Genomic DNA, 61410 nt, shown 5'->3' on the forward strand with positions numbered 1-61410 from the left:
GGCTAGCGCTGCTAACGCCGGAAAACACGGGGCTGCACAAGCGGACATTCGATCGGGCGATAGAAAGTACCCCGAGTCCAATGCATATTCATCGGAGGAGCGGGTACAGTCTGATCACGGAGAAGACACTGGTTCTGGACTACGATGCCACCATGAATGGAGTGGATAAGATGGATCAGAACATCTACCACCCGGTATAGGAACTGAAGGACATGAGGAAGCCAGACGTAACACCACCGTAACATAACCGTAGCATGATCCTGATAGTAGACTTGATGGCAACACACACTGCAGTATATACTTGCTATTCCCCGGAAAAAACGGCCGGCAAGAAAGTGCACGCGAAGGGGCAATCGCAGTGAAACTAATCTGTTGTGCAAATCCTGTTGCGTCTCCTTGCACGCAGGGGAGTGTTACACAAAAAGAAAAACTGTCGTTGAAACATCCACATAATTGTAAATAGTACCACAGTTGCACACATTTGTAAATAGTTTGCCAAATTGTTGTCAAATTGTTACACTGTTGAATGTAAATAAACATATTTTGCTATCAAAAAACACTTTTTCATTCTTGGCGGTAGTGTTTTATAGAAGTAAAGCACTATTTAAGTGTTTGTGGCATCATTCATGGACAAAAAGAAGTGTAAAATTCACTAGAGTGCATGAAATAATATCGTTTCACTAAAAGCTTGATATCTCCGTATTTTGGTCCAAAACAAGCGCATTTGGGTGAAACTAACCATTTTCTATTGTTGATTCCTAAAGAACGGAATAAGGTAGAAACAAACTTTTTTTTCTGATAAAAGACGAAAGTTCAATCTTTCATTTGGTAGTATGTGTGTTTCCATAGTCCAAACAGCAAATTTTCTGTGGACCTTGAAAGATCAGTCAAAATGCTTAAATCGGCTGGCACTCACAGCATCCCTTTTCTGAAAACGTCTGGCAGTCAAAGAGTTAACGTTGTAGTGTATTGATTGCTGTTTGCGGGGAATAAAAGGTACGATTATTCTAGCACAGTATAAAAGTGTTTATTGCTGTTTGCGGGGAATAAAAGGCAGTTATTCTAGCAAAGCATATCAGTCTCTGTGTATTAATTGTTGCGGCCGACCACTCACGATCCTGCATAAAAATATAAAGGTCAAGTAGTGTTTTCCACAAAACACTATGTCATATGAAATATTCAAATTAGTATTTTATTTTACATATATATACACAGCATAGTTAGTCTTGCTATTAGTATAATGATGCTATCATCGTCAATAGGGGGCATAAAAAAAACTATATATGTATAGATACGTCTGATAATACTGAACATTTTGAGCGGTTAAAGTGAAAAAAAATATATTGATAAATGACTAAATTATCACACTTCAAAGGAAAAGCCAGATTTGGGCAAAATTACAAGAATTTTGTGTTATTCAGAAAACTGCCATTGTGTCAAAACTGGGCATGCATAAAAAAATCTATTGTTATAACTTATGGACTTATTCAAGCCTCTAAATATACGTCATATGAAATATTCAAATTAGACCTTTATTTTACATATATATATATACAGCATAGTTAATTTTGCTGTTAGCATAATGTTGCTATTATTGTCCATAGAGGGCATTAAAAAAAAAGTTCAACTATATGTTAAACTATATATGTATAGATAGGTCTGATGCCTGTGAACATTCTGAGCAGTTGAAAGGGAAACAAATATTCATAAATCACTTATCACTTCAAAGGAAATGCCTGATTTTGGCAAAAACTACAAGAATTTAATCAAAACAAAATAACGCCCAAGTGTTAAACGTAGTTGCAGGGCGGCGGAGAGATACAACAAGTTAGTTAATGAAATATACATTTTGTTCCACTTCATGATTGTGTGCTACTTTGTGTTCATCGTTCAGATAAAATTTCAATAAATAGATTTGTTTTTGTGGTCGTAACGTGGAAAATTGTTGAAAAACGAGTACACTCACGGCGTCCTTTCAGTGCTACAGCCTTCGCTCGCCTTTGGAACAGTCTGCCGGAGGAACTCAGGGCCCCAAAGAACGTTCAAGATTTTAAGAGCAGGCTCAAGAAGAGTTTTTTTTAATGTAGATTTTAGTTCATATTAATGTACCTTTCTTTATATTTTAATATAGTTACTATCGCTTTGATCTTGTCTAACTATATAATAAACATATATCAATCTGGAACTTCACTCGGCAGATCCATCTGGGAAAGGAGTGACTTGCTGTACAATACTTCGAGTCGATTGGACGATGATGCATCTTTGCACGCTTGTTTGAACCAATCAAGGCAACGGATGAAAATGTCTTCTCATCTTAGGGAGGGGGCGGGAGAAGCACAAACATCTTTACCAGATAAAAATGCACGAAGCGTCTCTCGCTGTTCAAATTCAACAAGGAAACGGTGAGTAATTCTGCGAGAACAGAATTAATTGCAGCGTCCATTCATCGGTTAGGTTTGTTCCCCCCGCCATCCGCACTTATTGGTTTCATCCTGCTCTAAACAACACCCGATTGATCCGACCTAAAAAATGTTGGCTGCAAGCCTGCAAACGTATCAGCGGGCGCAGTACAAGATGCATCCTCCGGAGTTTGTGAACTCACAAATACCGCGAGAATTCAGCTTGCTGGCACGGTTGCTCTGCCCCGGTAGCATTGGTTAGCTGCAGCTGTTTGGGTGCTGTCCCATGTGGCCCGGGGGAGGGTTGGGCATTCCATCCATACCTCCGCCCTAGTGGTTGTGAGTGGTGTGCTGCTCTCGGTGCAGATGGCTCCCCGAGTGATGTCTCCTCTCCTGATTTGAAGCCAGCCGTTTATGCATTCATATATTCTATTGTGTGTGTGTGTTATGAATAAAGTTTTGATTGATTGAAGGACATATCATATTCTATATATAAAAAATGTAACTTTCAGGCACGATATGTGTGGTGCATTAACATGGCTTTGGGGCTACAAGATGCGGCTTCTACTTTTAAACTTAGCACATAGAGTCAAGTTAACGTATTCAAATTGTATTTTGTTGTTGTTGTAAAACTCTCTTCAAAGAGTTATTCACATTTGATCATATGTTATCAATTGAAAACGTATTGATGTGTGAAAACGTAGTATGCACTTAAGTTACAATAACATAATGGCTGGAATTATTTTACTGTGTACAGTAATGAGGACTGCATTTTGATATTTTTAACGCTGTATAGTAGTCCTAGTGCTAAGCAAGGGAGAGTAAGAAGTGTACAAACCTGCTGTGTGTAGCACAACTCGAGGCTCCTCGCAAACATCGTCCAGCATTTCAAGATGTTGCTCGTTCTCTTCTTTTCCTCCAAAGAATTCCTCCTCGTACTTTGGTGCCGTTTTTGCAAACATTTTAGCACAATAATGCCAACAAAGTCACACTTGATCTCTTCTTGACCACGTGTTACGTGCTTCTCTTTGCTAGCGGCTAGCGAGCTAAGCTAAGCTAAGCTAAGTAGGGCGAGAAGCATCAACGCGCACCGAAACGAGTTCATTCACACGCTGAGATTTGATCAATGGTGTCGTAGACCTTCAAAGTAGTGATTAACGTCCTGTTTGGAGGTTGTAGTCGGTTCAGCACGGAATCGAAAAGAATGATTTAGCTGGAGGGCGTCTGGTTACGTGAAGAAACGAAAGTAGATGTGCGTCGGAAGTCAGGCAGGACACGCCCCCGCTTCGATATGATTGGCTGCTGGAGATTGTCGGCTTCAAAGCAAGCACTGTCATCAAGTCATCGACAGATGTCGCCATTTTTGCTGCAGTTAGAAAGACATAAAACTGAGAGGTCTCATTTCTCCCTTTTTCAGTGTGTTGTTCCCGATATGTAAAGTTTAAATGCATGTTTAAATTAGATTTATTGTGGTGAATGTGCAGATTAAAAATTTGCCATCAAGATGAACAAGCATTTTGAGGTACCGTAAACTGAACGTTTATTATCAGGGATGCGATTTAACCATCAAATGTTATGAGTTTAATTTATTGCTCTAGTACTGGCATTCGCTAGTATCAAACATTTGATGCAGTATCTGATATATTACTGATATATGCAATATTTGTACTTTTGGCCAGTTTTGTCATCTGTGGCTTTCACAAATTCCTGCTGCAAGGTTTGAATGCAACACTTACCTTCTAATAAAGGTTAGTGATGACACGCCATTGCACTTCGAGTCGAGCACACTTATCATATCTTACGCTCCCCTAATGCTCAGAAGTACAAATGTATTGCATTTGCATTGTACAGTTTGTTTACTTAATGTGATCATTTTTAAACTAATCCAATCCACTTTATGTCAAAAGCACATTTTATAAACAAGTGTTTCCAAAGTGCTGCACATTGAGATCCAAATACACATGAAATCTAGTAAAAACCAACAATAATTTAAAAAAAGTCAATAAGTTACTAAAATACAATAAGTAAAATAAAGGAATAAATACAATAAAAATATATTTAAACCCCCCCAAAAATAATAATAAAAATGAAATAATAATCAAATTAAATAAAAAAAACACGCGGACCACACAATTCATGCTGAACTAAAAGCCAAGGAATAAAAGTGGGTCTTAAGCCGAGACTTAAAACACTCCGAACGTGGCCATACTGCACATCTGGCTTTGTGTGTCCCTGAAGGTATTTTCCACGCTAATTAGGGAAAATGGCAAGGTGGCTTTTTCTTCTATATTTTATTTCTATTTCATACACAAGGCAACTCAATGTGCTTCACATAAGCAAATACACAACACCTACAAACGTCAACAAACACAACCGTTAACGACATTCGGAAGCAAAGCAGAGAAAACAAAAGTAGCTTACAATATTACTAAAGCATACATTGGCGTTTAAACACATTAAAAGAAAACTTTAAAAACATTTCATATTCATAGTTTGAGTAGCTTTGAAAGCATTACGTTTACACTTTTAAGTAAAGCTGGAGTTGATTCTTCTTAAGTCTTCTGAAACCCTCATATCTATGAACGTAATGAACGTGAATACTTTTGACAGGGCCAGGCAGCTTTGAATAGTGTTTTGTCCTTAAAAAATAAAATCTCCACTTAAAAAAAACTGCATTGCATGTTTATTTGGATTATCTTTGACATTGACATTTGTTTGATGATTTTAATCATTCAAGTGGGAAAACTGCAATAAAAGTGAGAATTTGGGAGGAGGGCAAATACTTTTTCACTGCAAAAGATATCCGACATGATTTGAGGTCATTGTCGTAGCCGCTGACACTTGGAACTGGAGCAATGTTCAAGATAAACGCAATATTAACCTGAATGCCGTCTTTAGACTAGTGGAGGCACATACAACATATTGTTAAGAACATTTTGGGTTGACTTCCCCTTTAAGTTTTGTTGCTGCAACATTTTGGGTTCTGGGGGGCTCCATGCAAGATATCAGCTCGTGGGGTCTTAATCAATATGAAAAAGGTCGAGATCAGCGAAGGACGACACGAGAGGAGCTGGTTAATGATCTCCCTCAACAAAATGCTCACCCCCCCCCCCCCCGCGTCATGCTTTCAAATTTTTTCTGATATTCTGTCTATCACTGTTAAAATAAAGTTGCCATAAAAATCAAAGACTTATTAATTTCTAAGTCTGAACATTTTTTAAATAAGCGGGATCACTTATTTCCTCCCTCTCTATTTTATTCAAAATCATTTACACTTTTACAGCACACCAGACTCACTCCCTTCATCTTTTTAAGCTTTAAAGATCGCTGCTTTTCTCACCAGCACACTTGTGTGTCTCAACAAGCTTTTTACAAGAGAATCTTTTAGCACAAACACTGCAACTAAATGGTTTCTTCCCAGCATGTGTTCTTGAGTGGCTTTTTAATTGTCCCTTGTCACAGAAGCTTTTGCCACAGTCTGGGCAGGAAAAAGGTTTTTCTCCAGTATGGGTTCTTGTGTGTATTGTTAAATGTGACTTATGAGAAAAGCTTTTGCCACAGTCTGGGCAGGAAAAAGGTTTTTCTCCAGTGTGGGTTCTTGTGTGTTTTGTTAAATATCCCTTCTGAGAGAAGCTTTTGCCACAGTCTGGGCAAGAAAAAGGTTTTTCTCCAGTGTGGGTTCTTGTGTGTTTTGTTAAATATCCCTTCTGAGAGAAGCTTTTGCCGCAGTCTGAGCAGGAAAAAGGTTTCTCTCCAGTGTGTGTTATTTTGTGTATTGTTAAATGTGACTTATGAGAAAAGCTTTTGCCACAGTCTGGGCAAGAAAAAGGTTTTTCTCCAGTGTGTGTTATTTTGTGTATTGTTAAATGTGCCTTGTTAGAGAAGCTTTTGCCACAGTCTGGGCAAGAAAAAGGTTTTTCTCCAGTGTGGGTTCTTGTGTGTTTTGTTAAATATCCCTTCTGAGAGAAGCTTTTGCCGCAGTCTGAGCAGGAAAAAGGTTTCTCTCCAGTGTGTGTTATTTTGTGTATTGTTAAATGTGACTTATGAGAAAAGCTTTTGCCACAGTCTGGGCAAGAAAAAGGTTTTTCTCCAGTGTGTGTTCTTTTGTGTATTTTTAAATGTCCCTTGAAAGAGAAGCTTTTGCCACAGTCTGAGCAGGAAAAAGGTTTTTCTCCAGTGTGGGTTCTTGTGTGTTTTGTTAAAATTCCCTTCTGAGAGAAGCTTTTGCCACAGTCTGGGCAGGAAAAAGCTTTTTCTCCAGTGTGTTTTCTCAGGTGAACTTTCAAATTCCATTTTGAACTGAATGTTTTCGCACACTGAGAACATTTGCAGCGGTTGTTGTCAGCATGATCACCTTTAGCGTATTCATCATCGTCAGTGTCAGTAGACTGTGACCTTATGTCATCACTTTGTGCTAGTGATGATCCCCATTGGTCTGCATCACCTTCTGTCTCCATGTGTTGAGGAGTTGAGCTGCTGCTTGGAGGCTCCGCCCCTCTGTCCTCCTCACTCTCACCCATGACTTCATCTTTACTCTTAAAAGGGGCAAAGGTCAGTGGTGTCCTGGTGACATCATCCTCAAACTCCTCCTCTTTGACGAAAAGGGGCTTTTCTTCCTCTTTGATGTAAGGATGCTCTTCTTCCTCCTGTTTCACATGAGGAGACTTCACCACCTGTTCCTCAGGACGAAGACATTTCTCACCAACGTCTGCGGGACACAAGAAGGCAAACATACATTTGGTCGAGTTAAGTCAAATCTCTAGCGCGCCTTGATGTTGTGTATTATTGTTTCTAACCGGCCGCTAAGCGGTCTCGGCGAAACGGCCTAAATGTGCACATTTGTTTTATTCATAACCGCTTGTAAATGTCTAGAAGCATTCACGGCAAATCTGAGACATTGCACGCCAAAATAACGTTTGTGGGAGATTTGCCGGTTACGGCAAAAATAACCGTTGCCTAAACAATCACAAACTAACGCTACAACATAGTCTCTGTAGTAACGTTATGCGACTTTTCCTTATGGTAAAACGTTATGCCACTTTTCCACATATTGAAATAGTTCTCAAATGTGTAAGAGACATGTCTGTATTTTTCTTTTCTTCTACTGCCATGGCCAGTCGCTTCCATTCACAACATTAGCACATGGCTACTGTTAACATTGTTAACATTTTTTACTGTTTCAATTGATATTTTAACCGTTTTGAATTTAGTTATAGCTGTGTAGTAATAAGAAAACAGTTAATTCAAATGTTATTCGATGTAAAGTGTCTTTGTTCCATTCCCTGGGAAAGGAATGTCTAATAAGGTTTCTGTTCTTATCTAAAGGAGTATATGTTTGAAAGTGCAAGAAGAGTTTCTGTCCATAAATTATCCGGTCCAAGAAGTGCCGGGACCAATTATTTTCCTACATCTGGAGTGGACTAAGATACGAGCTGAAGATTTATTATCTGTTTTTGTATTTCACTCTTCCCACAAGGACAGGAGACAGGAGGGGGAGACTATTTTCTGTAAACACTAATTTTTGTATAAGTTGGGATGAGCCCAGAAGGGGGGCACATTTAGGAACCGATGCTGATTCAGTAAGGATCCTTCATGGCATCAGAAATTTCTGAATAAAAATCTCTTGCAAGAAAACCTCTTCACCGATCTCAACTTTGAGTTTTATTTTAACACGCAAGAAAACAAAGAACGTTTTCTATCACTACCATGACAGAAACCACTGCCCCTTCGAGAGAGAAGGGTGTGGCTTAGACATGGCCTGGTGCAGCTATTTACATAAAAGTGACACACCCCTAAAACAGGCTGTTTTGAACAGAGTGTTTTTTTGGCTGATTGAGGGACAGCAAAAATATTAGATCCAAAGTCAATTTTGATGAATGCATGTCACAGACATGTCTTTTACACATTTGAGAAGTATTTTAGAATGTTGAAAGAATAATATGAGACCCTTAAAAGCAACCCTTCCAACCCTGGTTATAAGTCTGCACTTCTTCACGTAATCATGACATGTCGCTAGCAGAGAATGCTAGTAGTAGCACGAAAACAAAACGCAGAAGTTGGAAGCGTTGACGCGCGACGATGGTCACGTCATAAAGCCTCACCGGCTAGCGATGCTAACGCTGGAAAACGCGGAGCACAACCGGACGATGGAGAGTACCCCGAGTCCAATGCATATTCATCGGAGGAGCGGGTACAGTCTGATCACGGAGAAGACACTGGTTCTGGACTACGATGCCACCATGAATGGAGTGGATAAGATGGATCAGAACATCTCTTACCACCCGGTATAGGAACCGAAGGACATGAGGAAGCCAGACGTAACACCACCGTAACGTAACCGTAGCATGATCCTGATAGTAGACTTGATGGCAACACACACTGCAGTATATACTTGCTATTCCCCGGAAAAAACGGCCGGCAAGAAAGTGTAGCTTCTGCACGCGAAGAGGCAATCGCAGTGAAACTAATGTGTTGTGCAAATCCTGTTGCGTCTCCTTGCACGCAGGGGAGTGTTACACAAAAAGAAAAACTGTCGTTGAAACATCCAACATAATTGTAAATAGTACCATAGTTGCACACATTTGTAAATAGTTTAGTCAAATTGTTACACTGTTGAATGTAAATAAACGTATTTTGCTATCAAAAAACACTTTTTCATTCTTGTTGGTAGTGTGTTATAGAAGTAAAGCACTGTTTAGGTGTTTGTGGCATCATTCATGGACAAAAATAAGTGTAAATTTCACTATAATATAGTTTCACTAAAAGCTTGATTTCTCCGTATTTTGGTCCAAAACAAGAGCATTTGGATGAAACTAACCATATTCTATTGTTGATTACTGAAGAACGCAATAAGGTAGAAACAAACTTTTTTTTCTGATGAAAGATGAGAGTTCAATCTTTCATTTGGTAGTATGTGTGTTTCCATAGTACAAACAGAAAATATTCTATGGACCTTGAAAGATCAGTCAAAATGCTTAAATCGGCTGGCACTCACAGAATCCCTTTTCTGAAAACGTCTGTCAGTCAAAGAGTTAATGTACCTTTCTTTATATTTAAATGAAGTTACTTTTGCTTCGATCTTATCTAACTATATATATATATATATATATATATATATTATTGATCTATTTGATATTTTCACTGTTTTTTTTTTTTTAGTCTTTGAGCCCTCTTACCTTAACCTCACAAGCTAGATTTATTGTGATTCACTCAAGGGAGTTTGAAGGGAAAATAACCATGGTTTGATATGTCCTCATGTAACCTCTTATATAAGGATATGTTGTTGTCCTGAACTGTTGTACGAATCCAGGTGCCCAACAATTTGTGAATAAAGGGCGGAATCAGCCTGGGAGTGAATACCTTGTTTATACTACAGCCTTCCCTGCTTCGCAAACATGTTTTCGAGAGTGTCTGGGAGAGGGCTTGGACAGCCCGGTTTCTCACGCTCACAACTTTTTGCTAACGAATAAAAGACGGAGCGGCACACGGTCCGGACGGAGTCCGCTGTGGAACACGTACGATTGCCCAGCCGTTGTTGCAGCTCGCTTCACCCGGACCGTAGGCTCCCCGGTCTAGTGTCAAGGTAAGCGCTGATGATGATCATATTATGCTGCTTAACGTTCTAGTGTATTGATTGCTGTTTGCGGGGAATAAAAGGTACAATCATTCGAGCAAAGCACAGGCATTGATGACTGTCTGCGGGGAATAAAACTTACAATTATTCTAGCACAGTATAAAAGTGTTTATTGCTGTTTGCGGGTAATAAAAGGCACAGTTATTCTAGCAAAGCATATTGTGATGTCTCCTCTCCTGATCTGTAGCCAGCCATTTATGCATTCATATATTCTATTGTGTGTGTGTGTGTTATGAATAAAGTTTTGATTGATTGATTGCTTGAAGGATATATCATATTCTATATATAACAAATGTAACTTTCAGGCACGATATGTGTGTTGCATTAACATGGCTTTGTGGCTACAAGATGCGGCTTCTACTTTTAAGCTTAGCACATAGAGTCAAGTTAACATATTCAAATTGTATTTTGTTGTAAAACTCACTTCAAAGAGTTATTCACATTTGATCATATGTTATCAATTGAAAACGTATTGATGTGTGAAAACGTAGTATGCACTTAAGTTACAATAACATAATGGCTGGAATTATTTTACTGTGTACAGTAATGAGGACTGCATTTTGATATTTTTAACGCTATATAGTAGTCCCAGTGCTAAGCAAGGGAGAGTAAGAAGTGTACAAACCTGCTGTGTGTAGCACAAGTCGAGGCTCCTCGTAAACATCGTCCAGCATTTCAAGATGTTGCTCGTTCTCTTCTTCTACTCCAAATAATTCCTCCTCGTACTTTGGTGCCGTTTTTGCAAACATTTTAGCACAATAATGCCAACAAAGTCACACTTGATCTCTTCTTGACGACGTGTTATGTGCTTCTCTTTGCTAGCAGCTAGCGATTTAAACTGAGCTAAGCTAAGCTAAGTAGGGCAAGAAGCATCAACGCGCACCGAAACGAGTTCATTCACACGCTGAGATTTGATCAATGGTGTCGTAGTCCATCAAAGTAGGGATTAACGTCCTGTTTGGAGGTTGTAGTCGGTTCAGCACGGAATCGAAAAGAATGATTTAGCGGAGGAAGTCTGGTTACGTGAAGAAACGAAAGTAGATCTGCGTCGGAAGTCAGGCAGGACACGCCCCCACTGCGATATGATTGGCTGCTGGAGATTGTCGGCTTGGGAGCAAGCACTGTCATCAAGTCATCGACAGATGTCGCCATTTTTGCTGCAGTTAGAAAGACAAAAAACTGCGAGGTCTCATTATTCCCTTTTTCAGTCTGTTGTTCCCGATATGTAAAGTTTAAATTGGATTTATTGTGATGAATGTGCAGATTAAAAATTTGCCATCAAGATGAACAAGCATTTTGAGGTACCGTAAACTGAACGTTTATTATCAGGGATGCGATTTAACCATCACATGTTATGAGTTTAATTTATTGCTCTAGTACTGGCATTAGCTAGTAGCAAACATTTGATGCAGTATCTGATATATTACTGATATATGCAATATTTGTACTTTTGGCCAGTTTCGTCATCTGTGGCTTTCACAAATTCCTGCTGCAAGGTTTGAATGCAACACTTACCTTCTAATAAAGGTTAGTGATGACACGCCATTGCACTTCGAGTCGAGCACACTTATCATATCTTACGCTCCCCTAATGCTCAGAAGTACAAATGTATTGCATTTGCATTGTACTGCCGGTTTACGTAACGTGATCACTTTTATTCTAATCCAATCCGCTTTGTCTGTAGCACATTTTATAAACAAGTGTTTCCAAAGTGCTGCACATTGAGATCCAAATACACATGAAATCTAGTAAAAACCAACAATAATTTTAAAAAAGTCAATAAATTACTAAAATACAATAAGTAAAATAAAGGAATAAATACAAAAATATATATATATTTAAACCCCCCCAAAAATAATAATAAAAATGAAATAATAATAAAATTAAATAAAAAACCACGCGGACCACACAATTCATGCTGAACTAAAAGCCAAGGAATAAAAGTGGGTCTTAAGCCGAGACTTAAAACACTCCGAACGTGGCCATACTGCACATCTGGCTTTGTGTGTCCCTGAAGGTATTTTCCACGCTAATTTGGGAAAATGGCAAGGTGGCTTTTTCTTCTATATTTTATTTCTATTTCATACACAAGGCAACTCAATGTGCTTCACATAAGCAAATACACAACACCTACAAACGTCAACAAACACAACCGTTAACGACATTCGGAAGCAAAGCAGAGAAAACAAAAGTAGCTTACAATATTACTAAAGCATACATTGGCGTTCCTCCCTCTCTATTTTATTCAAAATCATTTACACTTTTACAGCACACCAGACTCACTCCCTTCATCTTTTTAAGCTTTAAAGATCACTGCTTTTCTCACCAGCACACTTGTGTGTCTCAACAAGCTTTTTACTAGAGAATCTTTTAGCACAAACACTGCAACTAAATGGTTTCTTCCCAGCATGTGTTCTTGAGTGGCTTTTTAATTGTCCCTTGTCACAGAAGCTTTTGCCACAGTCTGAGCAGGAAAAAGGTTTTTCTCCAGTGTGGGTTCTTGTGTGTATTTTTAAAACTGACTTTCGTGAGAAGTGTTTGCCGCAGTCTGGGCAGGAAAAAGGTTTTTCTCCAGTGTGCTTTTTTGTGTGGTTTGTTAAAGCTGACTTCTGAGAGAAGCTTTTTCCACAGTCTGAGCAAGAAAAATGTTTTTCTCCAGTGTGGGTTTTTGTGTGTCTTGTTAAATTTCCCTTGTCAGAGAAGCTTTTGCCACAGTCTGGGCAGGAAAAAGGGTTTTCTCCAGTGTGGGTTATTTTGTGTTTTGTTAAAGTTCCCTTGTCAGAGAAGCTTTGGCCACAGTCTGGGCAGGAAAAAGGTTTTTCTCCGGTGTGTTTTCTCATGTGGCTTGTTAAATGTGACTTATGAGAAAAGCTTTTGCCACAGTCTGGGCAGGAAAAAGGTTTTTCTCCAGTGTGTGTTCTTTTGTGTATTTTTAAATGTCCCTTCTGAGAGAAGCTTTTGCCACAGTCTGGGCAGGAAAAAGGTTTTTCTCCAGTGTGCTTTTTTGTGTGTCTTGTTAAAGTTGACTTATGAGAGAAGCTTTTGCCACAGTCTGAGCAGGTAAAAGGTTTCTCTCCAGTGTGTGTTCTTTTGTGTATTGTTAAAGTTCTCTTGTCATAGAAGCTTTTGCCACAGTCTGGGCAGGAAAAAGGTTTTTCTCCAGTGTGCTTTTTTGTGTGTCTTGTTAAAGCTGACTTACGAGAGAAGCTTTTGCCGCAGTCTGAGCAGGTAAATGTTTTTTCTCCAGTGTGTTTTCTTGTGTGGTTTGTTAAAGCTGACTTATGAGAGAAGCTTTTGCCACAGTCTGGGCAGGAAAAAGGTTTTTCTCCATTGTGCTTTTTTGTGTGTCTTGTTAAAGCTAACTTACGAGAGAAGCTTTTGCCACAGTCTGAGCAGGTAAATGGTTTTTCTCCAGTGTGTGTTCTTTTGTGTATTGTTAAAGTTCTCTTGTCATAGAAGCTTTTGCCACAGTCTGAGCAGGAAAAAGGTTTCTCTCCAGTGTGGGTTATTTTGTGTTTTGTTAAAGTTCCCTTGTCATAGAAGCTTTTGCCACAGTCTGGGCAGGAAAAAGGTTTCTCTCCAGTGTGTTTTCTTGTGTGTATTGTTAAAGAGAACTTGTTATTGAAGCTTTTGCCACAGTCTGAGCAGGAAAAAGGTTTCTCTCCAGTGTGTGTTCTTTTGTGTATTGTTAAAGTACTCTTGTCATAGAAGCTTTTGCCACAGTCTGAGCAGGAAAAAGGTTTCTCTCCAGTGTGGGTTATTTTGTGTTTTGTTAAAGTACTCTTGTCAGAGAAGCTTTTGCCACAGTCTGGGCAGGAAAAAGGTTTTTCTCCAGTGTGTTTTCTTGTGTGTTTTGTTAAAGCGGACTTCTGAGAGAAGCTTTTGCTGCAGTCTGAGCAGGAAAAAGGTTTCTCTCCAGTGTGTCTTCTTGTGTGTTTTGTTAAATCTGACTTTAGTGAGAAGTGTTTGCCGCAGTCTGAGCAGGTAAATGGTTTTTCTCCAGTGTGTCTTCTTGTGTGTTTTGTTAAATCTGACTTTAGTGAGAAGTGTTTGCCGCAGTCTGAGCAGGAAAAAGGTTTTTCTCCGGTGTGTTTTCTCGTGTGGCTTGTTAAATGTGACTTATAAGAAAAGCTTTTGCCACAGTCTGAGCAGGAAAAAGGTTTTTCTCCAGTGTGTTTTCTCAGGTGAACTTTCAAACTCCCTTTTGAACTGAATGTTTTCGCACACTGAGAACATTTGCGTTGACGCGCGACGATGGTCACATCATAAAGCCTCACCGGCTAGCGATGCTAACGCTGGAAAACGCGGAGCACAACCGGACGATAGAGAGTACCCCGAGTCCAATGCATATTCATCGGAGGAGCGGGTGAAAAAAACACATCGGCCTATCTTTAGACCTTATGTCATTACTTTGTGCTTGCGGTGGTCGCCAGTGGTTTGCATCACCTTCTGTCGTCATGTGTTGAGGAGTTGAGTTGCTGCTTGGAAGCTCCGCCTCTCTGTCCTCCTCACACTCACCCTTGACGTCATCTTCACTCTTTAAAGGGGCGAAGATCAGTGGTGACTTGGTGACATCATCCTCAACCTCCTCCTCTTTGACAAAAAGGGGCTTTTCTTCCTCTTTGATGTAAGGATGCTCCTCCTCCTTTTTAACATGAGGAGACTTCACTTCCTGTTCGTCAGGACGAAGATATTCCTCACCGACGTCTGCAAGACACAAGAAGACAAGCGTGAGTTGATGTGTATTATTGTTTCGACAGCAGCACCTTGACTTGGGCCTATCGCACACGGTACGATGCATCAGAAACCCAAATCGAACCGGACCATTGGGGGGGGGGGGGTTGCACCGTCAGAACTGAATTGACTTTTAAGGCGTGCCAATCTCATCTCTCAAAGCCCAGAGAGTCAATATAATATAATATAATATAATATAATATAATATAATATAATATAATATAATATAATATAATATAATATATCTCCAAATAAATCTAGGTTTTAAACAAATATCCTCCACTTGTCTTACCTGCCCCCTCTGTGATTTTATTCTTGACCATTTAAAAAACTACAACTGGCACTTGTCACTTGCCCCAGTGACAACAAAAAACATAGACCCAAGGTCCATGGATCCAAGGAGAAATGAGGAAGTAAAGAACCTTAAACGTAGTTGCAGGGCGGCGGAGAGGAGATAGAAAAAAAAAATCAGCAAATATTCATTGAGCAACCAAAAAAATCAACAATTATTCTTAAGATTGTGTTTCACAAACGCTCTCCATCTAACCTAGCTGAGCTGGAGCTGTTTTGCAAGGAGGAATGGGCAAACATTTCAGCCTCCCGACGGGACAAACCCCAAAAGACTTGAAGCTGTAATTGCCCTAATTTCAGGGGGGGATTGTACAACAAGTTTGTTAATAAAATCTACATTTTGTTCCACTTCATGATTGTGTGCTACTTTGTGGTCATCGTTCAGATACAATTTCAATAAATACATTTGTTTTTGTGGTCGTAACGTGGCAAAATGTTGAAAAACGAGTACACTCACGGCGTCCTTTCAGTGCTACAGCCTTCGCTCGCCTTTGGAACAGTCTGCCGGAGGAACTCAGGGCCCCAAAGAACGTTCAAGATTTTAAGAGCAGGCTCAAGACAAGTTTTTTAAATGTAGATTTTAGTTCATATTAATGTACCTGTCTTTATATTTTAATGTAGTTACTTTTGCTTCGATCTTATCTAACTATATATAGATATATATATTATTGATCTATTTTATATTTTCACTGGGTTTTGTTTTTTTTAGTCTTCGAGCCCTCTAACCTTAACCTCACAAGCCAGATTGATTGTGATTCACTCAAGGGAGCGCTAAGTGGTCTCGGCGAAACGGCTTGCTCATTGCGAGCGCGCAGTGGCCTAAATGTGCACATTTATTTTATTCATAACCGCTTGTAAAGGTCTAGAAGCATTCACGGCAAATGTGAGACATTGCACGCCAAAATAACGTTTGTGGGAGATTTGCCGGTTACGGCAAAAATAACCGTTGCCTAAACAATCACAAACTAACGCTACAACATAGTCTCTGTAGCACATGACTACTGTTAACATTGTTAACATTTTTTACTGTTTCAATTGATATTTTAACCGTTTTGAATTTAGTTATAGCTGTGTAGTAATAAGAAAACAGTTAATTCAAATGTTATTCGATGTATAGTGTCTTTGTTCCATTCCCTGGGAAAGGAATGTCTAATAAGGTTTCTGTTCTTATCTAAAGGAGTATATGTTTGAAAGTGCAAGCAGAGTTTCTGTCCATAAATTATCCGGTCCAAGAAGTGCCGGGACCAATTATTTTCCTACATCTGGAGTGGACTAAGATACGAGCTGAAGATTTATTATCTGTTTTTGTATTTCACTCTTCCCACAAGGACAGGAGACAGGAGGGGGAGACTATTTTCTGTAAACACTAATTTTTGTATAAGTTGGGATGAGCCCAGAAGGGGGGCACATTTAGGAACCGATGCTGATTCAGTAAGGATCCTTCATGGCATCAGAAATTTCTGAATAAAGATCTCTTGCAAGAAAACCTCTTCACCGATCTCAACTTTGAGTTTTATTTTAACACGCAATAAAACAAAGAACGTTTTCTATCACTACCATGACAGAAAACACTGCCCCTTCGAGAGAGAAGGGTGTTGCTTCACAAGTGACACAACCCTAACACATTTGAAAAGCATTTTAGAATGTTGAAAGAATAATATGAGACCCTTAAAAGCAACCCTTCCAACCCTGGTTATAAGTCTGCACTTCTTCACGTAATCATGACATGTCGCTAGCAGAGAATGCTAGTAGTAGCACGAAAACAAAACAATCAATCCTGACTAAGGGTTTTAGGACAAATTCCTCTCAACATCGCTAATGGCATTAAAACGCTAATGCTATACCTACTAAACTGATGTGCCGCTGACATAAAACAACATGTAGTCAATTCCCTTCCAGAAGCTGGCTGAGTAGCACAAGAAATAGTTTAAGATTTTATTGATTGTTCTAATAACTGTTTTTGCAGAGCAGCCAACTGTTACGGGTTGTCCGTATTTTTTCGCACTCTTGATTAGATGCACTCCTTATAGAAAGGGAAAAAGAGCAGACGGTGGTTAGATCATACTGAAGCGGCCGCGTATTGTTTGGCCAAGATAAACAATCTGCGGTGGTTATTTTCCCGTGACCGGTAACTCACCGCCTAGTTGATGTAAGTTTGTGATGCTTCGAGCCACTGAACCATTTCAACAAAATTACTTCAGATTGATTCAGTGGTTCAGAACGCTTTGGGTTTCTCCATTTTCACTCAACTTTATTTTGAACATTTAAAAATGACAATAAAACAAAAGTTATTCCACAAAACAAGGATGAAATATAACTGTTTTCGCTCCCCATAAATAATAGTAATGACTTCCAAAGAAACTCATTTAACAAAGGAAAATACTTTCTGTTCGAAATGGAATAGGATGAAGCAACTGCTCATCTCGTCCTATCCCAATTATACCTCACTTATTACTTTAACTCATTATTCTTAAATGCCTTCACAAAAATTGTACTCAACCACTGTTTTTATTATTCCTCCCTAGTATATTTAGCAAAAATTATTTCGTTATACAATTTCTTAAATTGACAAATGCTTGTACTTCTTTCAATGTTTTCCTCAAGACCATTCCACAAAACCACACCACAGATCGAAATGCACATACTTTTGAGTTTTGTGCCAGTACATCATTTTTGTATGTTGCCGGGCAGCATATTATTATTTGCCCCATAGATTTTAAAACTGGACAAATAATGTAACAGATCCCTTAACTAGTGTGCACAATAAAAAAAAAACGTTTATTGGTGTATTCAAGGTACCCTGCATGATTTATTATTCTCATGGCTTTTTTGCAGTGTGCATAATGATTGTATTGTAGTTTTGTAGAAATTACCCCAAACTTCTACACAGTAATATTAATCAACAAAACAAAATATACATTGTTTTCTCATTTAATGTGTCTGGTCTTTCCCAAAACTCCAACAGTGCGTGCTACCTTTGCCCTAACATGTTTTATATGGGATTTCCAGCAGATTTTGTCATCAAGAATCACACCCAGAAATGTATTTTCATAAACCCATTCAATTTGAACGTTATTAATCCTCAGTATTATTTGTGTATTTATTTTACGATTGAACAACATCAGTTTGCTTTTACTCAAATTTAATGAAAGTTTGTGTAGGTCAAACCATGTTTAAGTTGATTTAATTCTTTGTTAGTGTTAGAGTACACTATATTTTTGTACTCTTTTACGTGTTCCAATAAATCCAAGTTGAGATTCTGGTGAAGAGGTTCATTCAGAAATTTCTGATAACACAATTGAAGTCACCCAAGCAGTGATCCGTCCCAAACTCGAGCACACGGCACATTTATTGAAAAACAGTGTTCACAGGAAATCGCGCCCCCCCCCCCCCCCCCCCCCCCATCAAGTTCCCGTAGGTGCAAAATCAGATTAGACTTCGACAGCAGTATACCAGCTTGTCCTTGGACTTTCTTTGACCGAACAGAAAGTCCTACAAACTCTACTCCCTTAGATAATAGAAAATAAACTTATTATTTTTCTCTTTCCCAGGCAAGAGAGAAAGATAAGAAAACAATCAAAAACATTATTCATCGAGCTATATTAAGTTAACATAATTACACCTACACAGTTATAACTAAATTCAAAACAGTAAAAATGTTAACAGTAGCTACCTATCTGCTGCAGGTTGTCTCCAGAACAGAAAATGTTTGTCATCTGCAAATAGCACAAACTTTAAGATTTTCGAAACCATACAAATGTAGTTTATGTACATAGGAAAACATTTTGGTCGCATTTATCAATTGTGAATTCGAGATGAAGAATCTCAGGTTATTTTTTTTAAAACAAGTGGCTAGTTTCCCTGAATGCGCTAACTACTAGCGCTAGCTAGCATGTTACAACGAAAACAACAACAACATTATTGTTGATTCATCACTTATTTTTGTACACTTTAGCAACAATTTCAACTTTTGGGCTGCTGGTAAAGAATAATAAGAGACCTTAAGGAGGGTATTTGGAGAGATCTCAAAATCGAACGTCTTGACCACAAATCTATTTTTAGCCAGAGCTAGCCACGGCTAGCGGCTCACATAGATCACAATCGCATTATGGTAAAAGCATTTTTACCATCTTACAATGACACTTACCTTAATCAAAATGGTTAGAACACACTTTGGTAGACTTTGTCGGTTGGAAATCCTTCCGAAGTATCTTTGTAATTCCGGACACTTCTTTGCCGTTCCCATTCGACATTCCATGGACCGGCACACAATGTTGGGCAAATGACGGCATGTGAATACTATTTAGAAGTTTCATTTCACATCTTTGTTCGCCCAATTATGCACCATTATGAAGCGGTGCGTGAAAATCCGGAACGAATGAACAAATGAATGAATCAAAGTAACTTGTAGTAAGTAACGCGAGCGCTCAGCATTTGGTTGCGTTGTCTTGCTAGTCGTTTGCCCCACGAAAGGCCCGCTGGGTCGATAGGTGGGGGTCGGTGACGTCATGTGAATATTATGTATTAGATAGCTAATTTGTCAGCCAGTTGAGTGTAACTCCTTTAATTCCATATTTTTCAAGTTTCCTAACTAGTACATGATGATCTATTGTGTCAAATGCCTTTTTTAAATCTACAAATACTCCTGCTACATTTTTGGGGGGTCCAGAGAACTGGTTATTTCTTCCACGTGGACCTCTTTGGTCTCAATCCATATTGACCTGTAATTTATCAATTCATACTCTTCAATGAAATTATCTAGGCTATTTGCAAAAAAAATGTCTAAAATGTTTGAGAATTGAGAAAGTAGAGAGACCGGCCTTTAATTAGTGAATTGACTTCTGTCTCCCGCTTTGTAAATCGGGACGATCTTGGCAGTTTTCATTTGATCTGGGAATACACCCGATGACAAGGACAAATTACACATATAGGTTAATGGCTTTACAATTACATCAATTACTTTCTTAATCAAAAACATATCAATGTCGTTCCAGTCTGTGGAAATGTTGCCCTTGCATTTGCCAACAATATCAAGAATCTCTTTTTCAGTTGCAGGATTTAAAAACATTGAGCTGTGGTTGCTATCAATAAAGCTCCCGACCCTCCCCAACCCTTCTTCCGGCTGTAGGTTTGCAATTTGTTCTGCCAGTTTGGGCCCCACACTTACAAAAAAATCGATTAAACCCACATCATTCATATTATTTATGTTTTGCTATCCTCAATAAAATATTCAGGAAAACTTTTTGTTGAACCATTCCAGATAATAACACGTTCCATATCCCTTTTGTTGGTTTTATTCTTGTCCAATTATAGTAATCTTTCTTAGATTTTCTCATAATATTAATTAACTTATTTTTGTATATCTTATATTTCTTTTCTGCTTCTACAGTTCTTAATTTTAAGAATTTCCTGTATAATGTGTTCTTTTTTTTTGCATGCATTTTGTAGCCCTTTCGTGATCCATGTTTTTTCTGTGTATCTTTTCTTCTGGTCGTAACATTTTATTGGACAATATGCTTATCAAATAATGCTTTAAATATTCGCAGGAATGTTTCATATGATTTGTTAATGTCAGTCTCCTCGTATACTATTCTCTCTGTTATCAGTAATTCATTTCTTAAGCTGTCAATAGATTCTTCTGTTCTTATTATTTTATAGTTAAACACATTAAGATTCACAGACAATAACAAAATTCCAATCATACCTCACAAACAGTCGCAGATGATCACTGATGTCATTCAGAAGTAATCCACAAATCGAGGTATTATCCATACAGTGAGTAAATATATTATCAATTAGTGTGGCGGAATAAGATGTTACCCTGCTTGGTTTTGTGATTAAAGGAAATAAACTCATACTAAACATTACATCGATAAATTCATCAGTTAGTTCATGCTTATTAGGATTTAAAAGATCCAAATTGAAATCCCTGCAAACTAACACGTCCTTGTTTTTTTTCATCGCTGGAAAACATTATCTCCCTACAATTATTAAATAATTCAATATCAGACCCCGGAGCTCTGTATACACAACCAACCAATATATTCTTCCCTTTTTTCCATACAAATTTCCAGAATAATGGCATTCATCTTCTCCACTTTTTTTGTATTCTAATCCTTCATCAACATACAGAGCCACTCCTCCTTTTTTGTTCTGCCTGTTTACGTAGTTCAGTTCATACCCATGTATTCATCACTAGCCTTTGGGGCTCTGTAGGATTCTATTGAACTACAAACACATGGATATTATTTTAACGATAGAAACAAGTTCTTCACGAAGTAGGCGAGCTAAGAAGTGTACAAACCTGCTCTGCGTAGCACAACACGAGGCTGCGTGCAAACATTGCCCAGCAGTTGAAGTCGAAGATGTTGCTCCTTCTCTTCTTTTACTCCAAAAAGTTCCTCCTCGTACTTCGGTGTCGTTCTTGCACACATGTTAGCACAATAGCGCCCAAAAAGTCACACTTGATATCTAGTTGTCGATGTGTCGCGATTACCAAACGCGTCTCCTTGTTAGCGGCTAGCAAGCTAAAATAAGCTAAGCTAACTAAGCCGCGAATCTTCAACGTGCACCGACACGAGTTGATCCGGCCACAAAGACTTAATAAATGATGTTGTAGTCCTTCAAAGTAGCGATGGGCGTCCTGTGTGGAGGCTGCAGTCAGTTCAGCACCAAATCGGAAAGAATAATTTAGCGGAGGGCGTCTGGTGTCGTGAAGAAGCGAAAGGAGACTTGGGAGAAGTCGAGGACACGCCCACACTGCGATATGATTGGCTGCTGGAAGCTTCGATCGTGTATGGAGCGTATTTGTATTTGATTTAATAAATAGAGAACTGAGAGAAAAGAGAGTTGGTTCTGTATATTTTGATCGATTTATAATTCTTATGGCTCTTTTTTGCAATTTGAAAACAGGATGGGTATTTGTTTTATATGCGTTTCCCCAGATTTCCGCACAATAGGTCAGATATGGTAATAATAATGAACAATATCATGTGTAGAATGATTTCTGATTAGTTTTAGAGAGTATCCCTATCATTTTGGACATTTTCCTTTTGACATTTTCTATGTGTGACTTCCAACATCATTTTTCATCAATAACTACTCCCAAAAATTAATTTTCATACACTCTTTCGATTTCAATTGAATTTACCATAATTTTGACCTGTTGTGTGGTTTGTCTAGTAACAAAAGCTATAAACTTGGTTTTGTTTAAGTTTAATAATTTATTTAAGTCAACCCAGTTTTTTAATGTGTTCAATTTATTCTCCACGGCAGTCAGAAGCTGCTTCAGGTTTTCTCCTGAACAGTAGAGAGTTATGTCATCGGCGAATAAGACACTTTTGAATATTTTTGAGACACAACAGATATCATTTATATACAATATAAATAATTTGGGGCCTAGCATAGACCCGTGGGGGACTCCATGAGTAATCTGCAAGTGTTTTGATTGTATGTTGTTAAACTGTAAGTACTGATATCTATTATCCAAATAACTTTTAATCCATTTATATGCCAAACCTCTTATGCCATATCTTTCTAATTCATTCATTAGTATAGAATGATCTATAGTATCAAATGCTTTTTTTTTTAATCTATAAAAATTCCAACAGTAAATGTTTTATTATGTATGTTACTAGATATTGCTTCTACGAGTTCCATGACTGCCATTGAGGTGGTCCGTTTTTCTCTAAACCCATTTTGATTTTCACTTAAAAGCTTATGTTTCTCAATAAAATCGCCCAGTCGATATGAAAATAATTTTTTGAGAATTTTTGAGAACTGTGGCAGCAGTGATATTGCTCTATAATTAGTGAATATGTGTCTTTCTCTATTTTTATGAATAGGAATAACTTTTGCGATTTTCATTTTTGATTGAAATATACCTCTTTAAACGACAAATTACATATATATGTGAAAGGTTGCACAACATATTTTATAATACTTTTTACTAATTTAATACTTCTGTATCATTAACAGCATTAAGCCACATAGTGGATGAATTATTTTTAATGTGCTTATCTATTTGACATTTGTTTTGTGGCTCAGGGATTTCTTCTGCCAAATTACTGCCAACATTAACAATTCTTTTTTCTTTTTTTTTTAAAGAGCTCAGTATTGTTCATTCGGTAATGTCATCAACATTGCTCTTTTTATTTTTTGTTTTATTATTTTGTATGTGGGTGAGTATGTGTATGTGTATGTGCGAGTGTGTGTGTATTCGTTAGTTCACCAAAAACCTATTAAAAAAATCCCATACCGTTCACCTAAACCGAACACCGCCGTCAGGAGACCCGAGGAAGGACCAAAGAAAAGAAAGGAAAGTGAAATCCAGCACCGACCAGACACCACCCACCGGGCCGTCAACCAGAGTTCTTAACCAAACCCAGAAACATCTAAATTCCAACAAATCAGGGAGACCTCAAGAGACCAAAGGAGAGACTGAGGAAAGGAAGGAAGGACAGACAAAGCAGAGTGCGATCAGACACCAGCCTCCACCAATTCAACGACCAGAGGAAGAAGCCGATTGTGTCTGAGTTTCGTGGTGCTGGTGTGGTGGATCTGGCATGCATGAAAATCTCCACCAAAGAGGGGAGCCGTCGACCCCCGCCAGGACAGAGCAAGCGCAACACCTCAGGGCCCCCCAGGCCACGGCAGCGTCAAAGGACGACTCCCGGGCCCCGCCAGGGCCACCGGCCGGAGAGCAAATCCAGGAGCAGGAGCGCCCCCCACCCCAACACGGCCCGCGCCCCCAACCCAACGCAGCAGGACGGGGCACTGCAGCCCCGCCAGGCACCCCACCGGTACACAGCCCCCGCTCCCCCCACGACCCCCATCCACCCCCGCCATCCACCCCAACCCAGCCCCAGCCGCCCCCAGGCCCCCAGACACCCACCCACCCCCAGCACCCCCCGACTCCACCCCGACCAACCGGCAGCCCCACACCCCCAGTCCCCGGGGACCCCCCGCACACAGGCATCGGCGCCGAAGAGGGGCCGGACAGCGAAGCGGAGAGGGCACCTGCGCCCACCCCACCCCACCCCCCGCCACGTGGAGGGACGGAACACCGAGGGCAGAAGGGGAGATGGGAGCACCCCCGAACCCCAGGCCCAGCGGGGAAAGGCCCCGGTCGTCACTCCAGCGTTCTTAGTGAAAGCTAACCCCTTTTACTGAGTCCGCCAGCTCGCCGACTGGCGAACTCAACCCCTAAACCTTGAATGTGAACCCCACCCAGTGTATATACAAGTGTGTGTGTGTGTGGTGCATAAAAAAAAATTAATGAGGGGGGGGGGGGGCGTCGCGGCGGGGACACGGACAGGGGACCGCAGCACTGCTCTATACTGCGGTCTGCCCCAACCGATAGCACACCCCCCCCCCACACACACACACAGTTGTGTGGTGCATTAAAATTGGAGGGAAGTTGTAGGGCGAAGACGGTGATTCCACCCTACCCCACCCCTCCCAAAGTGTGTTATTTGCCTTATATGTCTATAAAAGTGTATTGTGCAGTGAGTTAAGAGGAGCGACAAGCGGGGCCCCCCCCCCAACCGGACGGGGGCAGGAGGCGCACCCGCCCACCAAACCCCCACCCACCCAACCGGGACCCTGGCGGGCATATGGGACCAGCCCGGCGGGGCGATAGGGCTCGCTCCCCGGATACTGGGACCCGCATGAGGTGCCAGGAGGTCCACCGGAGCGGGGCGGGCACAATACCAAACCGGCGCCGAGACCCGGGCCACGGATGGAACCCCTGGCCCAGGGGAGAGGAAGGAAGGCGTATAGGGGAGGGGGAAGGGAGGGGGGAAGGAGACGACAAGAAGGGCAAGGGGCAGCGGCAGGGCCGCAGACAGAGGGGGAGAGGAGGAGGAAGGGTGACGAGGGATAAGGGACAGGGAGGCGGAGGACGGGCGGGGAGAGGCGAGGAGGGAGAGGCAGCAAGGGGGAGGGGAGAGGGAACCACGGGGCACCCTGGCGGCCCACAGTTCCCGAACCGCGTCGCCGGGCCCAGAGCGACGGACCGCGCCGGAGCGGCGCCGCCCCAGACACCAGGGAGAGCCCCCCAACGCAGCACCCCCCAAGACACCCAGGGAACGGCCAAGACGCAGCCGCCACCCAGCAGCCAACAGAGGGGCAGACCCGCCCACGCCCAGCCAGAGGGGGACAGCACCCACAGAATTAACCCACTGGCATGCAATGAATCCGAATATTAACCCTTAGTGCCCATTGGAGGTGAATCTGCTCGATCCTCGATTGGCAGCAACTGGGTTCCTGACTATAAAAACACAACCATTAGTTACAAATTGCCAAATACAGAAACATCAATGTAAGTTATCGCGATGCGGTGGCTCTCGCTAACAGGCAGAATTAAGTAACCAGGTTTAGGTTAAAATATTCTATATACGTAGACCATGTTTCTATAAATTTTGATATTTGGTTTTTATTTGAGGCAGATATTTTTTCCATTAAAATGTGATTTATGAGGAGGTTAGACCATTGGTCGATATTCAGAGTTTGTTTATTTTTCCAGTTAACAAGAATTGGGTTTTTTTGCGAAAGTAAGGGCTACAAGTGAAGATTGAAATTGTTTATGTGGTAAGTCAGTTGTTGTTAAGTCACCGAGCAAACACAAGTTTGGAGAGAACGGTATCCTATAGTCCAAGACAGTGGAAAGTTTTTCTAAGACTTTAGTCCAGAAATACATAACCGGAGTACATAACCATAAAGCATGAAAATAAGTGTCTGTAGTGTTTTGTTCTATGAATAATTTTATATTGGATAAGTTGTAAATTTGTGTGTTTTGTCATTTTAAAATCGTTTTCACAAACTTGAATCCAAAAGTCAGATTCCAAAGCTATAGACAAGTCTGTTTCCCATTTCGAGATGGGTAAAGACGTTTTATCAGTATATGAAAGTAACTTATATATTTTTGAACAAAATTCTCATTTAAATTATTAGCTATGTCTGAAATTTTTTCAAACAATATTTTTATCATTTATAAAATATTCTGGATAATGATTGCGTGTTCCAATAAATTGAAGTTGAGTCTCTGTGAAGAAGGCCCTTTGCAAAGGTAATTAGTCAGAAGCTTCTGATCACACAAATGAAGACACCCAAGCAGTGATCTGTTCAAAAGTGTGTCTCCTCCTCCAGCACACAGCACATTTATTGAAAATCAGTGAATACAAGAAAATCCCTCTTCCCTCCCTTCAGTAAGTTCCCATAGGTACAAATCAGATTAGACTTGAAGAGCAGTATATCAGCCTGTCCTTGGACTCTCTTCGACCGAACGGAGACTCGTACCAACTATACTCCCTTTAGATAATATAGAAAAGAAACCTGTTACCTTCCTTTTTCCCAGGCAAGAGACAGATAAGAATACAATAGACAGTACTATTCATTGAGCAATACTGAGTTAACATAATTATACCTACATCTACACAGTTATAACTAAATTCAAAACAGTTAAAATATAAAGTAAAACAGTAAAAATGTTAACAATGTTAACAATAATCTATTTTTTTTCACACTTGATCTCTTCTAGACGACGTGTTATGTGCTTCTCTTTGCTAGCGGCTAGCGAGCTAAGCTAAGCTAAGCTAAGTAGGGCGAGAAGCATCAACGCGCACCGAAACGAGTTTATTCACACGCTGAGATTTAATAAATTATGTTGCAGTCCATTATAGTGATGTGCGTCCTGTGTGGAGGTTGCAGTCGGTTCAGCACGGAATCGAAAATAATGATTTAGCGGAGGGCGTCTGGTTACGTGAAGAAACGAAAGTAGATCTGCGTCGGAAGTCAGGCAGGACACGCCCCCGCTGCGATATGATTGGCTGCTGGAGATTGTCGGCTTGGGAGCAAGCACTGTCATCAAGTTATCGACAGATGTCGCCATTTTTGCTGCAGTTAGAAAGACATAAAACTGCGAGGTCTCATTTCTCCCTTTTTCAGTCTGTTGTTCCCGATATGTAAAGTTTAAATTGGATTTATTGTGGTGAATGTGCAGATTAAAAATTTGCCATCAAGATGAACAAGCATTTTGAGGTACCGTAAACTGAACGTTTATTATCAGGGATGCGATTTAACCATCACATGTTATGAGTTTAATTTATTGCTCTAGTACTGGCATTAGCTAGTAGCAAACATTTGATGCAGTATCTGATATATTACTGATATATGCAATATTTGTACTTTTGGCCAGTTTTGTCATCTGTGGCTTTCACAAATTCCTGCTGCAAGGTTTGAATGCAACACTTACCTTCTAATAAAGGTTAGTGATGACACGCCATTGCACTTCGAGTCGAGCACACTTATCATATCTTACGCTCCCCTAATGCTCAGAAGTACAAATGTATTGCATTTGCATTGTACTGCCGGTTTACGTAACGTGATCACTTTTAATCTAATCCAATCCGCTTTGTCTATAGCACATTTTATAAACAAGTGTTTCCAAAGTGCTGCACATTGAGATCCAAATACACATGAAATCTAGTAAAAACCAACAATAATTTTAAAAAAGTCAATAAATTACTAAAATACAATAAGTAAAATAAAGGAATAAATACAAAAATATATATATTTAAACCCCCCCAAAAATAATAATAAAAATGAAATAATAATCAAATTAAATAAAATACCACGCGGACCACACAATTCATGCTGAACTAAAAGCCAAGGAATAAAAGTGGGTCTTAAGCCGAGACTTAAAACACTCCGAACGTGGCCATACTGCACATCTGGCTTTGTGTGTCCCTGAAGGTATTTTCCACGCTAATTTGGGAAAATGGCAAGGTGGCTTTTTCTTCTATATTTTATTTCTATTTCATACACAAGGCAACTCAATGTGCTTCACATAAGCAAATACACAACACCTACAAACGTCAACAAACACAACCGTTAACGACATTCGGAAGCAAAGCAGAGAAAACAAAAGTAGCTTACAATATTACTAAAGCATACATTGGCGTTTAAACACATTAAAAGAAAACTTTAAAAACATTTCATATTCATAGTTTATAGTTTGAGTAGCTTTGAAAGCATTACGTTTACACTTTTAAGTAAAGCTGGAGTTGATTCTTCTTAAGTCTTCTGAAACCCTCATATCTATGAACGTAATGAACGTGAATACTTTTGACAGGGCCAGGCAGCTTTGAATAGTGTTTTGTCCTTAAAAAATAAAATCTCCACTTTAAAAAAACTGCATTGTATGTTTATTTGGATTATCTTTGATTTTGACATTTGTTTGATGATTTTAATCATTCAAGTGGGCAAACTGTGCAATAAAAGTGAGAATTTGAGAGGAGGGCAAATACTTTTTCACTGCAAAAGATATCCGACATGATTTGAGGTCATTGTCGTAGCCGCTGACACTTGGAACTGGAGCAATGTTCAAGATAAACGCAATATTAACCTGAATGCCGTCTTTAGACGAGTGGAGGCACATACAACATATTGTTAAGAACATTTTGGGTTGACTTCCCCTTTAAGTTTTGTTGCTGCAACATTTTGGGTTCTGGGGGGCTCCATGCAAGATATCAGCTCGTGGGGTCTTAATCAATATGAAAAAGGTCGAGATCAGCGAAGGACGACACGAGAGGAGCTGGTTAATGATCTCCCTCAACAAAATGCAATTTTTTTCCCCCCCATGTCCTTCTTTCAAATTTTTTCTGATATTCTGTCTATCACTGTTAAAATAAAGTTGCCATAAAAATCAAAGACTTATTAATTTCTAAGTCTGAACATTTTTTAAATAAGCGGGATCACTTATTTCCTCCCTCTCTATTTTATTCAAAATCATTTACACTTTTACAGCACACCAGACTCACTCCCTTCATCTTTTTAAGCTTTAAAGATCGCTGCTTTTCTCACAAGCACACTTGTGTGTCTCAACAAGCTTTTTACTAGAGAATCTTTTAGCACAAACACTGCAACTAAATGGTTTCTTCCCAGCATGTGTTCTTGAGTGGCTTTTTAAATTTCTCTTGTCACAGAAACTTTTGCCGCAGTCTGAACAGGAAAAAGCTTTTTCTCCAGTGTGGGTTCTTGTGTGTACTGTTAAAGTGGACTTCTGAGAGAAGCTTTTACCACAGTCTGGGCAGGAAAAAGGTTTTTCTCCAGTGTGGGTTCTTGTGTGTACTGTTAAAGCGGACTTCTGAGAGAAGCTTTTGCTGCAGTCTGAGCAGGAAAAAGGTTTTTCTCCAGTGTGTGTTCTTGAGTGGCTTTTTAAATTTCCCTTGTCAGAGAAGCTTTGGCCACAGTCTGGGCAGGAAAAAGGTTTTTCTCCAGTGTGTGTTCTTTTGTGTTTTGTTAAAGTACTCTTGTCATTGAAGCTTTTGCCGCAGTCTGAACAGGAAAAAGGTTTCTCTCCAGTGTGTGTTCTTTTGTGTATTGTTAAAGTACTATTGTCATTGAAGCTTTTTCCACAGTCTGAGCAGGAAAAAGGTTTCTCTCCAGTGTGTGTTCTTTTGTGTATTGTTAAAGTTATCTTGTCATAGAAGCTTTTGCAACAATCTGAGCAGGAAAAAGATTTCTCTCCAGTGTGGGTTATTTTGTGTTTTGTTAAATTTCCCTTGTGAGAGAAGCTTTTGCTGCAGTCTGGGCAGGAAAAAGGTTTTTCTCCAGTGTGTGTTCTTTTGTGTATTTTTAAATATCCCTTGTCAGAGAAGCTTTTGCTGCAGTCTGGGCAGGAAAAAGGTTTCTCTCCAGTGTGTGTTATTTTGTGTATTTTTAAATGTCCCTTCTGAGAGAAGCTTTTGCCGCAGTCTGAGCAAGAAAAAAGTTTTTCTCCAGTGTGTTTTCTCAGGTGAACTTTCAAACTCCCTTTTGAACTGAATGTTTTCGCACACTGAGAACATTTGCAGCGGTTGTTGTCAGCATGATCACCTTTAGCGTATTCATCATCGTCAGTGTCAGTAGACTGTGACCTTATGTCATCACTTTGTGCTAGTGATGATCCCCATTGGTCTGCATCACCTTCTGTCTCCATGTGTTGAGGAGTTGAGCTGCTCGGAGGCTCCGCCCCTCTGTCCTCCTCACTCTCACCCATGACTTCATCTTTACTCTCAAAAGGGGCAAAGGTCAGTGGTGTCTTGGTGACATCATCCTCAAACTCCTCCTCTTTGACGAAAAGGGGCTTTTCTTCCTCTTTGATGTAAGGATGCTCTTCTTCCTCCTGTTTCACATGAGGAGACTTCACCACCTGTTCCTCAGGACGAAGACATTTCTCACCAACGTCTGCGGGACACAAGAAGACAAACATACATTTGGTTTAGTTAAGTCAAATCTCAAGCGTGACTTGATGTTGTGTATTATTGTTTCTACAGTGGCACCTTGACTTGGGCCCACCGCACAGGGTGCGATGCGTCAGAACCCGACTTGAACCGAACCATCTGTGATTTTTTTTTTTTTAAGACGGTTGGCGACACAATCCCGCACATGATCAGATCTAAAATGGACACCCTCCGACGGGAACCGCACAAGCCTGGCTTTTAAGATGCACCAATCTCATCTCTCCGAGCCCAGTGAGTCGATTTGATTCCACAATGTCAAGCCTGCGCTCCGGGCCGTCTTGATTTTCATGCAAATGAGGATGCCACGGCGATTGGCTGACAGTCGGCTACATCGCATCTCCTAACGGCGCACAATGGCACTAATGCCCCTTTCTAGCTACGTCCATCTGTGAAAACAGCAAAAGAAAGGCCACCCATTCACAATTAGTACGTGCTTAGTGCTGTCACTATTGAATATTTTTTTAAATCGATTAATTTATCGATTATCCAATCAATTAATCAACTAATCAGATTCATTTAAATGTTGCATTTAAGTGTATTAATGTACCTGCAAGGGGGCACAAGCCAATGTCTTCTTGTGCCGGTCCCAAGCCCGGATAAATACAGAGGGTTGTGTCAGGAAGGGCATCCGACGTAAAAACGTTGGCCAAATCAAACATACATGTGAATCAAATACATGACTTCTATACCAGATCGGTCGAGGCCCGGGTTAACAACGACCGCCATGGGTGCTGTTGACCTACAGGGTGCCGGTGGAAACTGGACTACTGTTGGTCAAAGCAGGAGAGGAGGAATGTGTGTTTGTAGGAAGGAAGAGAAGAGGAACACCAAGAGTCTGGGACCGAGAGTAGGGACTTTGAATGTTGGAACCATGACAGGAAAATGTAGAGAGCTGGTTGACATGATGCGGAGGAGGAAGGTGGACATATTATGTGTTCAGGAGACCAGGTGGAAAGGGAGCAAAGCTAGAAGTTTAGGAGCAGGGTTCAAGTTATTCTATCATGGTGTAGATAGGAAGAGCAATGGAATAGGAGGAGTTTGTTAGGAACGTCCTGGAGGTAAAAAAAAAAAAAAAAAAAAGTGTCCAGCAACTGACTCTGTTTTGCATACGCAACATTTTGAAACATATTTTATGGTTCGACTTTTTGAAGCACACAATTTATTAATATCGATATAATTGGATTTAATATTTAAGTAATTTTATTTATTTACTTTTGCAATGTTACACAAAAAATCGTCAGTTTATAAAATGAAACAATTCACTATGTAACTGACTGACATGTTGGATAGTGTTTAAGAAAGACACAAATTTGTTCGCAGAAAGTGGTCTCTGTTAAGGAGGCATTTGTATTTGTTTAAAAACAAAATACACTAAAGTACTCACTGTGAAGAAAACACCAGTTTTAATATTTTGTTTCAGTGATGATAAAAAAAGAAACTATCTTCTCATTGAAAAAACATACATTGGTTGATGATTAAAAAAAAAAGTTCATTTAGAACCCTAATTGTTTATTATAGTTTGCTTGACTTTAAAACAACTTATTTTGTGAGTTTCAACACAATTACAAGCTTAAAACAAATACAGTACACATTCTATCTTTTCATTTTTTCAAATGAGGTTTGGCAGCATATACTACAAGTACTAACAAACAGTTGGGATGAGAAGTTTAAATTACTTTCTGCAGTGCTACAACATCTGACTAATATATATGAAATGTGGCTGTATGGGTTACACAGTATACGGTGAATAAATGGCGCACATATGGGCCACATGACATTATTTTGCTTAGGGCCCCCAAATGGCCTAGCATGACTTGATGTTGTGTATTATTGTTTCTGAAGCGGCACCTTGATTTGGGCCCACCGCACACTCGGACTGGCCCATCAAAAAATATATATATATTTGGGCGACTCAACCCCACACATGGATCACTTTGATCTATGGAAAGGTTTTGCACCAGTGTGTGTTCTTTTGTTCATTGCTAAAGTTGACTTTTGAGAGAAACTTTTGCCCCAATCTGAGCAGGAAAAAGGTTTTGCCCCAGTGTGTGTTGTGTGCGCTTTCAAACTCCATTTTGAGCTCATGCCCTATCACCGATAGCATATTCATTATCATCATCATCATCTTGAGGAGAGTGGGACCTTATAAGAGATAGACCGATACAGGCCGATATTGGGCATTTTGGTCAATATCGGTATGAGCTCTTTTTCTTTTTTTTTTATCTGACGGCCGAAATAAGGTAAATGTAAAACCATTTTAATCTCAGGGAGCTATATATTTACATTTTCAGTTAACTTTATAAGAGATGCTACTGACCCTAGGAATCTTTTGAACCATTTGTTTTTGTTCGACATTGAAATGTGAAAGTTTAAGATTTCAGGAATTTTTAAATTTTGGCGTGAAAATATTTACTGTAGAGAACTAGAGAGCTGTGGAAATAACTTGCTTAAGTTTCCATTTAACTTTTTAAGACGATACAATGTATTTTAGAAAATGTTGACGCCAATATGCGCCATGAAAATGAATATCAGCTTCAAATATCGGTTATCACCCAACTAATAATCTGTATCGAACCTGAAAAAAACATATCGGCCTATCTTTAGACCTTATGTCATTACTTTGTGCTTGCGGTGGTCGCCAGTGGTTTGCATCACCTTCTGTCGTCATGTGTTGAGGAGTTGAGTTGCTGCTTGGAAGCTCCGCCTCTCTGTCCTCCTCACACTCACCCTTGACGTCATCTTCACTCTTTAAAGGGGCGAAGATCAGTGGTGACTTGGTGACATCATCCTCAACCTCCTCCTCTTTGACAAAAAGAGGCTTTTCTTCCTCTTTGATGTAAGGATGCTCCTCCTCCTTTTTAACATGAGGAGACTTCACTTCCTGTTCGTCAGGACGAAGATATTCCTCACCGACGTCTGCAAGACACAAGAAGACAAGCGTGAGTTGATGTGTATTATTGTTTCGACAGCAGCCCCTTGACTTGGGCCTATCGCACACGGTACGATGCATAAAAAACCCAAATCGAACCGGACCATTGGGGGGGGGCACCGTCATAGCTGAATTGACTTTTAAGGCATGCCAATCTCATCTCTCAAAGCCCAGAGAGTCAATTTGCCCAGAGAGTCAATATAATATAATATAATATAATATAATATAATATAATATAATATAATATAATATAATATAATATAATATAATATAATATAATATAATATAATATAATATAATATAATATATCTCCAAATAAATCAAGGTTTTAAACAAATATCCTCCACTTGTCTTACCTGCCCCCCCCCCTGTGATTTTATTCTTGACCATTTAAAAAACTACAACTGGCACTTGTCACTTGCCCCAGTGACAACAAAAAACATAGACCCAAGGTCCATGGATCCAAGGAGAAATGAGGAAGTAAAGAACCTTAAACGTAGTTGCAGGGCGGCGGAGAGGAGATAGAAAAAAAAATCAGCAAATATTCATTGAGCAACCAAAAAAATCAACAATTATTCTTAAGATTGTGTTTCACAAACGCTCTCCATCTAACCTAGCTTGTGTTCATCGTTCAGATAAAATTTCAATAAATACATTTGTTTTTGTGGTCGTAACGTGGCAAAATGTTGAAAAACGAGTACACTCACGGCGTCCTTTCAGTGCTACAGCCTTCGCTCGCCTTTGGAACAGTCTGCCGGAGGAACTCAGGGCCCCAAAGAACGTTCAAGATTTTAAGAGCAGGCTCAAGACAAGTTTATTTAAATGTAGATTTTAGTTCATATTAACTCTTTTACTGCCAAAAACGTTATATAACGTTTAGAAAAAACCTACGGAGGGGCGCCGAAGACGTTAAAAAACGTTCACTACGTTTTTTTTTTTTTTTTTTTAAATGGGTGTAGGAAAGCCTTGGGCAGCTGTGCTGAAAGTATCAAGCAGATCTAGTTAGTATAATGACTCGTTTTGGCCCCTAGATGGCAGCGATGACTCTCTTTGGACAAGATTGGGTGGGCGTCAGTCGAAGACGTGAGGCGGAGCTAGAGTGTTGAGGGGACAATGGCTGATGAAGCAACAATGGCGACCGGTTGCAAGCAGCTCACGCTTGAGCATTTTTTTCAAAGACGGAAATCAATACTAAAAAGCGCATTGATGTCGACGATGATGATGATGGTGACTCCGAGCTTGACGCCGAAGTTGGAAGCGTTGACGCGGCCATTATGATCACGTAGTAAAGCCTCACCGGCTAGCGATGCTAACGCCGGAAAACGCGGAGCACAACCGACCGAGCACTTCTGCACAAGCAGACATTCGATCGGACGATGGAGAGTAGTCGAAAAGCATCGACCAATGCACATTGATGATGATGATGATGGTGACTCCGAGCTTGACACCGAAGTTGGAAGCGTTGACGCGCGACGATGGTCACGTCATAAAGCCTCACCGGCTAGCGCTGCTAACGCCGGAGCTGCACAAGCGGACATTCGATCGGACAATGAAGAGTACCCCGAGTCCAATACATATTCATCGGAGGAGCGGGTACAGTCTGATCACGGAAAAGACACTGGCTTCTGGACTACGATGCCACCATGAATGGAGTGGATAAGATGGATCAGAACATCTCTTACCACCCGGTATAGCAACTGAAGGACATGAGGAAGCCAGACGTAACACCACCGTAACGTAACCGTAGCATGATCCTGATAGTAGACTTGATGGCAACACACACTGCAGTATATACTTGCTATTCCCCGGAAAAAACAGCCGGCAAGAAAGTGTAGCTTCTGCACGCGAAGAGGCAATCGCAGTGAAACTAATGTGTTGTGCAAATCCTGTTGCGTCTCCTTGCACGCAGGGGAGTGTTACACAAAAAGAAAAACTGTCGTTGAAACATCCAACATAATTGTAAATAGTACCACAGTTGCACACATTTGTAAATAGTTTAGTCAAATTGTTACACTGTTGAATGTAAATAAACGTATTTTGCTATCAAAAAACACTTTTTCATTCTTGTTGGTAGTGTGTTATAGAAGTAAAGCACTGTTTAGGTGTTTGTGGCATCATTCATGGACAAAAAGAAGTGTAAATTTCACTATAATATAGTTTCACTAAAAGCTTGATTTCTCCGTATTTTGGTCCAAAACAAGAGCATTTGGATGAAACTAACCATTTTCTATTGTTGATTACTGAAGAACGGAATAAGGTAGAAACAAACTTTTTTTGCTGATGAAAGATGAGAGTTCAATCTTTCATTTGGCAGTATGTGTGTTTCCATAGTCCAAACAGAAAATATTCCATGGACCTTGAAAGATCAGTCAAAATGCTTAAATCGGCTGGCACTCACAGCATCCCTTTTCTGAAAACGTCTGGCAGTCAAAGAGTTAATGTACCTTTCTTTATATTTAAATGAAGTTACTTTTGCTTCGATCTTATCTAACTATATATATATATATATATATATATATATATATATATATATATATATATATATATATATATATATATATATATATATATATATATATATATTATTGATCTATTTGATATTTTCACAGTTTTTTTTTTTTGTCTTTGAGCCCTCTTACCTTAACCTCAAAAGCTAGAGTGATTGTGATTCACTCAAGGGAGTTTGAAGGGAAAATAACCATGGTTTGATATGTCCTCATGTAACCTCTTATATAAGGATATGTTGTTGTCCTGAACTGTTGTACGAATCCAGGTGCCCAACAATTTGTAAATAAAGGGCGGAATCAGTCTGGGAGTGAATACCTTGTTTATACTACAGCCTTCCCTGCTTCGCAAACATGTTCTCAAGAGTTTCTGGGAGAGGGCTTGGACAGCCCGGTTTCTCACGCTCACAACTTTTTGCTAACGAATAAAAGACGGAGCGGCACACGGTCCGGACGGAGTCCGCTGTGGAACACGTACGATTGCCCAGCCGTTGTTGCAGCTCGCTTCACCCGGACCGTAGGCTCCCCGGTCTAGTGTCAAGGTAAGCGCTGATGATGATCATATTATGCTGCTTAACGTTGTAGTGTATTGATTGCTGTTTGCGGGGAATAAAAGGTACAATCATTCGAGCAAAGCACAGGCATTGATGACTGTCTGCGGGTAATAAAACTTACAATTATTCTAGCACAGTATAAAAGTGTTTATTGCTGTTTGCGGGTAATAAAAGGCACAGTTATTCTAGCAAAGCATATTGTGATGTCTCCTCTCCTGATCTGAAGCCAGCCATTTATGCATTCATATATTCTATTGTGTGTGTGTGTGTTATGAATAAAGTTTTGATTGATTGGTTGCTTGAAGGATATATCATATTCTATATATAACAAATGTAACTTTCAGGCACGATATGTGTGTTGCATTAACATGGCTTTGTGGCTACAAGATGCGGCTTCTACTTTTAAGCTTAGCACATAGAGTCAAGTTAACGTATTCAAATTGTATTTTGTTGTAAAACTCACTTCAAAGAGTTATTCACATTTGATCATATGTTATCAATTGAAAACGTATTGATGTGTGAAAACGTAGTATGCACTTAAGTTACAATAACATAATGGCTGGAATTATTTTACTGTGTACAGTAATGAGGACTGCATTTTGATATTTTTAACGCTATATAGTAGTCCTAGTGCTAAGCAAGGGAGAGTAAGAAGTGTACAAACCTGCTGTGTGTAGCACAACTCGAGGCTCCTCGCAAACATCGTCCAGCATTTCAAGATGTTGCTCGTTCTCTTCTTCTCCTCCAAAGAATTCCTCCTCGTACTTTGGTGCCGTTTTTGCAAACATTTTAGCACAATAATGCCAACAAAGTCACACTTGATCTCTTCTTGACCACGTGTTACGTGCTTCTCTTTGCTAGCGGCTAGCGAGCTAAGCTAAGCTAAGGAGGGCGAGAAGCATCAACGCGCACCGAAACGAGTTCATTCACACGCTGAGATTTGATCAATGGTGTCGTAGTCCATCAAAGTAGGGATTAACGTCCTGTGTGGAGGTTGCAGTCGGTTCAGCACGAAATCGAAAATAATGATTTAGCGGAGGGCGTCTGGTTACGTGAAGAAACGAAAGAAGATGTGCGTCGGAAGTCAGGCAGGACACGCCCCCGCTGCGATATGATTGGCTGCTGGAGATTGTCGGCTTCAGAGCAAGCACTGTCATCAAGTCATCGACAGATGTCGCCATTTTTGCTGCAGTTAGAAAGACATAAAACTGCGAGGTCTCATTTCTCCCTTTTTCAGTCTGTTGTTCCCGATATGTAAAGTTTAAATTGGATTTATTGTGGTGAATGTGCAGATTAAAAATTTGCCATCAAGATGAACAAGCATTTTGAGGTACCGTAAACTGAACGTTTATTATCAGGGATGCGATTTAACCATCAAATGTTATGAGTTTAATTTATTGCTCTAGTACTGGCATTAGCTAGTATCAAACATTTGATGCAGTATCTGATATATTACTGATATATGCAATATTTGTACTTTTGGCCAGTTTTGTCATCTGTGGCTTTCACAAATTCCTGCTGCAAGGTTTGAATGCAACACTTACCTTCTAATAAAGGTTAGTGATGACACGCCATTGCACTTCGAGTCGAGCACACTTATCATATCTTACGCTCCCCTAATGCTCAGAAGTACAAATGTATTGCATTTGCATTGTACAGTTTGTTTACTTAATGTGATCATTTTTAAACTAATCCAATCCACTTTATGTCAAAAGCACATTTTATAAACAAGTGTTTCCAAAGTGCTGCACATTGAGATCCAAATACACATGAAATCTAGTAAAAACCAACAATAATTTTAAAAAAGTCAATAAATTACTAAAATACAATAAGTAAAATAAAGGAATAAATACAAAAATATATATATTTAAACCCCCCCAAAAATAATAATGAAAATGAAATAATAATCAAATTAAATAAAATGCCACGCGGACCACACAATTCATGCTGAACTAAAAGCCAAGGAATAAAAGTGGGTCTTAAGCCGAGACTTAAAACACTCCGAACGTGGCCATACTGCACATCTGGCTTTGTGTGTCCCTGAAGGTATTTTCCACGCTAATTTGGGAAAATGGCAAGGTGGCTTTTTCTTCTATATTTTATTTCTATTTCATACACAAGGCAACTCAATGTGCTTCACATAAGCAAATACACAACACCTACAAACGTCAACAAACACAACCGTTAACGACATTCGGAAGCAAAGCAGAGAAAACAAAAGTAGCTTACAATATTACTAAAGCATACATTGGCGTTTAAACACATTAAAAGAAAACTTTAAAAACATTTCATATTCATAGTTTATAGTTTGAGTAGCTTTGAAAGCATTACGTTTACACTTTTAAGTAAAGCTGGAGTTGATTCTTCTTAAGTCTTCTGAAACCCTCATATCTATGAACGTAATGAACGTGAATACTTTTGACAGGGCCAGGCAGCTTTGAATAGTGTTTTGTCCTTAAAAAATAAAATCTCCACTTTAAAAAAACTGCATTGCATGTTTATTTGGGTTATCTTTGATATTGACATTTGTTTGATGATTTTAAACATTCAAGTGGGAAAACTGCAATAAAAGTGAGAATTTGAGAGGAGGGCAAATACTTTTTCACTGCAAAAGATATCCGACATGATTTGAGGTCATTGTCGTAGCCGCTGACACTTGGAACTGGAGCAATGTTCAAGATAAAAGCAATATTAACCTGAATGCCGTCTTTAGACTAGTGGAGGCACATACAACATATTGTTATTATTATTTTCAATCAATATGAAAAAGGTCGAGATCAGCGAAGGACTACACGAGAGGAGCTGGTTAATGATCTCCCTCAACAAAATGCTCATCCCCCCCCCCCATGTCATTCTTTCAATTTTTTTCTGATATTCTGTCTATCACTGTTAAAATAAAGTTGCCATAAAAATCAAAGACTTATTAATTTCTAAGTCTGAACATTTTTTAAATAAGCAGGATCACTTATTTCCTCCCTCTCTATTTTATTCAAAATCATTTACACTTTTACAGCACACCAGACTCACTCCCTTCATCTTTTTAAGCTTTAAAGATCGCTGCTTTTCTCACCAGCACACTTGTGTGTCTCAACAAGCTTTTTACTAGAGAATCTTTTAGCACAAACACTGCAACTAAATGGTTTCTTCCCAGCATGTGTTCTTGAGTGGCTTTTTAAAGTTCCTTTGTCAGAGAAGCTTTGGCCACAGTCTGGGCAGGAAAAAGGTTTTTCTCCAGTGTGGGTTCTTGTGTGTACTGTTAAATTTCTCTTGTCACAGAAGCTTTTGCCGCAGTCTGAACAGGAAAAAGGTTTCTCTCCAGTGTGCTTTTTTGTGTGGCTTGTTAAATGTGACTTCCGAGAGAAGTTTTTGCCACAGTCTGAGCAGGAAAAAGGTTTTTCTCCGGTGTGTGTTCTTTTGTGTATTGTTAAAGTACTCTTGTCATTGAAGCTTTTGCCGCAGTCTGAACAGGAAAAAGGTTTCTCTCCAGTGTGTGTTCTTTTGTGTATTGTTAAAGTACTCTTGTCATTGAAGCTTTTGCCGCAGTCTGAACAGGAAAAAGGTTTCTCTCCAGTGTGTTTTCTTGTGTGTTTTGTTAAACCGGACTTCTGAGAGAAGCTTTTGCTGCAGTCTGAGCAGGAAAAAGGTTTTTCTCCAGTGTGTGTTCTTTTGTGTATTGTTAAAGTACTCTTGTCAGAGAAGCTTTTGCCACAGTCTGAGCAGGTAAATGGTTTTTCTCCAGTGTGTCTTCTTGTGTGTTTTGTTAAATCTGACTTTAGTGAGAAGTGTTTGCCGCAGTCTGAGCAGGAAAAAGGTTTTTCTCCGGTGTGTTTTCTCGTGTGGCTTGTTAAATGTGACTTATGAGAAAAGCTTTTGCCACAGTCTGAGCAGGAAAAAGGTTTTTCTCCAGTGTGTGTTCTTTTGTGTATTTTTAAATTTCCCTTGTGAGAGAAGCTTTTGCCACAGTCTGGGCAGGCAAAAGCTTTTTCTCCAGTGTGGGTTCTTGTGTGTTTTGTTAAATTTCCCTTCTGAGAGAAGCTTTTGCCGCAGTCTGAGCAAGAAAAAGGTATTTCTCCAGTGTGTTTTCTCAGGTGAACTTTCAAATTCCATTTTGAACTGAATGTTTTCGCACACTGAGAACATTTGCAGCGGTTGTTGTCAGCATGATCACCTTTAGCGTATTCATCATCGTCAGTGTCAGTAGACTGTGACCTTATGTCATCACTTTGTGCTAGTGATGATCCCCATTGGTCTGCATCACCTTCTGTCTCCATGTGTTGAGGAGTTGAGCTGCTGCTTGGAGGCTCCGCCCCTCTGTCCTCCTCACTCTCACCCATGACTTCATCTTTACTCTTAAAAGGGGCAAAGGTCAGTGGTGTCTTGGTGACATCATCCTCAAACTTCTCCTCTTTGACGAAAAGGGGCTTTTCTTCCTCTTCGATGTAAGGATGCTCTTCTTCCTCCTGTTTCACATGAGGAGACTTCACCACCTGTTCCTCAGGACGAAGACATTTCTCACCAACGTCTGCGGGACACAAGAAGGCAAACATACATTTGGTCTAGTAAAGTCAAATCTCAAGCGCGCCTTGATGTTGTGTATTATTGTTTCTAACCGGCCGCTAAGTGGTCTCGACGAAACGGCCTAAATGTGCACATTTGTTTTATTCATAACCGCTTGTAAATGTCGCCAAGCATTCACGGCAAATGTGAGACATTGCACGCCAAAATAACGTTTGTGGGAGATTTGCCGGTTACGGCAAAAATAACCGTTGCCTAAACAATCACAAACTAACGCTACAACATAGTCTCTGTAGTAACGTTATGCGACTTTTCCTTATGGTAAAACGTTATGCCACTTTTCCACATATTGAAATAGTTCTCAAATGTGTAAGAGACATGTCTGTATTTTTCTTTTCTTCTGCTGCCATGACCAGTCGCTTCCATTCACAACATTAGCACATGGCTACTGCTAACATTGTTAAAAAAATTTACTGTTTCAATTGATATTTTAACCGTTTTGAATTTAGTTATAGCTGTGTAGTAATAAGAAAACAGTTAATTCAAATGTTATTCGATGTATAGTGTCTTTGTTCCATTCCCTGGGAAAGGAATGTCTAATAAGGTTTCTGTTCTTATCTAAAGGACTATATGTTTGAAAGTGCAAGAAGAGTTTCTGTCCATAAATTATCCGGTCCAAGAAGTGCCGGGACCAATTATTTTCCTACATCTGGAGTGGACTAAGATACGAGCTGAAGATTTATTATCTGTTTTTGTATTTCACTCTTCCCACAAGGACAAGAGACAGGAGGGGGAGACTATTTTCTGTAAACACTAATTTTTGTATAAGTTGGGATGAGCCCAGAAGGGGGGCCCATTTAGGAACCGATGCTGATTCAGTAAGGATCCTTCATGGCATCAGAAATTTCTGAATAAAAATCTCTTGCAAGAAAACCTCTTCACCGATCTCAACTTTGAGTTTTATTTTAACACGCAAGAAAACAAAGAACGTTTTCTATCACTACCATGACAGAAACCACTGCCCCTTCGAGAGAGAAGGGTGTGGCTTAGACATAGCCTGGTGCAGCTATTTACATAAAAGTGACACAACCCTAAAACAGGCTGTTTTGAACAGAGTGTTTTTCTTGGCTGATTGAGGGACAGCAAAAATATTAGATCCAAAGTCAATTTTGATGAATGCATGTCACAGACATGTCTTTTACACATTTGAGAAGTATTTTAGAATGTTGAAAGAATAATATGAGACCCTTAAAAGCAACCCTTCCAACCCTGGTTATAAGTCTGCACTTTTTTACGTAATCATGACAAAACGCCGAAGTTGGAAGCGTTGACGCGCGACGATGGTCACGTCATAAAGCCTCACCGGCTAGCGATGCTAACGCTGGAAAACGCGGAGCACAACCGGACGATGGAGAGTACCCCGAGTCCAATGCATATTCATCGGAGGAGCGGGTGAAAAAAACACATCGGCCTATCTTTAGACCTTATGTCATTACTTTGTGCTTGCGGTGGTCGCCAGTGGTTTGCATCACCTTCTGTCGTCATGTGTTGAGGAGTTGAGTTGCTGCTTGGAAGCTCCGCCCCTCTGTCCTCCTCACACTCACCCTTGACGTCATCTTCACTCTTTAAAGGGGCGAAGATCAGTGGTGACTTGGTGACATCATCCTCAACCTCCTCCTCTTTAACAAAAAGGTTTTTTTTCTCCTCTTTGATGTAAGGATGCTCCTCCTCCTTTTTAACATGAGGAGACTTCACTTCCTGTTCGTCAGGACGAAGATATTCCTCACCGACGTCTGCAAGACACAAGAAGACAAGCGTGAGTTGATGTGTATTATTGTTTCGACAGCAGCACCTTGACTTGGGCCTATCGCACACGGTACGCATCAGAAACCCAAATCGAACCGGACCATTGGGGGGGGCACCGTCAGAGCTGAATTGACTTTTAAGGCGTGCCAATCTCATCTCTCAAAGCCCAGAGAGTCAATTTGCCCAGAGAGTCAATATAATATAATATAATATAATATAATATAATATAATATAATATAATATAATATAATATAATATAATATAATATAATATAATATAATATAATATATCTCCAAATAAATCGAGGTTTTAAACAAATATCCTCCACTTGTCTTACCTGCCCCCCCTGTGATTTTATTCTTGACCATTTAAAAAACTACAACTGGCACTTGATACAGTTGCCCCAGTGACAACAAAAAACATAGACCCAAGGTCCATGGATCCAAGGAGAAATGAGGAAGTAAAGAACCTTAAACGTAGTTGCAGGGCGGCGGAGAGGAGATAGAAAAAAAAAATCAGCAAATATTCATTGAGCAACCAAAAAAATCAACAATTATTCTTAAGATTGTGTTTCACAAACGCTCTCCATCTAACCTAGCTTGTGTTCATCGTTCAGATAAAATTTCAATAAATACATTTGTTTTTGTGGTCGTAACGTGGCAAAATGTTGAAAAACGAGTACACTCACGGCGTCCTTTCAGTGCTACAGCCTTCGCTCGCCTTTGGAACAGTCTGCCGGAGGAACTCAGGGCCCCAAAGAACGTTCAAGATTTTAAGAGCAGGCTCAAGACAAGTTTTTTTAAATGTAGATTTTAGTTCATATTAACTCTTTTACTGCCAAAAACGTTATATAACGTTTAGAAAAAACCTACGGAGGGGCGCCGAAGACGTTAAAAAACGTTCACTATGTTTTTTGTTTTGTTTTTTTGGAAACGGGTGGAGGAAAGCCTTGGGCAGCTGTGCTGAAAGTATCAAGCAGATCTAGTTAGTATAATGACTCGTTTTGGCCCCTAGATGGCAGCGATGACTCTCTTTGGACAAGATTGGGTGGGCGTCAGTCGAAGACGTGAGGCGGAGCTAGAGTGTTGAGGGGACAATGGCTGATGAAGCAACAATGGCGACCGGTTGCAAGCAGCTCACGCTTGAGCATTTTTTTCAAAGACGGAAATCAATACTAAAAAGCGCATTGATGTCGACGATGATGATGATGGTGACTCCGAGCTTGACGCCGAAGTTGGAAGCGTTGACGCGGCCATTATGATCACGTAGTAAAGCCTCACCGGCTAGCGATGCTAACGCCGGAAAACGCGGAGCACAACCGACCGAGCACTTCTGCACAAGCAGACATTCGATCGGACGATGGAGAGTAGTCGAAAAGCATCGACCAATGCACATTGATGATGATGATGATGGTGACTCCGAGCTTGACACCGAAGTTGGAAGCGTTGACGCGCGACGATGGTCACGTCATAAAGCCTCACCGGCTAGCGCTGCTAACGCCGGAGCTGCACAAGCGGACATTCGATCGGACAATGAAGAGTACTCCGAGTCCAATGCATATTCATCGGAGGAGCGGGTACAGTCTGATCACGGAGAAGACACTGGTTCTGGACTACGATGCCACCATGAATGGAGTGGATAAGATGGATCAGAACATCTCTTACCACCCGGTATAGCAACTGAAGGACATGAGGAAGCCAGACGTAACACCACCGTAACGTAACCGTAGCATGATCCTGATAGTAGACTTGATGGCAACACACACTGCAGTATATACTTGCTATTCCCCGGAAAAAACGGCCGGCAAGAAAATGTAGCTTCTGCACGCGAAGAGGCAATCGCAGTGAAACTAATGTGTTGTGCAAATCCTGTTGGTCTCCTTGCACGCAGGGGAGTGTTACACAAAAAGAAAAACTGTCGTTAAAACATCCAACATAATTGTAAATAGTACCACAGTTGCACACATTTGTAAATAGTTTAGTCAAATTGTTACACTGTTGAATGTAAATAAACATATTTTATTATCAAAAAACACTTTTTCATTCTTGTTGGTAGTGTGTTATAGAAGTAAAGCACTGTTTAGGTGTTTGTGGCATCATTCATGGACAAAAAGAAGTGTAAATTTCACTATAATATAGTTTCACTAAAAGCTTGATTTCTCCGTATTTTGGTCCAAAACAAGAGCATTTGGATGAAACTAACCATTTTCTATTGTTGATTACTGAAGAAGGGAATAAGGTAGAAACAAACTTTTTTTGCTGATGAAAGATGAGAGTTCAATCTTTCATTTGGTAGTATGTGTGTTTCCATAGTACAAACAGAAAATATTCTATGGACCTTGAAAGATCAGTCAAAATGCTTAAATCGGCTGGCACTCACAGCATCCCTTTTCTGAAAACGTCTGGCAGTCAAAGAGTTAATGTACCTTTCTTTATATTTAAATTAAGTTACTTTTGCTTCGATCTTATCTAACTATATATATATATATATATATATATATATATATATTATTGATCTATTTGATATTTTCACTGTTTTTTTTTTTTTTGTCTTTGTGCCCTCTTACCTTAACCTCAAAAGCTAGATTGATTGTGATTCACTCAAGGGAGTTTGAAGGGAAAATAACCATGGTTTGATATGTCCTCATGTAACCTCTTATATAAGGATATGTTGTTGTCCTGAACTGTTGTACGAATCCAGGTGCCCAACAATTTGTAAATAAAGGGCGGAATCAGCCTGGGAGTGAATACCTTGTTTATACTACAGCCTTCCCTGCTTCGCAAACATGTTTTCGAGAGTGTCTGGGAGAGGGCTTGGACAGCCCGGTTTCTCACGCTCACAACTTTTTGCTAACGAATAAAAGACGGAGCGGCACACGGTCCGGACGGAGTCCACTGTGGAACACGTACGATTGCCCAGCCGTTGTTGCAGCTCGCTTCACCCGGACCGTAGGCTCCCCGGTCTAGTGTCAAGGTAAGCGCTGATGATGATCATATTATGCTGCTTAACGTTCTAGTGTATTGATTGCTGTTTGCGGGGAATAAAAGGTACAATCATTCGAGCAAAGCACAGGCATTGATGACTGTCTGCGGGGAATAAAACTTACAATTATTCTAGCACAGTATAAAAGTGTTTATTGCTGTTTGCGGGTAATAAAAGGCACAGTTATTCTAGCAAAGCATATTGTGATATGCTCCTGATCTGAAGCCAGCCATTTATGCATTCATATATTCTATTGTGTGTGTGTGTGTTATGAATAAAGTTTTGATTGATTGATTGCTTGAAGGATATATCATATTCTATATATAACAAATGTAACTTTCAGGCACGATATGTGTGGTGCATTAACATGGCTTTGTGGCTACAAGATGCGGCTTCTGCTTTTAAGCTTAGCACATAGAGTCAAGTTAACGTATTCAAATTGTATTTTGTTATTGTTGTAAAACTCACTTCAAAGAGTTATTCACATTTGATCATATGTTATCAATTGAAAACGTATTGATGTGTGAAAACGTAGTATGCACTTAAGTTACAATAACATAATGGCTGGAATTATTTTACTGTGTACAGTAATGAGGACTGCATTTTGATATTTTTAACGCTATATAGTAGTCCTAGTGCTAAGCAAGGGAGAGTAAGAAGTGTACAAACCTGCTGTGTGTAGCACAAGTCGAGGCTCCTCGTAAACATCGTCCAGCTGTTGAAGATGTTGCTCGTTCTCTTCTTCTCCTCCAAAGAATTCCTCCTCGTACTTTGGTATCGTTTTTGCAAACATTTTAGCACAATAATGCCAACAAAGTCACACTTGATCTCTTCTAGACGACGTGTTATGTGCTTCTCTTTGCTAGCAGCTAGCGAGCTAAGATGAGCTAAGCTAAGCTAAGTAGGGCGAGAAGCATCAACGCGCACCGAAACGAGTTCATTCACACGCTGAGATTTGATCAATGGTGTCGTAGTCCATCAAAGTAGTGATTAACGTCCTGTTTGGAGGTTGTAGTCGGTTCAGCACGGAATCGAAAATAATGATTTAGCGGAGGGCGTCTGGTTACGTGAAGAAACGAAAGTAGACCTGCGTCGGAAGTCAGGCAGGACACGCCCCCGCTGCGATATGATTGGCTGCTGGAGATTGTCGGCTTCAAAGCAAGCACTGTCATCAAGTCATCGACAGATGTCGCCATTTTTGCTGCAGTTAAAAAGACATAAAACTGAGAGGTCTCATTTCTCCCTTTTTCAGTGTGTTGTTCCCGATATGTAAAGTTTAAATGCATGTTTAAATTAGATTTATTGTGGTGAATGTGCAGATTAAAAATTTGCCATCAAGATGAACAAGCATTTTGAGGTACCGTAAACTGAACGTTTATTATCAGGGATGCGATTTAACCATCACATGTTATGAGTTTAATTTATTGCTCTAGTACTGGCATTCGCTAGTATCAAACATTTGATGCAGTATCTGATATATTACTGATATATGCAATATTTGTACTTTTGGCCAGTTTTGTCATCTGTGGCTTTCACAAATTCCTGCTGCAAGGTTTGAATGCAACACTTACCTTCTAATAAAGGTTAGTGATGACACGCCATTGCACTTCGAGTCGAGCACACTTATCATATCTTACGCTCCCCTAATGCTCAGAAGTACAAATGTATTGCATTTGCATTGTACTGTTTGTTTACTTAATGTGGTCATTTTTAAACTAATCCAATCCACTTTATGTCTACAGCACATTTTATAAACAAGTGTTTCCAAAGTGCTGCACATTGAGATCCAAATACACATGAAATCTAGTAAAAACCAACAATAATTTTAAAAAAGTCAATAAATTACTAAAATACAATAAGTAAAATAAAGGAATAAATACAAAAATATATATATTTAAACCCCCCAAAAATAATAATAAAAATGAAATAATAATAAAATTAAATTAAATACCACGCGGACCACACAATTCATGCTGAACTAAAAGCCAAGGAATAAAAGTGGGTCTTAAGCCGAGACTTAAAACACTCCGAACGTGGCCATACTGCACATCTGGCTTTGTGTGTCCCTGAAGGTATTTTCCACGCTAATTTGGGAAAATGGCAAGGTGGCTTTTTCTTCTATATTTTATTTCTATTTCATACACAAGGCAACTCAATGTGCTTCACATAAGCAAATACACAACACCTACAAACGTCAACAAACACAACCGTTAACGACATTCGGAAGCAAAGCAGAGAAAACAAAAGTAGCTTACAATATTACTAAAGCATACATTGGCGTTTAAACACATTAAAAGAAAACTTTAAAAACATTTCATATTCATAGTTTATAGTTTGAGTAGCTTTGAAAGCATTACGTTTACACTTTTAAGTAAAGCTGGAGTTGATTCTTCTTAAGTCTTCTGAAACCCTCATATCTATGAACGTAATGAACGTGAATACTTTTGACAGGGCCAGGCAGCTTTGAATAGTGTTTTGTCCTTGAAAAATAAAATCTCCACTTAAAAAAAACTGCATTGCATGTTTATTTGGATTATCTTTGACATTGACATTTGTTTGATGATTTTAATCATTCAAGTGGGAAAACTGCAATAAAAGTAAGAATTTGAGAGGAGGGCAAATACTTTTTCACTGCAAAAGATATCCGACATGATTTGAGGTCATTGTCGTAGCCGCTGACACTTGGAACTGGAGCAATGTTCAAGATAAACGCAATATTAACCTGAATGCCATCTTTAGACTAGTGGAGGCACATACAACATATTGTCAAAAACATTTTGGGTTGACTTCCCCATTAAGTTTTGTTGCTGCAAAATTTTGGGTTCTGGGGGGCTCCATGCAAGATATCAGCTCGTGGGGTCTCAATCAATATGAAAAAGGTCGAGATCAGCGAAGGACGACACAAGAGGAGCTGGTTAATGATCTCCCTCAACAAAATGCTCATCCCCCCCCCCCATGTCATGCTTTCAATTTTTTTCTGATATTCTGTCTATCACTGTTAAAATAAAGTTGCCATAAAAATCAAAGACTTATTAATTTCTAAGTCTGAACATTTTTTTAATAAGCAGGATCACTTATTTCCTCCCTCTCTATTTTATTCAAAATCATTTACACTTTTACAGCACACCAGACTCACTCCCTTCATTTTTTTAAGCTTTAAAGATCGCTGCTTTTCTCACCAGCACACTTGTGTGTCTCAACAAGCTTTTTACTAGAGAATCTTTTAGCACAAACACTGCAACTAAATGGTTTCTTCCCAGCATGTGTTCTTGTGTGGCTTTTTAAATTTCCCTTGTGAGAGAAGCTTTGGCCACAGTCTGGGCAGGAAAAAGGTTTTTCTCCAGTGTGGGTTCTTGTGTGTATTTTTAAAGCGGACTTTCGTGAGAAGTGTTTGCCACAGTCTGGGCAGGAAAAAGGTTTTTCTCCAGTGTGGGTTCTTGTGTGTATTTTTAATTTTCCCTTGTCAGAGAAGCTTTTGCCACAGTCTGGGCAGGCAAAAGCTTTTTCTCCAGTGTGGGTTCTTGTGTGTACTGTTAAAGTGGACTTCTGAGAGAAGCTTTTGCCACAGTCTGGGCAGGAAAAAGGTTTTTCTCCAGTGTGTGTCCTTTTGTGTATTTTTAAATTTCCCTTGTGAGAGAAGCTTTTGCCACAGTCTTGGCAGGCAAAAGCTTTTTCTCCAGTGTGGGTTCTTGTGTGTCTTGTTAAAGTGGACATCTGAGAGAAGCTTTTGCCACAGTCTGGGCAGGCAAAAGCTTTTTCTCCAGTGTGGGTTATTTTGTGTATTTTTAACTGTCCCTTCTGAGAGAAGCTTTTACCACAGTCTGGGCAGGAAAAAGGTTTCTCTCCGGTGTGTGTTTTTTTGTGTATTGTTAAAGTACTCTTGTCATTGAAGCTTTTGCCGCAGTCTGAACAGGAAAAAGGTTTTTCTCCAGTGTGCTTTTTTGTGTGTCTTGTTAAAGTTGATTTATGAGAGAAGCTTTTGCCACAGTCTGAGCAGGTAAAAGGTTTCTCTCCAGTGTGTGTGGTTTTGTGTATTGTTAAAGTTCTCTTGTCATAGAAGCTTTTGCCACAGTCTGGGCAGGAAAAAGGTTTTTCTCCAGTGTGTGTTCTTTTGTGTATTGTTAAAGTACTCTTGTCAGAGAAGCTTTTGCCACAGTCTGAGCAGGTAAATGGTTTTTCTCCAGTGTGTCTTCTTGTGTGTTTTGTTAAATCTGACTTTAGTGAGAAGTGTTTGCCGCAGTCTGAGCAGGAAAAAGGTTTTTCTCCGGTGTGTTTTCTCGTGTGGCTTGTTAAATGTGACTTATGAGAAAAGCTTTTGCCACAGTCTGAGCAGGAAAAAGGTTTTTCTCCAGTGTGTGTTCTTTTGTGTATTTTTAAATTTCCCTTGTGAGAGAAGCTTTTGCCACAGTCTGGGCAGGCAAAAGGTTTTTCTCCAGTGTGTGTTCTTTTGTGTATTGTTAAATGTCCCTTGTTAGAGAAGCTTTTGCCACAGTCTGGGCAGGAAAAAGGTTTTTCTCCACTGTGTGTTCTTTTGTGTATTGTTAACTGTCCCTTGTCAGAGAAGCTTTTGCCACAGTCTGGGCAGGAAAAAGGTTTTTCTCCGGTGTGTTTTCTCGTGTGGATTGTTAAATGTGACTTATGAGAAAAGCTTTTGCCACAGTCTGGGCAGGCAAAATGTTTTTCTCCGGTGTGTTTTCTCATGTGGCTTGTTAAATTTGACTTATGAGAGAAGCTTTTGCCACAGTCTGAGCAAGAAAAAGTTTTTTTTCCAGTGTGTTTTCTCAGGTGAACTTTCAAATTCCATTTTGAACTGAATGTTTTCGCACACTGAGAACATTTGCAGCGGTTGTTGTCAGCATGATCACCTTTAGCGAATTCATCATCGTCAGTGTCAGCAGACTGTGACCTTATGTCATCACTTTGTGCTGGTGATGATCCCCATTGGTCTGCATCACCTTCTGTCTCCATGTGTTGAGGAGTTGAGCTGCTGCTTGGAGGCTCCGCCCCTCTGTCCTCCTCACTCTCACCCATGACTTCATCTTTACTCTTAAAAGGGGCAAAGGTCAGTGGTGTCCTGGTGACATCATCCTCAAACTCCTCCTCTTTGACGAAAAGGGGCTTTTCTTCCTCTTTGATGTAAGGATGCTCTTCTTCCTCCTGTTTCACATGAGGAGACTTCACCACCTGTTCCTCAGGACGAAGACATTTCTCACCAACGTCTGCGGGACACAAGAAGGCAAACATACATTTGGTCGAGTTAAGTCAAATCTCTAGCGCGCCTTGATGTTGTGTATTATTGTTTCTAACCGGCCGCTAAGTGGTCTCGACGAAACGGCCTAAATGTGCACATTTGTTTTATTCATAACCGCTTGTAAATGTCTAGAAGCATTCACGGCAAATCTGAGACATTGCACGCCAAAATAACGTTTGTGGGAGATTTGCCGGTTACGGCAAAAATAACCGTTGCCTAAACAATCACAAACTAACGCTACAACATAGTCTCTGTAGTAACGTTATGCGACTTTTCCTTATGGTAAAACGTTATGCCACTTTTCCACATATTGAAATAGTGTAAGAGACATTTCTGTATTTTTCTTTTTTTCAGCTGCCATGGCCAGTCGCTTCCATTCACAACATTAGCACATGACTACTGTTAACATTGTTAACATTTTTTACTGTTTCAATTGATATTTTAACCGTTTTGAATTTAGTTATAGCTGGGTAGTAATAAGAAAACAGTTAATTCAAATGTTATTCGATGTATAGTGTCTTTGTTCCATTCCCTGGGAAAGGAATGTCTAATAAGGTTTCTGTTCTTATCTAAAGGAGTATATGTTTGAAAGTGCAAGCAGAGTTTCTGTCCATAAATTATCCGGTCCAAGAAGTGCCGGGACCAATTATTTTCCTACATCTGGAGTGGACTAAGATACGAGCTGAAGATTTATTATCTGTTTTTGTATTTCACTCTTCCCACAAGGACAGAAGACAGGAGGGGGAGACTATTTTCTGTAAACACTGTTTTTGTATAAGTTGGGATGAGCCCATTTAGGAACCGATGCTGATTCAGTAAGGATCCTTCATGACATCAGAAATTTCTGAATAAAAATCTCTTGCAAGAAAACCTCTTCACTGATCTCAACTTTGAGTTTTATTTTAACACGCAAGAAAACAAAGAACGTTTTCTATCAGATGGTGACGCCCGACGTTTTAACGGTTACAGGCTGCGGCGTTCACGGACGAGCGGAACTTCTAGGCACCTAAATAATTAATTACGGTAAGTGGAGACGTTTATCCACGTAGGGAAGTTCTGTCTGTTTGGGACCGCTGCAACCGGTTTTCGTCTTCTAAATTGACTAAATTTTACATGAGGTCTGAGTGAACAGGTATTAGTAGAGTTTGAAGTCGTTCGGTTAACGGAGGGATGCGAAGTCCTTGATTTTGGATTTTACTACTACATTGAACTATACACGTACGTGGTGACGAGGTCATTGTTTACGGAAGTACCGTCACGTTGGTTTATGCGCAGCTGAAGAAGCATTAAGAATTTTAAGACAAACAGGTTGAAGCAAGCGGCTTTATTTTGTTTTTGGGACGGGAGTCTCGCCGCTGTGAAGGAATCGCTAGATCATGACGGTTATTCTATGAATTTTGAGAGGAAGACGGGTAGACGCGGGGGTTTATTACGCCACCGCTAGGAAATCTAGAGATCATGATAAGCTGTTTATTTTATGATTTTTAAGGAGGTACAGGTCGACGTAGGGCTTTATTACGCCACTACTAAGGAATCGCTAGATCCGGATGTAATTTATTTTTATTATTTTTAACGAAGGCACGTTGTCTTTTGTGAAGTGTGTCCGTGCGCTTCGGAGGTATTTCCTGTTTGTCTGTATTTGTTACGTGTGTCCGTGTTCTTCGGAGGTATTTCCTGTTTGTCTGTATTTGTTACGTGTGTCCGTGTTCTTCGGAGGTATTTCATGTTTGTCTGTATTTGTTAAATGTGTCCGTGTTTTTTCGGATTTATTTCTTTTGTCTGTGGTTAATTTTATTAGTTACCATTTTTTTGAGGGGAGGAACGAGTAACGTTGTTGAATAAATTTAACCTATTGAACTATCATACTGCAAGTGAGACGTCACTGAATTGATAAATATTAATACGACTTGAATATAATAATAACTAAAGAGGTGAATAATTAAAATAAACAATGGAGGGCGGTTTTGACCGCGACACCGACTGGTTTGACCTAAAAATACTTCCGGTTCATAGTCGGAACTTATTTTTGGATGCACAAGTTAAGAATGCTTCCGAGGTTTCAGTCGGGGGCCATGTTCGAAAAACATCGACGTAAAATGAAAGTACTATTGAATGAATGGATGACGGCTTGCTGTGAAAAAGGTTGGTTTCCACCGTTGACAGTCGCGGTTTGCTTGATATCTTTGATGAAAGCGGTGGAATTGGCATGCGCTGGACAAAATGGTACGAGAGACATTTGTATTTTCTTTAAATGGTAGAAGAGTCAGATGAAATTGTAAAAAAGTGCATCGAATGATGATTAATGCTAGAATGTTGGCTTTGGGCAGTTCAGTTAAAATCGCTCGGATGGCAATGATAGAAGCTGGTGATAACAAAGTGGCTGATTTTGATGCTAAACTAACAGCTCCACCGGCGTATGCTGAGCCGCTCATGGGAAATATGTTTGATGCTATAAACCCGTTTACTAAATCACCATACAATACTGCTATTCAGATGCTGCAAAATTTGCAGGCGCCTACATTGACTGTGAAACAATTGGAGGAAAAATTAGACAACGTGTTGGCTATGAAGGATGGCCCGCAGGAAAAATTTACTCAGGCTAGAGCTTTCGGTTTGGAACTGACTAAACACGCTGAAGTGCCCCAGGTAGTTCGCAGCAAATGGCGTACGATTCTTTCTCGCTTTGAAAAAGCTGCAGACGACAAATTGACAGAACAAAACCGTTTATTGAAGGATAAACGAGACGAATTGTTTAGACAACAAGAACGTGACATGACCAATGAAGCTTCTAATGCGTTGGCTATTTACATAAAAGTGACACAACCCTAAAACAGGCTGTTTTGAACAGAGTGTTTTTTTGGCTGATTGAGGGACAGCAAAAATATTAGATCCAAAGTCAATTTTGATGAATGCATGTCACAGACATGTCTTTTACACATTTGAGAAGTATTTTAGAATGTTGAAAGAATAATATGAGACCCTTAAAAGCAACCCTGGTTATAAGTCTGCACTTCTTCACGTAATCATGACATGTCGCTAGCAGAGAATGCTAGTAGTAGCACGAAAACAAAACAATCAATCCTGACTAAGGGTTTTAGGACAAATTCCTCTCAACATCGCTAATTAAAACGCTAACGCTATACCTACTAAACTGATGTGCCGCTGACATAAAACAACATGTAGTCAATTCCATTCCAGAAGCTGGCTGAGTAGCACAAGAAATAGTTTAAGATTTTATTGATTGTTCTAATAACTGTTGTTGCAGAGCTGCCAACTGTTACGGGTTGTCCGTATTTTTTCGCACTCTTGATTAGATGCACTCCTTATAGAAAGGGAAAAAGAGCAGACGGTGGTTAGATCATACTGAAGCGGCCGCGTATTGTTTGGCCAAGATAAACAATCTGCGGTGGTTATTTTGCCGTAACTCATTTAATTCCATATTTTTCAAGTTTCCTAACTCGTACATGATGATCTATTGTGTCAAATGCCTTTTTTAAATCTACAAATACTCCTGCTACATTTTTTGTGGGGTCCAGAGAACTGGTTATTTCTTCCATGTGGACCTCTTTGGTCTCAATCCATATTAACTGTCATTTATCAATTCATACTCTTCAATGAAATAATCTAGAATATTTGCAAAAAAAATGTCTAAAATGTTTGCGAAGTTCCATATCCCTTTTGTTGGTTTTATTCTTGTCCAATTATAGTAATCTTTCTTAGATTTTCTCATAATATTAATGAACTTATCTTATATTTCTTTTCTGCTTCTACAGTTCTTAATTTTAAGAATTTCCTGTATAATATGTTCTTTTTTTTGCATGTATTTTGTAGCCCTTTCGTGATCCATGTTTTTTCTGTGTATCTTTTCTTCTGGTAGTAACATTTTCTTGGACAATGCTTATCAAATAATGCTTTAAATATTCGCAGGAATGTTTCATATGATTTGTTAATGTCAGTCTCCTCGTATACTATTCTCTCTGTTATCAGTAATTCATTTCTTAAGCTGTCAATAGATTCTTCTGTTCTTATTATTTTATAGTTAAACACATTAAGATTCACAGACAATAACAAAATTCCAATCATACCTCACAAACAGTGGCCGATGATCACTGATGTCATTCAGAAGTAATCCACAAATCGAGGTATTATCCATATAGTGAGTAAATATATTATCAATTAGTGTGGCGGAATAAGATGTTACCCTGCTTGGTTTTGTGATTAAAGGAAATAAACTCATACTAAACATTACATCGATAAATTCATCAGTTAGTTCATGCTTATTAGGATTTAAAAGATCCAAATTGAAATCCCTGCAAACTAACACGTCCTTGTTTTTTTTTCATCGCTGGAAAACATTATTTCCCTACAATTATTAAATAATTCAATATCAGACCCCGGAGCTCTGTATACACAACCAACCAATATATTCTTCCCTTTTTTCCATACAAATTTCCAGAATAATGGCATTCATCTTCTCCACTTTTTTTGTATTCTAATCCTTCATCAACATACAGAGCCACTCCTCCTTTTTTGTTCTGCCTGTTTACGTAGTTCAGTTCATACCCATGTATTCATCACTAGCCTTTGGGGCTCTGTAGGATTCTATTGAACTACAAACACATGGATATTATTTTAACGATAGAAACAAGTTCTTCACGAAGTAGGCGAGCTAAGAAGTGTACAAACCTGCTCTGCGTAGCACAACACGAGGCTGCGTGCAAACATTGCCCAGCAGTTGAAGTCGAAGATGTTGCTCCTTCTCTTCTTTTACTCCAAAAAGTTCCTCCTCGTACTTCGGTGTCGTTCTTGCACACATGTTGGCACAATAACGCCCAAAAAGTCACACTTGATGTCTCGTTGTCGATGTGTCGCGATTACCAAACGCGTCTCCTTGTTAGCGGCTAGCAAGCTAAAATAAGCTAAGCTAACTAAGCCGCGAATCTTCAACGTGCACCGAGACGAGTTGATCCGGCCACAAAGACTTAATAAATTATGTTGTAGTCCTTCAAATTAGTGATGGGCGTCCTGTGTGGAGGCTGCAGTCAGTTCAGCACCAAATCGGAAAGAATAATTTAGCGGAGGGCGTCTGGTGTCGTGAAGAAGCGAAAGCAGACGTGCGAGAAGTCGAGGACACGCCCACACTGCGATATGATTGGCTGCTGGAAGCTTCGATCGTGTATGGAGCGCTGTCATCAAGTCACCGACAGATGTCGCCATCTGCAAATTGAACCGCGCATTTTTATTTAGAAACACGATTTTACCGTACTCTGTACAGCCATGCACATAAAATTATATTACTTTAAAAGAAATTGAAAAAAGTCTTTGCTTTTGTGAATATTAGTTTCCTCAATGCAGAGGGGCCAACTCTTAGTCTGTCTCGCATCAGTCACATCTGGCCTTCAACACTATTTTGGATTAGGTTGTCTAATGCAGTGTTTCCCAACCAGGAGTATTGCAGCACTGCACATGGAGATCCTGACGTTGACGTCACTTGTCCCAAAATGGTCTTAGTGCAGCCATTTTGGCATGATAGAAAACGTATCTGCCACTTTGAGTAAACGGCAAACTTGAACAATGATTGACAGCTGTTGTGGACCAAATATAGGCAAAAATAAATAAATAAATAAAATAAAAAAGATCAGCATGCTCCAAGCTACCAAAAGGATAATGAATGCCTAGCCAATATTGCACTTTGTACATGGTGGCCAACCTCAATGAATTACTCACCCTCCACAACGCCTAACGACACCTTATATAAACTCTATAAACTCATATAAAATTACAGCATATATACATTTTTAACAGCTCATGACTGATGTAAGTAATTTTTTGGAACTTTGCTTTTAAACATTTTTTTTAATTCAGCAAGTGACTGACATCTTTTCAGGTCAGTTCCAAAATCATTCCACAAATGAACACCTTTGCTTAATATTTGTTCTTGGTTTTTTTGTAGACACTTATGTTTTAAGGACTCTCTCTCATTTCAAACAGCTTCTGAGTACTGTGGCAGAGTAGATGGTTGTGTGCTTTATACATTATTTGTACTATTTTAAATTTTAAATTTCATTGTATTTGATTTAATAAATAGAGAACTGAGAGAAAAGAGAGTTGGTTCTGTATATTTTGATCGATTTATAATTCTTATGGCTCTTTTTTGCAATTTGAAAACAGGATGGGTATTTGTTTTATATGCGTTTCCCCAGATTTCCGCACAATAGGTCAGATATGGTAATAATAATGAACAATATCATGTGTAGAATGATTTCTGATTAGTTTTAGAGAGTATCCCTATCATTTTGGACATTTTCCTTTTGACATTTTCTATGTGTGACTTCCAACATCATTTTTCATCAATAACTACTCCCAAAAATTTATTTTCATACACTCTTTCGATTTCAATTGAATTTACCATAATTTTGACCTGTTGTGTGGTTTGTCTAGTAACAAAAGCTATAAACTTGGTTTTGTTTAAGTTTAATAATTTATTTAAGTCAACCCAGTTTTTTAATGTGTTCAATTTATTCTCCACGGCAGTCAGAAGCTGCTTCAGGTTTTCTCCTGAACAGTTAAGAGAGTTATGTCATCGGCGAATAAGACACTTTTGAATATTTTTGAGACACAACAGATATCATTTATATACAATATAAATAATTTGGGGCCTAGCACAGACCCTTGGGGGACTCCATGAGTAATCTGCAAGTGTTTTGATTGTATGTTGTTAAACTGTAAGTACTGACATCTATTATCCAAATAACTTTTCATCCATTTATATGCCAAACCTCTTATGCCATATCTTTCTAATTCATTCATTAGTATAGAATGATCTATAGTATCAAATGCTTTTTTTTTTTAATCTATAAAAATTCCAACATTAAATGTTTTATTATGTATGTTAGTAGATATTGTTTCTACGAGTTCCATGACTGCCATTGAGGTGGTCCGTTTTACTCTAAACCCATTTTGATTTTCACTTAAAAGCTTAAAATAAAATCGCCCAGTCGATATGAAAAGAATTTTTCGAGAATTTTTGAGAACTGTGGCAGCAGTGATATTGCTCTATAATTAGTGAATATGTGTCTTTCTCTATTTTTATGAATAGGAATAACTTTTGCGATTTTCATTTTTGATTGAAATATACCGCTTTAAACGACAAATTACATATATATGTGAAAGGTTGCACAACATATTTTATAATACTTTTTACTAATTTAATACTTCTGTATCATTAACAGCATTAAGCCACATAGTGGATGAATTATTTTTAATGTGCTTATCTATTTGACATTTGTTTTGTGGCTCAGGGATTTCTTCTGCCAAATTACTGCCAACATTAACAATTCTTTTTTCTTTTTTTAAAGAGCTCAGTATTGTTCATTCGGTAATGTCATCAACATTGCTCTTTTTATTTTTTGTTTTATTATTTTGTATGTGGGTGAGTATGTGTACGTGTATGTGCGAGTGTGTGTGTATTCGTTAGTTCACCAAAAACCTATTAAAAAAATCCCATACCGTTCACCTAAACCGAACACCGCCGTCAGGAGACCCGAGGAAGGACCAAAGAAAAGAAAGGAAAGTGAAATCCAGCACCGACCAGACACCACCCACCGGGCCGTCAACCAGAGTTCTTAACCAAACCCAGAAACATCTAAATTCCAACAAATCAGGGAGACCTCAAGAGACCAAAGGAGAGACTGAGGAAAGGAAGGAAGGACAGACAAAGCAGAGTGCGATCAGACACCAGCCTCCACCAATTCAACGACCAGAGGAAGAAGCCGATTGTGTCTGAGTTTCGTGGTGCTGGTGTGGTGGATCTGGCATGCATGAAAATCTCCACCAAAGAGGGGAGCCGTCGACCCCCGCCAGGACAGAGCAAGCGCAACACCTCAGGGCCCCCCAGGCCACGGCAGCGTCAAAGGACGACTCCCGGGCCCCGCCAGGGCCACCGGCCGGAGAGCAAATCCAGGAGCAGGAGCGCCCCCCACCCCAACACGGCCCGCGCCCCCAACCCAACGCAGCAGGACGGGGCACTGCAGCCCCGCCAGGCACCCCACCGGTACACAGCCCCCGCTCCCCCCACGACCCCCATCCACCCCCGCCATCCACCCCAACCCAGCCCCAGCCGCCCCCAGACACCCACCCACCCCCAGCACCCCCCGACTCCACCCCGACCAACCGGCAGCCCCACAGCCCCCGACCCCCAGTCCCCGGGGACCCCCCGCACACAGGCATCGGCGCCGAAGAGGGGCCGGACAGCGAAGCGGAGAGGGCACCTGCGCCCAACCCCACCCCACCCCCCGCCACGTGGAGGGACGGAACACCGAGGGCAGAAGGGGAGATGGGAGCACCCCCGAACCCCAGGCCCAGCGGGGAAAGGCCCCGGTCGTCACTCCAGCGTTCTTAGTGAAAGCTAACCCCTTTTACTGAGTCCGCCAGCTCGCCGACTGGCGAACTCAACCCCTAAACCTTGAATGTGAACCCCACCCAGTGTATATACAAGTGTGTGTGTGTGTGTGGTGCATAAAAAAAAATTAATGAGGGGGGGGGGGCGTCGCGGCGGGGACACGGACAGGGGACCGCAGCACTGCTCTATACTGCGGTCTGCCCCAACCGATAGCACCCCCCCACACACACACACACACACAGTTGTGTGGTGCATTAAAATTGGAGGGAAGTTGTAGGGCGAAGACGGTGATTCCACCCTACCCCACCCCTCCCAAAGTGTGTTATTTGCCTTATATGTCTATAAAAGTGTATTGTGCAGTGAGTTAAGAGGAGCGACAAGCGGGCCCCCCCCCCCCCCCCCCAACCGGACGGGGGCAGGAGGCGCACTCGCCCACCAAACCCCCACCCACCCCACCGGGACCCTGGCGGGCATATGGGACCAGCCCGGCGGGGCGATAGGGCTCGCTCCCCGGATACTGGGGCCCGCATGAGGTGCCAGGAGGTCCACCGGAGCGGGGCGGGCACAATACCAAACCGGCGCCGAGACCCGGGCCACGGATGGAACCCCTGGCCCAGGGGAGAGGAAGGAAGGCGTATAGGGGAGGGGGAAGGGAGGGGGGAAGGAGACGACAAGAAGGGCAAGGGGCAGCGGCAGGGCCGCAGACAGAGGGGGAGAGGAGGAGGAAGGGTGACGAGGGATAAGGGACAGGGAGGCGGAGGACGGGCGGGGAGAGGCGAGGAGGGAGAGGCAGCAAGGGGGAGGGGAGAGGGAACCACGGGGCACCCTGGCGGCCCACAGTTCCCGAACCGCGTCGCCGGGCCCAGAGCGACGGACCGCGCCGGAGCGGCGCCGCCCCGGACACCAGGGAGAACCCCGCAACGCAGCACCCCCCCAAGACACCCAGGGAACGGCCAAGACGCAGCCGCCACCCAGCAGCCAACAGAGGGGCAGACCCGCCCACGCCCAGCCAGGGGGGGACAGCACCCACAGAATTAACCCACTGGCATGCAGTGAATCCGAATATTAACCCTTAGTGCCCATTGGAGGTGAATCTGCTCGATCCTCGATTGGCAGCAACTGGGTTCCTGACTATAAAAACACAACCATTAGTTACAAATTGCCAAATACAGAAACATCAATGTAAGTTATCGCGATGCGGTGGCTCTCGCTAACAGGCAGAATTAAGTAACCAGGTTTAGGTTAAAATATTCTATATACGTAGACCATGTTTCTATAAATTTTGATATTTGGTTTTTATTTGAGGCAGATATTTTTTCCATTAAAATGTGATTTATGAGGAGGTTAGACCATTGGTCGATATTCAGAGTTTGTTTATTTTTCCAGTTAACAAGAACTGTTTTTTTTTGCGAAAGTAAGGGCTACAAGTGAAGATTGAAATTGTTTATGTGGTAAGTCAGTTGTTGTTAAGTCACCGAGCAAACACAAGTTTGGAGAGAACGGTATCCTATAGTCCAAGACAGCGGAAAGTTTTTCTAAGACTTTAGTCCAGAAATACATAACCGGAGTACATAACCATAAAGCATGAAAATAAGTGTCTGTAGTGTTTTGTTCTATGAATAATTTTATATTGGATAAGTTGTAAATTTGTGTGTTTTGTCATTTTAAAATCGTTTTCACAAACTTGAATCCAAAAGTCAGATTCCAGAGCTATAGACAAGTCTGTTTCCCATTTCGAGATGGGTAAAGACGTTTTATCAGTATATGAAAGTAACTTATATATTTTTGAACAAAATTCTCATTTAAATTATTAGCTATGTCTGAAAAATTTTCAAACAATATTTTTATAATTTATAAAATATTCTGGATAATGATAGAGTATTCAATATTATTGTACTCTTTGCGTGTTCCAATAAATTGAAGTTGAGTCTCTGTGAAGAAGTCCCTTTGCAAAGGTAATTAGTCAGAAGCTTCTGATCACACAAATGAAGGCACCCAAGCAGTGATCTGTTCAAAAGTGTGTCTCCTCCTCCAGCACACAGCACATTTATTGAAAATCAGTGAATA

The 61410-nt window shown here is 40.2% G+C and overlaps 4 protein-coding genes across 4 annotated transcripts; all 4 read right to left on the bottom strand.

Moving 5' to 3' along the window:
* Window positions 1–5716: 5716 nt before the first annotated feature.
* LOC147180328 (uncharacterized) lies at window positions 5717–10781 on the bottom strand. The gene is made up of 3 exons (XM_086081605.1): window positions 10658–10781; window positions 6272–6990; window positions 5717–6187 (listed from the first exon to the last, which is right to left on the bottom strand). Exons 1-3 carry the CDS (start codon window positions 10779–10781, stop codon window positions 5717–5719), a joined length of 1314 nt encoding a protein of 437 aa, XP_085937731.1.
* Window positions 10782–12335: 1554 nt separating this feature from the next.
* On the bottom strand, window positions 12336–37176 carry LOC147180329 (uncharacterized). The gene is made up of 8 exons (XM_086081639.1): window positions 37053–37176; window positions 33196–33317; window positions 29992–30253; window positions 29014–29580; window positions 19077–19095; window positions 13900–14136; window positions 12892–13140; window positions 12336–12819 (listed from the first exon to the last, which is right to left on the bottom strand). Exons 1-8 carry the CDS (start codon window positions 37174–37176, stop codon window positions 12336–12338), a joined length of 2064 nt encoding a protein of 687 aa, XP_085937765.1.
* Window positions 37177–39435: 2259 nt separating this feature from the next.
* Window positions 39436–46887, bottom strand: LOC147180330 (uncharacterized). Its single transcript, XM_086081648.1, has 3 exons — window positions 46779–46887; window positions 39992–40910; window positions 39436–39820 (listed from the first exon to the last, which is right to left on the bottom strand). Exons 1-3 carry the CDS (start codon window positions 46885–46887, stop codon window positions 39436–39438), a joined length of 1413 nt encoding a protein of 470 aa, XP_085937774.1.
* A 1960-nt stretch (window positions 46888–48847) lies between these two features.
* On the bottom strand, window positions 48848–55758 carry LOC147180331 (uncharacterized). Its single transcript, XM_086081737.1, has 2 exons — window positions 55629–55758; window positions 48848–50910 (listed from the first exon to the last, which is right to left on the bottom strand). Exons 1-2 carry the CDS (start codon window positions 55756–55758, stop codon window positions 48848–48850), a joined length of 2193 nt encoding a protein of 730 aa, XP_085937863.1.
* Between the last annotated feature and the right edge of the window lie 5652 nt (window positions 55759–61410).

This window comes from Leptonotus elevatus, chromosome 1, assembly GCF_054856555.1.
Source record: "Leptonotus elevatus isolate MCC_2025b chromosome 1, RoL_Lele_1.0, whole genome shotgun sequence".
In the NCBI taxonomy this organism is placed as follows: domain Eukaryota; kingdom Metazoa; phylum Chordata; class Actinopteri; order Syngnathiformes; family Syngnathidae; genus Leptonotus; species Leptonotus elevatus.

Bases quoted from the DNA above. Each gene is read 5' to 3' on its own strand.
- LOC147180328 (XM_086081605.1), bottom strand. From the start codon at position 10,781: ATGTTTGCAAAAACGGCACCAAAGTACGAGGAGGAATTATTTGGAGTA. The intron at 6,991-10,657 runs GTTTGTACACTT...TTTTCGTCAAAG, and splicing joins ACTTGTGCTACACACAGCAG to AGGAGGAGTTTGAGGATGAT. The intron at 6,188-6,271 runs GCACATTTAACA...TTTTCTCATAAG, and splicing joins GCAAAAGCTTCTCTAACAAG to TCACATTTAACAATACACAA.
- LOC147180329 (XM_086081639.1), bottom strand. From the start codon at position 37,176: ATGTTTGCAAAAACGGCACCAAAGTACGAGGAGGAATTCTTTGGAGGA. The intron at 33,318-37,052 runs GTTTGTACACTT...TGTGTCTTGCAG, and splicing joins AGTTGTGCTACACACAGCAG to ACGTCGGTGAGGAATATCTT. The intron at 13,141-13,899 runs GTCCGCTTTAAC...CTATGACAAGAG, and splicing joins AGCAAAAGCTTCTCTCAGAA to AACTTTAACAATACACAAAA.
- LOC147180331 (XM_086081737.1), bottom strand. From the start codon at position 55,758: ATGTGTGCAAGAACGACACCGAAGTACGAGGAGGAACTTTTTGGAGTA. The intron at 50,911-55,628 runs GTTTGTACACTT...TGTGTCCCGCAG, and splicing joins TGTTGTGCTACGCAGAGCAG to ACGTTGGTGAGAAATGTCTT.
- LOC147180330 (XM_086081648.1), bottom strand. From the start codon at position 46,887: ATGGCGACATCTGTCGATGACTTGATGACAGTGCTTGCTTTGAAGCCG. The intron at 40,911-46,778 runs GTCTACTTTCGT...TGTGTCCCGCAG, and splicing joins CTGCCTGACTTCCGACGCAG to ACGTTGGTGAGAAATGTCTT. The intron at 39,821-39,991 runs GTCCGGTTTAAC...CAATGACAAGAG, and splicing joins AGCAAAAGCTTCTCTCAGAA to TACTTTAACAATACACAAAA.